The sequence below is a fragment of the Humulus lupulus genome, chromosome 8 (genome assembly GCF_963169125.1).
Source record: "Humulus lupulus chromosome 8, drHumLupu1.1, whole genome shotgun sequence".
NCBI lineage: Eukaryota > Viridiplantae > Streptophyta > Magnoliopsida > Rosales > Cannabaceae > Humulus > Humulus lupulus.
In genome coordinates this window covers 57,751,933-57,824,021 of record NC_084800.1, presented here as the reverse complement: position 1 = coordinate 57,824,021, position 72,089 = coordinate 57,751,933, and the positions used below count along the sequence as shown (strand labels likewise).

At 38.7% G+C, this 72,089-nt stretch overlaps 4 protein-coding genes across 4 annotated transcripts; 3 read left to right on the top strand and 1 right to left on the bottom strand.

Annotated features, from left to right (window-relative positions):
- The first annotated feature begins 23,464 nt into the window (after positions 1-23,464).
- Positions 23,465-24,079, top strand: LOC133795443 (uncharacterized). The gene has a single exon (XM_062232895.1). The coding sequence runs from the start codon at positions 23,465-23,467 to the stop codon at positions 24,077-24,079; it is 615 nt and encodes a 204-aa protein (XP_062088879.1).
- A 10,463-nt stretch (positions 24,080-34,542) lies between these two features.
- On the top strand, positions 34,543-38,245 carry LOC133797377 (uncharacterized). The gene is made up of 4 exons (XM_062235257.1): positions 34,543-34,955; positions 35,888-36,444; positions 36,550-37,461; positions 37,637-38,245. Exons 1-4 carry the CDS (start codon positions 34,773-34,775, stop codon positions 37,929-37,931), a joined length of 1,947 nt encoding a protein of 648 aa, XP_062091241.1. The 5' UTR covers positions 34,543-34,772; the 3' UTR covers positions 37,932-38,245.
- A 13,680-nt stretch (positions 38,246-51,925) lies between these two features.
- On the top strand, positions 51,926-53,692 carry LOC133797375 (protein FATTY ACID EXPORT 2, chloroplastic-like). The gene is made up of 3 exons (XM_062235254.1): positions 51,926-52,418; positions 52,910-53,044; positions 53,409-53,692. Exons 1-3 carry the CDS (start codon positions 51,974-51,976, stop codon positions 53,546-53,548), a joined length of 720 nt encoding a protein of 239 aa, XP_062091238.1. The 5' UTR covers positions 51,926-51,973; the 3' UTR covers positions 53,549-53,692.
- A 303-nt stretch (positions 53,693-53,995) lies between these two features.
- LOC133797376 (protein TIFY 3B-like) lies at positions 53,996-56,344 on the bottom strand. The gene is made up of 6 exons (XM_062235256.1): positions 56,327-56,344; positions 56,055-56,219; positions 55,007-55,121; positions 54,721-54,919; positions 54,539-54,596; positions 53,996-54,403 (listed from the first exon to the last, which is right to left on the bottom strand). Exons 2-6 carry the CDS (start codon positions 56,201-56,203, stop codon positions 54,337-54,339), a joined length of 588 nt encoding a protein of 195 aa, XP_062091240.1. The 5' UTR covers positions 56,204-56,219; positions 56,327-56,344; the 3' UTR covers positions 53,996-54,336.
- Between the last annotated feature and the right edge of the window lie 15,745 nt (positions 56,345-72,089).

The following is a 72,089-nucleotide window of genomic DNA, read 5'->3' as shown; positions in this document are numbered from 1 at the left end:
GGTAATGAGATATGATTTATTGGTATTTGAGAATATTGAGAATAGTGGTGTTATCCCAAAAATTTGAAAAGAATGACGTGGCAGTAAAATTGGCACATGGCATGAGTTAGTGGGGTGATCTGGCTTAGTAATGGCCCAATACATCAGTTAAGGAATTGGACAGATAGTCAAGCCAAATACACCCGACCGAAGAGAATATTTGGACTGGGGGTTGCTTGGCTCAGACCCCAGTTTGAAGACCCTAATAATTGGTTTGGAGCCAAGTCCAAGAAGTTGAAGGGGAGGTTTGGATTTTGGTTCAAAGGATAAAAGCAATAGGTCCGATCGGACCTAAGCTTAGGGGACCTCTTTTTAAGTTTGGTTCGAATGTGTTCAAAGAGAATGACCAAGGCTCAAGTTTTAGTCAAGGGGAAAGCCACATAATGGCCGATCGGGTATGTTGTGAAAGAGGTATGCTTGGGCTTGAACAAGGTGAGGAGGAGGAAAGTAGGCTCGGACCATCTTGGTCCGAGGAGAAAGGTCCAAGGTCCGATCGGACCTTGGTTGAACAAAGAAGGGTCGGACCATTTTGGTCCGAGGAGAAAAGCATTGTGTCCGATCGGACATGATGCCTATGGGGGTGCTTTGGACCGTTTTGGTCCGAGGAGATGGCGTGAAGAGGTGGCTCGGACCACCTTGGTCCGAGGAAGAGAGCTCAAGGTCCGATCGGACCTTGATTGAAGGTAATGGGCTTGACCGAGTTGAGATGCCAAAGAGGGTGGTTCAAACCACCTTAAGCCAAGGAGATAACCATTGTGTCCGATCGGACACAATGAAGGAGTAGACCTCGAACTTGCCCGAGGTAAGGAGCAAAGGAAGTGACCTCGGACCACCTTGGTCCGAGGAGGGCTAAACTTACATGATCTTTGGTCCGAGGAGAACCATGCACATACCATCTTTGACCCACGAAAAGCTTGAAGAGTAATCAACATGCATGAGAGACTACGTCAAACTGCCCGAAACCACTTCAGTGAGAATTGGTCTAAGCACCCGGGAATCTCTCACTCCTCACTTGAATTTAGGGATCAGTTGTATTTTAAACATTTATTTTGTAATATAAATATAAGTGAATAATGAAATATCCCTATGAAAAGGGGATATCAGTTGAGAATCCCAGGTCTATAAATAGAGAGTTGAGAGGATCGGAAAGGGACTTTTGGCAGAATTAAGAGTGAACCTGTGTTCTAGAGAGAGAAAGTATTTTTCCCTGAGAGAACCCCTTTTTGTATTCTGGAATATTTTGCACTGAAGAAACTCAGTTGACACGGTTCATCTGATCTTGAGTGTGAATACAGTAATAAAATCTCTAAGTGGATTAGGCTATTACCGATTATCGGGGCTGAACCACTATAAAATCTCGTGTTATTACTTTCATTGATAAAAAAACTGTCTGTTGTCGTTTATTATTCTCTTGAAGGCTTGTAGTAGTTGACGTTCTTACGTCGTTGGCTAAAATCACAGTCAACAAGTGGGAATTGGAGAGCGTTAATTATAATTAACGGTATAGGTTGGAAATGACAATTTTGCCCTTGGGGTGGTTTTAGAAGCCTTAAGTGACCTAGGGGTATTTAGGTCATTTGGCAAAGGATATGTATCAACCTTTTGGGTTTTAGAAGGCTGTGGAATTGTTAAAAAACAGAGCATCAATAACCTTCTTCCTCTCCCTCACCCGTGTACCATTTTCCTTCCTTTTCTCTTTGGAATTTTGGAGCCAACTTGAGGAGTTAAGCTAGGAAATCAAAGGTGGGAGCTTAGGGTCGTGATTCAGCCATTAAAGGAGAATCAAAACCAAGTTTGAGGTAAGTTTCAGCAATGGAATCCCTGGTTATACTCTGTTTTTTATTTAAGTTTCAGTGATGCGTGCCGTATTGCGTACCAAATTTAACAAATATTTTATTTACTCTAAAACCAATTATTTAGTATAACGGCTAATAGAGGTCGAACCCAAGGGAACTATATTCAGTTTATTATTCACAAAAGCTTAACAAAGTTAAATTGGAAAGGGGGGTTTTGAAAAGTAAAAGTAAAAGCAAGAATTAAGAAAACAATTGATAGCAAGAAGAGATTAACAACGATTTTAAAGACGGTTAAGAATTATTCTCCACCTCAGACAATCATGCATGATCATCAATAATAAATATTATTCCGATTCTAATTAAACTATTAACCCCGCAGATAATGCTTAAGCAGTCAATTATCCCAATCTCCCTATCACAATCAATTACGGCTTAGCGCTCAATAATCAATTCTTTTTACCAAACAACAAACCTATTAAGCATACGATTCATTCAATTTAGTAAAAGCATTAACAACAGTGGAGATAGATTAATCTAGACAATAAATCAATGAAGCATTTAATTCATTTAACCTAGGTTCTATTCTTCATCACAATCAACAACGCTTTTGACCACATCATCAATTGCAATTTATCACAAACACTTAGAATCCTAAACTATTAGGTGAATAGAAATTCTAAGATGACAGTAAAATAATGCAAGCCCTAATTAGTTGTACACCCTAACAAGGAATCACAATATTTCATACAATAGGCATAAAAGAATAGAAGCAATTTAACATTATGGAAATCAAGAACAATATTCACATCTCAAATCAAACATTCATGTCTGGGTTTTGAATAACCCTTAACCTAAAAGAAACTTAGCCAACAATCATGATGAAAAACATAACCAAAATCAAAGAATAGAAGAGTTTAGAGAAGAAGAAAACTATTGAAAAAGTTGAATGCGATCGTCCTTCATCTCCTGCGCTCTCTCTGTGTTTCTCCCTCTAAAATCGTGTATCTAAAACTCCTTTCACGAATATGACCTAATCCCTCTTTTATTTCCCGTCTAAAAATTAAGAAAAATCGAATTTAAATTTGAATTCAAACGCGTGCCGCGGCAGCCATATTTCCTTGCCGCGGCACGAGACTCTCTGTTTCTCTTGTAGCGGCAGGGACTTTTCCCTGTAGCGGCAAGGACCTCTCTGGCTTGCCTCGTAGCGGCAGGGACTTTTCCCTGTAGCGGCAAGCTCTCAGATTTCTCGTACTTTTGTTCTTTTCTCGATTTTTCTTCTCTTTAACACTTTACTCCAATGGTTAGAATCCTACAAAATCATCATTCAACCAAAAATCATCAAAAATATACAATTATCCTTAAAAATAATGATTTAGATTAAATGAAACAAATTAACAAAACGATTCTAACTATCCCCAAACACACTACTTATGAACACAAAATCTGATAAGTAGAAAGGTAAACTTTATACAAAAATATACTTATCATTCAGCTTGTGATTTCTTGATAAAGAGTTGGAATTAATGGAAGTTTAATTGATGTTTGACTTGGGTTTTGATGTGGGTGAGTTTTAGATGATGTTTGGTGGTTAAATTGGGTATTAGGTTGAGGTTTGGGACTGGTTTAAAGGGTTGGTTTCGAAGGAAAACGCAGGGGAAAGCAAGCTGGTGATTGCTGGTTTTGGTAATGGGCCGCGGCACGGCTATGGTGAGCCGCGGCCTACGTGCATTTTTGTGAAGGGTTTGGCTCTGTCAGGAAGGTGAGCCGCGGCGTGGCTATGGCGAGCCGCGGCCCATCAGGGCAGATTTGGCCAGAATAGGGTTTTTGACTTGGGGATGCTTACCATAGGCCTCGGGGTTGATCCTACTACTTGGTTAAGTGGGGATTGATGTCCCGGAGGCTAGATATTGGTTTGGGAACTTGTGTTGATCATTTTTATTGATGGTATCCTATATTTGGTTATGACTAGGTGACCGCTAAAGGACTAAAAGTTTATCGTTCTCAAGGGTCGTTCTTTTAATCGTTCTAGCTCGACTTTGAGGTAAGAAAATTGCACCCTGTGTATATGTGACATGCATGGCTATTAATGATGCATGATGGTTGATTACCGAGTATGACATGCATGGCTATTATGATGCATGTTGGTTGATTATTGAGTATGACATGCATGGCTATCATTGATGCATGTTGATTGGTTATTAAACGTGACATGCATGGCTGTTATTGGTGCATGTTGGATTGCTGGATATACTGCATATGATGCATGAGAAACATGTGATTAGGGCATGCTCTGTATACTGGGTACAATATTGTTCAGAGCTTGAGCCTCTGTGGTTGTGCGGGGTCCTAATTGTACTGGTATCTGTTAGTAAGCATGCTAAATACCTTGTTTATGGATATTGGACATGTGATATATGTTTGGTGGCATGGCTTACTTGTGTATGGCGCTGACTTATTAGTCAGAATCGAGCTTGAGCCTCTGTGGTTGTGCGTGGTCCTAATTGTACTGGTATCTGTTAGTAAGCATGCTAAATACCTTGTTTATGGATATTGGACATGTGATATATGTTTGGTGGCATGGATTACTTGCGTATGGCGCTGACTTATTAGTCAGAATCGACAATGGTGTCAGATCCGTCTGTGAAGCTGTGACTTATTAGTTAAGTTCACCACGGGCTGAGCACTGGTCGTGTTTCACCGACCCAAGGGTCAGAAGTGGCAGTGCGTTGTGAACGCCGGGCCAAATAAAGATTGGATCCAATCAAGGTCGGCATTGAATGACTCATATGGGGTATTAATGCTGGACCGACCGGAAGGTCAATGGGAACTATAAGCGCTTGCCTAGTCTATAACTAGATGTTTATGGCCAAGGTATATGACCCCGGTGACTGTTTGTCACACGGCCAAGGGACGCTGTTAATGGCACGACTCTAGAGTCGGGAGGAAGGTTATGTTGGTGACCATTCACCATGCACCTATCCTAATCAAACCTATGAAAGGATCATTTATCAGTTAAGCTTGATGCTCATAATCTCATCGATAGAAAGCTTGAGGCCGAGGCAAGACCCTTAGGCCACCGTCGTCTCGGGAAGCCATCGCACCATCACAACACAAGTCTGGGTTCGGCTCTCGTGGAGTCGATGCTAAGTGGCCTCGCTTGGCCTCGCCAGCCCATACTGCCACAAGTGGCCTCGCGAGATGCCTGGGCCACGCCACACAAGTGGCCTCGCGAGATGCCTAGGCCACATCCCTCAAGTGGCCTCGCAAGAGGTCTCGGCCACGCCGCCTAAGTGGCCTCGCGAGACGCCTAGGCCACGCCACCTAAGTGGCCTCGCGAGATGCCTAGGCCACGCCTCCCAAAGTGGCCTCGCGAGATGCCTAGGCCACACCCCTCAAGTGGCCTCGCGAGAGGCCTCGGCCACGCCACGCAAGTGGCCTCGCGAGATACCTAGGCCACATCCCTCAAGTGACCTCGCGAGATGCCTAGGCCGCATCCCTCAAGTGGCCTCGCGAGAGGCCTCGACCACGCCACACCAGTGGCCTCGCGAGATGCCTAGGCCACATCCCCCAAGTGGCCTCGCGAGACGCCTAGGCCACGCCACCCAAGTGGCCTCGCGAGATGTCTAGGCCACGCCTCCCAAGTGGCCTCGCGAGATGCCTAGGCCACGCCTCCCAAAGTGGCCTCGCGAGAGGCCTCGGCCACGCCACACAAGTGGCCTCACGGGATGCCTAGGCCACGCCCCTCAAGTGGCCTCGCGAGATGCCTAGGCCACATCCTTAAAGTGGCCTCGCAAGAGGTCTCGGCCACGCCACCCAAGTGGCCTCGCAAGACGCCTAGGCCACACCTCCCAAAGTGGCCTCGCGAGTCTCGGCGCCCCTGGCCTCATGAGGGCCACATCCACAACGCATTCGACCTTGTGAATAGCTAGGGAGCCACGCCCTCAAGGGGGTCGCAAGGAGAGCATCTCGCCACGCATCCTTAGACATCTTCCAGGGCCGCATGCCTATCGCTCAGACTCGTGAGTGACCTCAGGAGGTTTCGGATATCCCATACCAAGGACCCAAGATCTCCACCTCACGCTAAGGGTCCCATTCCTTACACCTCGAGATCCCTATGCTTAGGAGATCCAGTACGAGTCGAATGGGGCATATTTGTACGACCAAGTACTAAGTACGGGTACCAGTGCCAGTGAGATTGCTGGGGTAAGGATCATGGTCCGTACGTCTACGGCTATAGGTCAGAGCCGACACCACTACCTCCTGCGCCACAACGCCTGTCACCACGCATCAGACAAGTAGTGGAGACACCCTCCTGACACCTGCTCCTGTACAGGTTGTACAACCACAACCTCTGAAGCCACTCCCCTGACACAATACGTATGTCCCACTTGGTCCCCTGGACCACTATGTACCTAAGGCCGTTAGAGCCTACTATAAAATGAACTCTAAGACCACCTGATAGGGGGTTGGAAATTTTACTGTAGCAGAGGCTTAAGTGTGAATGAAAGACTTAATTCTCCATTATTGATCCATCGTTGTTCTTGAGTATTTTGTTCAAGTCTTTACAGCTTTCCAATTAGCGATCTTGATTTGATAATTTTTCCAACTTAACTTCGTTGACGAGTTCTCACCGTCAACAGTTTGGCGCCGTCTGTGGGAACATTAGTTTCAAGCTACTGTTCCACCATTGTTTCCGACAAGAAGAAGATGCCAAGACGCTCGAAGCGACTGAAGGAGATGCGGGAGGTAGAAGTTCACCTGAACGGAGTCCAGCTGAAGGCCTCCATGAAGGACGCTCCTCCACCCAGGGACGTGGAGCCCCCGAAAGACCCCGAGGTTCACGGAGGTGACAGGGTGGCCTCATCGCCGGCCGCTCCACCTGGAGGGAGTCCTCCCAGAGCACCACCGGTACACGCTGATGAGTTCCCTCCTCCAAAACCGCCGCGGGCACCGAACTCCGGCCGGCAAGACCCATGCCCTTCTGCCCGTAAGCCTGACAAACACCCCCGGGTCCACTCCGTGACCTCGAGTTCGAAGTCCTGGTTTTACGAAGAGGAGATACGTGAGCTCCACTGTAAAAACCAAAGGTTAGAAACTACCTTAGAAAACATGCAAGAGGTCCTTAACGGCCTACTGCAGGGTAAGTCCAGCATAACCTTGCCTAAGGGAAAGGAGAAGGGCAAGGATGGGGTGGAGACCACTGTGCCGGTAGATGATGGAAGAACCCGACATTCAACTAGCAACACCCTCCGCGCAAAGCAACATGATCACCCCGAACCGCCTAAGCAGGCCCAGAAGCCAGCGCCGAGGACCAACACTCCCCCTCGCCATGAGGATGAGGTCACCTCCAAAAGGACACCCCCAGACTTGCGGGAGGAGCTCAACAAGAAGAGGGCGGGCAAAGGGACCACGCCCCCTGTGGCGCCTCGAGAAGGCAAGGGAAAGGCGGATCTTAGCCCGTCCACTTTGAGAGACACTCTCAGCAAAAGGAGGCAGGACCTAGACACGGAGATGCGAAGCTTGCGGAGCAAGATCGTCACCGCGTCGGGCGGCCAGGCCTTTGAGGAAGACTTCAACCATGATTCGCCCTTTGTGAGAGAAATTCAGGCAATCCGGCTCCCTGCCAATTTTAAGGAGCCCAATATGACCCCTTACGAAGGGAACACGGATCCAAAATACCACCTGGATGCGTTTAATGATCTGATGAAACTGAGGGGGATCAGAAGTGGCGCCAGGTGCCATTGCTTCGCTGTTACTCTGAAAGGACCCACCTACAAATGGTTCAAAAGGCTAAGGCCAGGGTCCATCAGGTCCTGGCAGCAGTTCTCTGACGAATTCCTCCAACAGCACCATGCCGTGCGGGACTACACGATGCCAGGTACCAGCCTGGCCAACGTGAAGCAAGGGGAGAAGGAGAGCCTGAAGAGCTACATTCACCGGTTCAATATGGAGGCCGCAAAAGTGGGGAGCCTAACGCACCGGGAGTTAAAAATGGCCATTACCGCTGGGGTGCTCCTAGGAAGAAAATTGTGGGACAACATGTTAAAGAGGGAAGTCACTAACTTGGATGACTTCTATGAAAGAGCACAGAAGTACATCCGTGTGGAGGATGGCCACGCAAACCTGAAGGCAGGGAAGGAGGAGCCCCACGTGAAGTCCCCAACTAACGACGGGTCGAATGTAGCAAAGAAGAAAAGGACGTACGATGGGTCGAGGGATGACCAGCAGAGGAAGACCAAGCGAGGGGGTGATCATGGGCCAACGGCCTATACTCATTATACAAACCTCACGGACACCAGGGAGCATATTTACATCACCAACGAAGATCGAGTGCCCTTCAAAAAGCCCCCGCCAATGAGAAAGGATCGGTCCAAAAGGGACCCCAGTAGATACTGCCAATACCACAAGGACATCGGGCACACCACGGCAGAGTGTATCCACCTGAAGGAGGAAATTGAGGAGCTTATCCGCCGGGGGCACTTGGGCCGCTATGTCAGGAGAGAAAAGCAAAGGCCAGAAGACGAGCCCACAGCACCCCAGGCACAAGAGCGAGCCCCAGAAATACAGGGGGAAGTCCGAACCATTTTTGGAGGTCCAGGATTTGGGGGAGACTCTAGGAAGGGGCGAGATAGGTATGCAAGAGAAGCTCGGCGAAGTCCGCCTCCCTGCGTCATGAGTTTAGAACAACGACCCCCGAAGAGTTTCAAAGGGGAAAACGACTCGATAACGTTCACTGAGGAGGACGCACGCGGGGTACACTTTCCCCACAATGATCCGTTGGTGTTGACAGTCCAATTGGCAAATATGCGGGTGCATTGAGTCCTAGTGGACAATGGGAGCTCGGTGGACATCCTATATCGCCCTGCTTTGGAGAAGATGGGACTGGGCATTCGTCACTTGAAGCCCTGCCAGTCGTCCCTATACGGATTTACCGGGGATTCAGTGCAACCCCTTGGAATGATCGAATTGACACTTACCATGGGGGAACAACCCCGGCAGACTACAGTCATGTCTAACTTTGTTGTAGTAGATTGTGCATCAGCTTTCAACGCGGTATTGGGGAGACCCTCCCTGAGAGAATTGAAAGCCATAACTTCCATATATCACTTGGTTGTCAAGTTCCCGACTCCAGGAGGGGTCGCAAGTATGAAGGGAGAACAGAAGGAGGCGAGGGAGTGTTACAACACCTCACTCCGCACGCCTATAAAACCGCGTGAGCCGATGGCCATGGTGGTACATGAGGCGCTATGTATGCCCACGGGGGGTCCGCAGGAGCTGGACCCTCGGGTCGTGGATGAGTCAAGAGCAGAACCGGTGGAAGAAGTAGAGGAGGTTACGGTGACGGAAGAACCATTAAGGAAACTGAAGATAGGGAGAAGTCTGCAAGATGATGTGAAGGAGGAGTTGATGAAATTTTTGAAAGACAACCTAGACGTGTTTGCATGGAGTCATGAGGACATGGTGGGCATAGACCCCAGTGTGATGTGTCATCACCTGAACATCTCCCCAGAAGCAAGGCCTGTCCGACAAAAAAGGCGGGCGCTAGACCCCACAAGATACGCAGCGTTAAAGGAGGAGGTTGACAAGTTGAAGGCCAACGGTTTCATTCATGAGTCTTTCTACCCTGTGTGGGTATCGAACCCAGTACTCGTTCCAAAGCCAAATGGGAAATGGAGAACTTGCGTCGATTTCACGAACTTGAATAAAGCTTGTCCTAAGGACAACTTCCCACTTCCCAGGATAGATCAGCTAGTAGATGCAACAGCAGGACATGAGTTACTAAGTTTTATGGACGCCTACTCAGGATACAACCAAATCCCAATGAACCCGGCAGATGAAGAGCACACATCATTCATTACAGACAAAGGGCTATACTGTTACAAGGTGATGCCCTTCGGGCTCAAAAACGCGGGAGCCACTTATCAAAGGCTGGTGAATAAAATGTTCGCCAATCAGATAGGAAGGAATATGGAGGTGTATGTGGATGACATGTTAGTAAAGACCAAAGTAGCAGCAGAGCTCAACAAAGACCTTGGTGAGATGTTTGACACGCTCAGGAAATACCGGATGAAGCTGAACCCAGTCAAATGCACCTTCGGGGTATCCTCAGGAAAATTCTTGGGCTTCATGGTCAATTCCAGAGGCATCGAGGCCAATCCTGACAAGATAAAGGCACTCATAGAGATGAGCCCACCAAAGAATAAGAAGGAGGTGTAGTGCCTAACAGGAAGGGTGGCGGCCCTTAATAGGTTTATCTCAAGGTCCACCGACAAGTGTCTCCCATTCTTCGACGTCCTCAAAGGGAGCAAAAAGTTCGCTTGGGATGAAAGATTTGAGGAAGCATTTGTCAGGTTGAAGGAGCACCTGGGGAAGCCACCCCTGTTAGCAAAGCCAGAGAAGGGCAAGAAGCTGTACCTGTACTTGGCAGTGTCTGAGCACGCCATCAGCGCAGCCCTGGTTAAGGGAGAGAAGAAGCAGCAACAACCCGTATACTACATCAGCAAGCGTTTGGTGGACGCGGAGAGCCGGTATCCAAAGATCGAAAAACTGGCCTATGCGCTAGTGGTGGCGTCGAGGAAGTTGAAGCCTTACTTCCATGCACATACAATTGATGTCTTAACAGATAGTCCTTTGAGACAAGTCTTACATAAGCCAGAGACTTCGGGGAGACTAATGAAATGGTCGATTGAGCTAAGTCAGTTTGATATTGTATACACTCCAAGGGCTTCCATCAATGGACAGGTGCTAGCAGATTTTGTAGTAGAGCTCACCCATCAGCAGAAGGAAGGAAGAAATGAAGAAGGAGAGCAACCTGTTACGGAGGAAGAGCTAGGAGGTTCAGAGGAGTGGAGTTTGCACGTTGATGGGGCGTTGAATGAAGGAGGATCAGGAGCGGGCATCATGATGACCGGGCCCGAGGGACACAGAATGTACTGCGCAATCCGATTTGGGTTTGAGGCCTCCAATAATGAGGCAGAGTACGAGGCGCTCCTGGCTGGCCTGCGTCTAGCCCAGGAACTAAGAGTAACGCGCCATCATATCTTCAGCGACTCGCAATTGGTAGTATGCCAGGTAAAGGGGGAGTACCAGGCAAGGGGACCCAAGAAGGCAACCTACTTGGAGAAGGTGAAGGGCCATCTGGGGCTGTTGGTGGCATATACTATAGAGCAAATCCCTAGAGAGAAGAACACCCATGCCGATGCACTCGCAAAGCTGGCATCTACCAAGGATAGTGATGTCTTGGAATCAATACCCGTAGAGTACTTACCAAAACCCAGCATCGAAGGCGCGGACGTACACATGATTAGTGTCCCGAAGAAATCATGGACCGAGCCAATCAAGAGGTACCTGGAAGAAGGAACCTTGCCTGCGGATAAAAACAAATCCCGAAGGTTGGTGTACAAGGCCGCAAGATACACCCTGGTAGATGGGGTCCTTTACAAAAGAGGATGCTCAATGCCCCTCCTGCGATGTGTAGAAGAAGAGGAGGCATTGAAAGTGCTGCAGGAGATACATGAGGGAGAGTGTGGCAACCACGAGAGCGGACCCTCCACGGCTAGGAAGGCCATGATACAAGGATACTACTGGCCTTCCATGGAGAGAGATGCGCATGATTTTGCCACGAAATGCGACAAATGCCAGCGACACGCCAACTACCCTCGGAGACCCCCAAGCGAACTGACCAGCATGACCAGCCCCTGGCCCTTCGCTGTCTGGGGGATAAACTTGATCGGTGCTCTTCCTACAGGCAGGGGTGGAGCAAAGTATGCGGTGGTGGCAGTGGATTATTTCACTAATTGGGTAGAAGCGGAACCCCTTGTGAAGATAACTGCAAAGCACATCACCTCTTTCGTCAACAAATTCATTGTGTGTCGATATGGAGTACCCTACAAGATTATTTCCGACAATGGTACCCAGTTCGAGGGAGGAGCCTTCGATGAATATTGTAAGGAAAGAGGCATAAGGAGGAGTTTCTCCGCGGTTGTACACCCACAGGCCAATGGGCAAGTAGAGGCCATAAACAGGGTCCTTAAGAAGAACCTGAAGACAAATCTGGAAAAGATGAAGGGAGCCTGGGTAGATGAGCTACCAAATGTGCTATGGGCTTACAAGACCACCCCACGCACGACTACTGGGGAATCCCCATTCTCCTTGGCCTATGGATGCGAGGCCGTGCTCCCAGTCGAGATGCGAGTTGAGTCCCACAGGGTACAGGCATATGGAGACGAAGCCAACCGCGTAGCCCTGGCCGAAAACTTAGACATGCTGGAAGAGAAGAGAGAAAAAGCCCAAATGAGGGTGGCGGTGTACCAGCAACGCGCCGCAAGGAACTACAATTCGAGGGTGCGAGAGAGAACTTTCAGAGTTGGCGACCTGGTGCTAAGGAAAGTACTCCCAAACACACGAGACCCAGGCGCAGGAGTGCTAGGGGCGAATTGGGAGGGGCCCTATCAGGTTGCTCAGTGCATCCCCCCAAACACTTACAAGCTGGCTCGCATGGACGACACCCTCATACCCCAAGCATGGAACGCGGAGCACCTGAGGAAGTACTACCAGTAAGGCGCCCATGTTCGATGGAAAAAGAACAAGTGTTGCACACTGCCTTAATATGATAGGAAGAAATCAAAGAGGTTACTTAGATAGCCTCCTAAATAGGTGTGAGTCTTTTATTTTTGTGTTATATAAAAAAAAAACTTCGTATGTACCATTGCAACTATTTGTATGAGACCGTTTATTATGAATGTGATGAATGGAACTGCATGTTGTGGGTAAAACTGTTCAACCTCGTGTATTATTTTCCTTCGCTACGTGGGCATCAGCCAAAGTGCCTGCCGAAATAAATTTCACCAGACACTTGGGGGGCAGGATAGGAGGCGACAACAGGCAGCTAGCAAAGGGAACCTAAAAAGGACCCTATAGCAAAGGCTCCTAAAAAGGGACCCCTTGCTCTCCTAAAAACGAGGCCCCTAAAAGGGACCCTCTACCAAGAGGACCCCTTGTCCTCCTAAAAACGAGGCCCCTAAAAGGGACCCTCTACCAAGAGGACCCCTAGCCCTCCTAAAAAGGAGGCCCCTAAAAAAAAAGAAGAGGATTCTCTACCAAGAGTATCCTAAAAAGGGCCCTCTATCGAGAGGAGGTAATCCAAAACCAAAGAGACCCCCTACACTCGGGCCTTAAACGAAGTCCCTACAAGGCATCCATTGGGATCACAAGGATTAGCTACCCTTATGAACACCAAGGAAGGCCATAGGGACTTACAAAAAATGCATGGTGACGACAATAATAATAAGTCTAGAGTGGTGACCAAGCCGCCTAGCCAAAAAGGGTCCCAAAGGAGACCCTTGCAAAAATAGTACTATGAATAACGACGAGAAGGACGCTTCTCGCAAAGAAATAATAAGCGCGCGCAAGAAAAACATAAAAGGATAGCTAGGACCCAAGGGGTCAAAATATCCTTATAGAAACCACCAAGAGGCACCAAAAGAGGTCCCAGTGAACCCTCTCGCATGGGCTCCAAAGGACCTCCAGCCTGATAGATAAAAGAGGGGAACCAACTAAACCCCATCACACGGGCTTAAAAGGGCCTCAAATGCAATAGAACAAGAGATAAACAGCAGCATATGTATTTATACACTAAAAAATAAAAAAGAGTTCTCGGGATAGTACAAGAGTTACTAACAGAAAAGTAGCACTAGTAATGATGTTACAAAATAAAAAGACGACAAAAAAAAAAAAGAGCGAGACTATTTCAAGGTCTCCCATAATGGGCACTCCACCAGGCCGCTTGAGCAACGGCCTGTTCGCCAAAAGAGGAGAAGTCGAAGTTGGGGTCCTGCTTCCACACATTGTAAAGAGCGCGGTATATGGACTTACGCTCGGTTATGACCCTCTCTGCCTCCAAAGAAGCCATCTCCGCCTCCCAGGAAGCTCTCGACGCCTCCCAGGAAGCCTTCTCCGCCTCCAAGGAAGCGACCTTCTCCTGAGCCGACTGTAGTTCAGCCCTAAGGGCCTCAACTTCAGTCTCCAGTTGAGTAACCCCCTCCTGCGACGCGGTCGCAGCGGCCTTGGCCCCCTGGAGCTCGCGCTCCAAGCATCTAGCCTTGATAACTCTACAAAATAGAGTTATTTTACCACTTTTTATGTGCTAATTGTTGCTTAATTATTGAGTTTTTAAGTAATTTATTAAGTTTTTAAGTAATTTTCTATTTATTAGGCTTATTTTAATTTTATAGATTTTTGTGTGTTTTTATAGTTATTTTGTTGTAAAATGTTGTAGTTAATTATATGAATTATTATTGTTAAGTTAGTGGTAAAAAAATGTTGTATTATTGAGCTTAAATGTTAAATATAAATTAAGTTATAATTAATATTTTCAAAAGAATTAATTGATTTATATTATAGTTGAAAATATTTTATTATGATTTAGTTTATGTTTATTTTGTAGGGAAGTTATTTTAATTTTGGGCTTTGAAAAGCAAGGAAAAGAATGAAGAAAAGTGGCATTTTTGATAAAAAAGAATTGAAAAGCTTGCATTTTTGAAGAACCAGCCCAAGGCCCAATTCGCCAGGCCCAAGCTTCAATCCAAGCCCAATGATTCAGTTCCCTCCCAGCCGTGGCTTCCTCTTCAATCAATTCATCTTCAATCAATTCATTCAGCCATCAACACATATCACCTTCAGCAAGCATTCCACCAGCCGTGCACCACCTCCTCAGCAAAGTCTTCTCCTCAGCATCCATTGACTTCTCCAGCCATGCATCACCCAAGGCCCAAGCCTTCACAGCCCAAACAAGCTGCCTCTTCCTCCAGCCTCAATTCTCTTCAGAAGCTCTCCTTCCCCCAAGCAATTCCCACGCCACAACCAGCCTGCCACCAGCTGCCTTTTGTGCATTTTGAGCCCAACAAAGTTACTTTTGTACCATTTGTCTCCTATGACAAAAATACCACATTTTTACCTCACTTTCTACATTTTTTACCCCAAAACATAATTATTACACCCTATAATTTATCCCTATTTGCCATATTATAATTAATTAAATTAATTTAATCAATTTAATTCATTTGAATTGATTATTTTAATACCTTATTTTTGGCTATAAATAGGGAGTTTTGAAGACCATTTAGGGTGTCCAAGGAGGGGAGAGGTTACTATACCATAATTTCTACACATTCAAAACCTCTCAATTCTCTTCATCTTCTTATTCTTTTTGGTTATTTTCTATATATTTTTAGAGGAAAAATTTGGGGGTTTCTCCCCAAATTTTCCTATTTATGTTTGTAATTTTTAGTTTGTAATTTCTACTCTAGTTATGTGCTTCTAATCTTTTTCATAAGATTATTAAGATCATGATGAAGCAACTTATAACTAGGTAATATTTATGTTATATGTTGATTTCCCTTGCAATACAACAAAGTTTATGGATTTTTCTTCTACATATATTTCTTTCATCTTAAATATCTTGTATTTTAGATTGTTAGAACATATTTACACTTTGTTCTTCATTAGTGCATAAACATAATATTCTTTGTGTAAGATGTGTCATTAAATTGTACACACCCATGCTTAGAACAAAAATATTATGTTTTGCCTTATAAATAATGTTCATTGATTTATTTGTTATTTCATTAGATTGATTTACACTAAATGCTTTGAAATTATAATTTTGAAAAGTGAAGAAAAATCCTATCTTTTTTATAAGAAATTTGTGCTTAAAATTATAAATTTTTTTGGAAAATGATAGTTTGAATTATTTTAACTATCACTAAAACTTGGAAATCAATATACTAATAAATATTATTAAACTTACACTTTGTGGATTCTAGTATCTTAATAATCTTTTCTTTTAACACTTATTTTCAACTCATTATTACTTTATTTTTATTCTCTTAAATAGCTTTATTTTTCAATCTTTTATTTTATGTTCATAATATTAAAACTCATCAATCTTAGGAACTAGGTTAGAATTTATTACTTTTGATTTAAAATAGTTTTCTCTTTTCAATTTTAGACAACTCCTTTGGGTTCGGCATCCTTGCTTACACGATCACTATTCTTTATGAACGATTCGTGCGCTTGCGATTTATAAATTTTTAAACATACCCGTTTTGGGTCCATCAAGCCTTGCCCTTTAGCTCCTTGATCTTGGCCTTCAGCCCCTCCCTCTTCGACTTCAACTTGGCATACTTAGCCCAGGCCTTTGACAACTGGACCTTGGTTGCGCTAAGCTCATTCTCGAGCTCCTGGACCTGGGACATGAGACCGTCCCTCTCAGCAGAAGTTGCAGAGAGGACGCTGGACAAGTCAGCATGCCGAAGAGACACGATGTAGACCTGCACAAGAAAGTCAATGGCGTCAGCAATAAGTAACAAAAAGGAAAACACATGCACACCTTTACATAATATTAATCAACACAAGGTGCAAGACCTCACCCAGGCCGCGGCACGCCTTAGGATTTCCCCAAGATCTGGTTGGGTCACATGCCCTAGACCTCTCCAGTCGGAGGTAGGGAGGTCCGAGGCAATCTGAATGAAGCGCTGGGCATAGGATGAAGCCATCCTAGTCACCCAAGGCTCCGCCTCCACGCTAGGAACATCTGGTTGGACATGAATGGATGATCCACTCGCCGAAGCAGGAGGAGGCGCAGGGAAAGGGAAAAACTGGAACCCTGGTGCATTAGAAGGGGGCTCCGCGAGGTTGACATAATCAGCATCCGGCAAGCCAATATCATGGGGGACCTGAGGGAAGGCGTCATTTCCATCAAGGCCAGGAGGAGCGTAACATCCCGCTGCGGCCTGCGGGTCCGGAGATTGACAGGCCATGTCCTGGTCATGGGAATCGTAAGGAAGGCATCCTTCGGGGGACAGGCGGCGCTGATGAGACCCCCCACATTCGAGGGGAACATCCTCCATCTCCACCTCAGCCTCACCGTCGTGTAGAGACGGCCCAGCCGGCATAGCCATAACTTTCTTAGACCCAGTAATTGACCACAGGAACTTGGGGTTAGAAACCGGGGACAATTGGTGGCGGTTGAGATTCGTCACAGTAAATAGGACTGCTGCCTTCTTCAGGGCGGAGTCTGCAGCAAGGAGTTTGCCTATGGCCTCCGCCTCCGACCCAATGACCGAGGGATCAGCAAATTGCCCTACAAGAACCACGCCAACGTCAGTACAAGCAAGAGTGCCAAACAGTAAGTTCTAATAAGAAAAAGAGAAAGACCAGGATACTTACTAGGGCCGGCGTGAAAGCCTTCGCGTACCGAGAGAGGCCCCTCTACCCAGAAGAAATCTTGTTTCCAAGGCCCTGTGTTGGACACCGAGCCCTTTATTAAGGGAAGCTCACTGTTGGCCTTCTACAGGTAGTAGAAGCCCTTGGACTTGGGCAATGCCATAAGGTTATACAAGGAGTGCACCTCATGCGCCGTCGGGGCGCGTTGGACGTTATCCTTGAACCAAATGAAGAGGCAACTTAAAGTCAACCAACTGTTGGGCGACAGTTGGAGAGGGGCCAAATCAAAATAATTGAGAACCGCCACGAAGAACGGGTGCAGAGGAATGGTGCCACCCGCCTTCAAAATCTGCTCACTCAAAGCCACAAAGCCCCTCTCAGGGCGGTCGGCCCGGCAGGCCTCCTGAGGAGCATGCAGGGCGTATTCTGGAGGAGCCCGGTAGTGCTTCACAATTGCCTTCAATTTTTTCGGAGACACGTGTGACACTAGACTTGACGCCAGTAGGGGGGCGTCGTCCTCTTCCTGGGCGGACACCTGTCTGCGTGCTTTCGACATATCTGCAAAATCAAAAGAAATATGTGAGGAAGAGGCAGAACACTTAACCCTCCATTTTTTCTTCCTAGCAAGAGTTTTCCATCGAGGAAGCGATGGCGGAAGCACTAAGCTAGGATAAACTGAGACTAGGGGCTGGGGAGAGGAGCTAGCAGCCCCATGACTGTCATCAGGCGAAGAGGGAGTAGGAGGTTCTGGCGGAATGTGTCCCTCCATAAATTCTAACTCCCACCGCAATTCAAAAAGGGTCGTCCTAAGACGCGCTATATGGTCACTAAGGCCCAGGGGTGAAGGTCCTCCATCCCCTCTCGACACCGAGTCAATTTCGCTCTCCACCACCCAAATTTTACGTCTAAGTTCGGTCATGCACTCAAGGTGGCGGATGCGGGCTTGTCTTAAAGAGTCATAGTCCTGGTGAGGGTTGCCCTCAGGGGACTCTAAATCTGAGGACAGGTCAATAAACTCAGCCCTTGGGGGTATGTCGGACAGGCCGTCACTGGCCATGAAACCGCGTCCCAACAGCAAAAAGGGGCTCACGTATGAACGAGGGGAAGGCTACAAAACACAAAGGAATGGGCTTAATACCTCTAGATGCAAACGCCCTAAAGGGACTACTACAGGGTATATATAAAAAAAAAAAAAGGAGGAGGGGTGTGCATATGGTCAAACTCACTACAAGCTCAGACTAATGTACCCCATCCCAAGTACTGCTAGTTTAGACTCGACAAAATAAATAAATAAAAGAGAGAAGGAAAGAAAATATACCTCAAGCGATTAAAAGAATGAGGTTAGGGTCCAAAGAAGGTCGGGGGGCGAAAAGCACCTAAGCGTCGAAAATGCGCGTCTGCAAGAATTAACCAGAAATGTGTGTTAGTCATAAAATACACACACCAAGAAATTAGTTCATATAAAAAAAAAAATTTTAAAAAATGAAGTGAAAAAATGTGCAAAACAAATGAAATGAACTATGGTGAAAGTGAGGTTGTGTGGGATTGAACCCCTTACCTCTTGAAAGGAATAAGGGTCTATGCACCACTAAGCCAAGGGAGTAAAGTGAGAATATCAAGCCATGCATGAGGGCCTATTTATAGGAATCAAGGTGAATAGTCTACAAGGGCACCTAAAGGTACTCTCCTAGACTGGGGGGCAAGTGTTGATACTCATAATCTCATCGATAGAAAGCTTGAGGCCGAGGCAAGGCCCTTAGGCCACCGTCGTCTCGGGAAGCCATCGCACCATCACAACACAAGTCTGGGTTCGGCTCTCGTGGAGTCGATGCCAAGTGGCCTCGCTTGGCCTCGCCAGCCCATACTGCCACAAGTGGCCTCGCGAGACGCCTGGGCCACACCACACAAGTGGCCTCGCGAGATGCCTAGGCCACATCCCTCAAGTGGCCTCGCAAGAGGTCTCGGCCATGCCGCCCAAGTGGCCTCGCGAGACGCCTAGGCCACGCCACCTAAGTGGCCTCGCGAGATGCCTAGGCCACGCCTCCCAAAGTGGCCTCGCGAGATGCCTAGGCCACATCCCTCAAGTGGCCTCGCGAGAGGCCTCGGCCACGCCACGCAAGTGGCCTCGCGAGATACCTAGGCCACATCCCTCAAGTGACCTCGCGAGATGCCTAGGCCACACCCCTCAAGTGGCCTCGCGAGAGGCCTCGACCACGCCACACCAGTGGCCTCGCGAGATGCCTAGGCCACATCCCCCAAGTGGCCTCGCGAGACGCCTAGGCCACGCCACCCAAGTGGCCTCGCGAGATGTCTAGGCCACGCCTCCCAAGTGGCCTCGCGAGATGCCTAGGCCACGCCTCCCAAAGTGGCCTCGCGAGAGGCCTCGGCCACGCCACACAAGTGGCCTCACGGGATGCCTAGGCCACGCCCCTCAAGTGGCCTCGCGAGATGCCTAGGCCACATCCTTAAAGTGGCCTCGCAAGAGGTCTCGGCCACGCCACCCAAGTGGCCTCGCAAGACGCCTAGGCCACACCTCCCAAAGTGGCCTCGCGAGTCTCGGCGCCCCTGGCCTCATGAGGGCCACATCCACAACGCATTCGACCTTGTGAATAGCTAGGGAGCCACGCCCTCAAGGGGGTCGCAAGGAGAGCATCTCGCCACGCATCCTTAGACATCTTCCAGGGCCGCATGCCTATCGCTCAGACTCGTGAGTGACCTCAGGAGGTTTCGGATATCCCATACCAAGGACCCAAGATCTCCACCTCACGCTAAGGGTCCCATTCCTTACACCTCGAGATCCCTATGCTTAGGAGATCCAGTACGAGTCGAATGGGGCATATTTGTACGACCAAGTACTAAGTACGGGTACCAGTGCCAGTGAGATTGCTGGGGTAAGGATCATGGTCCGTACGTCTACGGCTATAGGTCAGAGCCGACACCACTACCTCCTGCGCCACAACGCCTGTCACCACGCATCAGACAAGTAGTGGAGACACCCTCCTGACACCTGCTCCTGTACAGGTTGTACAACCACAACCTCTGAAGCCACTCCCCTGACACAGTACGTATGTCCCACTTGGTCCCCTGGACCACTATGTACCTAAGGCCGTTAGAGCCTACTATAAAATGAACTCTAAGACCACCTGATAGGGGGTTGGAAATTTTACTGTAGCAGAGGCTTAAGTGTGAATGAAAGACTTAATTCTCCATTATTGATCCATCGTTGTTCTTGAGTTTTTTGTTCAAGTTTTTACAGCTTTCCAATTAGCGATCTTGATTTGATAATTTTTCCAACTTAACTTCGTTGACGAGTTCTCACCGTCAACATATATGTTTATTAAAGTTTATATGATAATCGATGGTATTATGTGGTAATGTGATATGAAATAAATATGTGATATATGTGAGAACCACATTATTATGTGGACAGGTTCGCTGAGCACGACTCAAGACGATTCTAGGGTCAGATAGCGGGAAAAGTCACAACGAGGCTTAAGATATGACTTTGGATAAGTCGGGGGTACTTTTAGATAGCGGGTAGAGATTTGGATTATCGGGTCATGGAAATAAATATATGGAGATATATTTGAGGTTAGGATGTTAGGCGGGAATATTGGGGGATTTTACCATTTCGGCCTCGGGGACGGTTCCGGCACCCCGAGCCTCGGGATTAACTTAACAGGTAAGTTAGACATAAGGAAGCTTTTAGAAGAAAAACACAAACCGACTAAACACTCTTGTCTCAGCTCTCTCTCTCACGCTCAAGGGAAAACACAGAAAACAGGGGAACAAGCTGGAATTTATGAGATTGGTGGTGAGGATTAGGAGGTTTAGCTCAGGAGTAAATCAAGAACTAAAACAGGGATTAAGGTAAGCATCTGAATTCTGAGTTCTAGCTGGGTTTTGGTTAAGTGTTGAAACAAATATGGTTTTGATGTTCTAAGGCATAATTAAGAAGGAAATTTGGGAACTTAGCTTGGCTATGGCTTGGTGAAGTGATTCAACAGCAAAGGTAAGCTTCAACTCATGGTTTAGAGGTCTTAAATTGGGTTTGAATGGCTGGTTTTAGTAGTTTTAACTCTTGAGTTTCAGAAATTGAAAAGAGAAGATTAGTGTGTGCTAGGCTGTGTTTTCTATGGAATTATGTTGTTTAGATCATGCTAAAGGAGTTAGGATTAATTGGTTAGGAGTTATGGAACTTTGGGATGGTTTTAGGTGAGGTTTCAAACTTAGAAATGGTGTAAATTCTGGGTTCGAAGGGGAGGGCCGCGGCTCTATTCTAGGGCGCCGCGGCCCTAGCATGCAAAGGAGCCAAGAAGATTCGGCCAAGGGAGAGCGCCGCGGCGCCCAAGGCAAGGGCCGCGGCGCGTGTGTGGTTCAGCGTGGGTGTTGGCTCTGTTTTGGGGAAGGGCCGCAGCTAGGCTTCAGGGGCCGCAGCCCTTGGTTGCACACATGAGTTTTTGAGAGTTTTAGGCACGGGAAGGTGGTCCAGTGTGCTCGGGTTTGGTTTCACCACCGTGCTTGGTGGAATTTGGAATCTCGGGAGTTAGTCTTGTAATTGGAAACCTATATTGGAGTATTAATGGAACCCTATACTTTGGTTGTGACTAGGTGATAAAGACTTAGGCTCGGGAACGGATCGTGCTTGAGAGGCATTGCTCGTAATTCAATAACTGCACAGACTAAAGGTAAGAAAACTGCACCTGGTTGAATATATGTGACGGGACTAAGGGCTCCCTATTGTAAATGCTTGAAAATATGGTATTATGCCATGCAAGGGTGTGCCAAGGGTTACACTAGCGCACAGGGCGCGGCTCGGCCACTGGTAGCCGAGGACAGCTTATTATGCACTGAGCTCGGTTTAAGCGGGCCGGAGTCAGTGGGTCAAACAGAGGGTGCGGCCTAAGTCGTCGGCCCTGAATATTATGTGATATGAGTATTATATGTGGTAGAATGTATCTTGAATTGGATTGTATATGTTGAATACCTGTTGAGGATTATCTGATGGGAATACATGCATATTGAACTATTTGTCTGTTATTATTTTTTGAGTTGTTTATGATGTTTTCTTGCTAGGCCTTGACTCACGGGTGCTACGTGGTGCAGGTAAAGGCAGGGGCAAATTAGATCAGCCCTAATTGGAGAGCTCAGCGAGCTAAATGTACATAGCCAGGTGCTCGGCCGCCACGGTTGAGATCTAAGCAAGGACATGGAACCTAAAGACTGTCTGTTTTGCCTTAATATGGCTAGTTGATATTCATGTATTTTTGGGAGTCTGTAAACTTGTTCCAACTTTGTTTCCATATGGGATCCCATGTTTACTACAGTTTAAATATATGAAATGAGTCTTTTGAGACCAAAACCTTTTTAACCTTAGCTTTTACATGTTTAGTGACACGTTTTCAAATTAATGACTTGATTAGCAAGTCTTGCACCTTTATAAGTACACAGTGTAACGGTCTTGGCTATCCAGGACGTTACAGGGACACGCCCAGAGAATGAAATTTATTAGAAGAATATCTAAACGATTACAAAACCAAATTGACTTATACAAATAAAGACTCCCTCTTGAATTTGTCGCAACTGTTGTAATCTAAACTCCTAATCAAAACTCCCTTCAAATCATAACACTTGCGCTTTTCCTCCCGAAAAGTGTCTCACGAACAAGACTTCTCCCGAAGCTTGATGAACAAAGTCCAAGTGTGTTCAACCTGCACAATTAACACAAAGAAAACAATACAGAAGTACACTGTAATAAACCACTAGGAACTTGTTGGACTCAAGTTCTTCACATAATAAAAAGTCTCTCTAAAACTTGAAAAATATTTGGAAAATAATACACCAAGAGAGATGATCAAAAACCAGCGACCTAAGGATGATTATATACTTTTTAGAATCCCTTTAGGTCATGGAAAACAAATCAGAAACCAATCAGCCAATAAATGGAAAATCTTCCCAAACAGGAAAGTCAGAATCTGTTCAAACAGACTGGCAATCCGTTCAAACAGATTCATTGAACCTGGACAGTTTTTAAACCCAGTTTCCTTAAATAAATAAGGAAACAAAATATACATTATCTCTGCAAGCTGTACACGGTTTTTAGACAAACAAATCAGATCAAAAAATAAATACCAATAATTTCTATATAAACAAATTTCAAGAAAAGATATTCTTTTATAGGAAATTATATATTTATTTTATTAACATATATAGAATAATCTGATTATAGAAAACACATTACACTAAAACAGGAAACTACCTATTTCGAAAATTCTTCTTTAATTAATTTTGTTAATATTGTCAAATATGCCAATAAAGGATTTTACAACTGTGTATATCTGAAAGGAGTTAGCATTTGGGGTTATAGTCCTAAGGCTGATTCCAGCTGGTACTGGAGGAAAATGATGTCCTTCTGTCAGTCCATCTCGAAATCTGACTTGCAGGCTGCAGTGATTAAAGGAAAGTTTCAGTTGGGATCCTGGTATAATCAGTGCCTGATGAATGAGAGAGTTGTTTATGCTAAACCAGTTTGGTGTAAGCTTTCGGTGCCTAAGCATAGATTTATTCTGTGGCAGGCTGTTAACCTTCACTTGCTTACTCGGGACTTACTGGTTGCTCATCACATACCAGTAGTTAATGTTCACTGTCCAGTTTGTGGCCTTGCTGAGGAGAGCCGTGGTCATCTTTTCTTTGACTACATCTTCTCTAGAAATGTATTACAGTTGATTTCAGGTTGGCTTGGAGGGGTTTCTTGGCCTGGAAATTATGAGAACTGGATTGCTTGGCTGTCTAAATGGAAGTCGGACTGGATTCATCATATAGTGGCTGCTTCTCTTGCTGCTTGTACCTATTATATCTGGTATAATAGAAATACTTGTTGTTTTAATGATAGTTGTTTCACTGTCTATAAAATAGATAATCTGATTTGGCAAGCAGTCAAAGCTAGAATTCTTAATGTAAATTCTAGGCACCTATCTACTAAAGAAAGACAAATGTTTGATTTTGTAAAATCTTTGTAAGTTCTGAGGGTCGTCTCTTGATCCCTTTTGTATGATTCAGTTTGGTTGATGAATTAATTTTCTTTTTTGATAAAAAAATATATATATTTTCACTAAAAATATAATCACCGTGAATATGTATCTAATATCTATTACATTTTATATGTTTTATGAATTTAGTATTTATGTTTATGGTTAAGTAATTGTTGTTTAACTTTGTTTTAAATATATTTAAAAATTGATAATCAAATTGGTATGCATAATTATGTAGGTTCAAATATCGTTTTTAAGCTAAAAATTCAATATTTAAACTATTTTATTATTAAAATTATAGTATCAAATCATTCTCTATACCTCTTATTTATGTCATCTCAAATTTATTATTTCAAACTTGTGCAATTTAACCTAAAATATTATCATTTTTCACAACCAATTTACTTTTTATTCTACAACCCATTACACTAATTCCACACTAAAAATTATATTCCCAATAATATTTGTCTCTTTTTTAAAACTCTTTTATTAATCCTTGACAATTAAGTATTTCAAAATAATTAATTACCATATTGCTATAATAATTCTTTTAATTAGTTAAAAAATATTATATTTATTTAATAAATAATTTATATTAAGTGAAAATAAATATTACATTTGATAAAAAGAAAAAAATACAAAAATATATGTTTGGATTTTTAAAATTTTTATACTTACAATATTATTTGAATTTCAATTTTATTAGTAAATTTGGTATTATACATATTTGTTATTTTAGTTTATTTTAAACATTAAAATAATAGTAACAATAATACTTAAATAAAAAATACATAACTGAAATACAATATGAAGCAAAAAAAATGAGGCACAAGTTATAATTTTATTTACCATTTAATTATTTTTCTAGAAATAACATTTTTTTTAATATTTTTATCACTTTCTTTAATAGTTTTCAAATATATGCTCTTAGATTTCCATATAAATATATAAGTTAAGAAATAATTCATAATTTTTGTAAATTATATTTTGAATGTGCCATTTCTCTTGAGAAAACCCTAGTTTTCTCTCATCTTCTTAGTCATAACCAACCTTCCTGTTTGCCAACAGCCAAGCACTACAAGAAAAAACAGTATTCAGAACACTTAAAAATTGCTAACCGGGAGTATTGATAACACTTCTGAAAACGCTAACATAGCCACTGTTATTAAAAGTCCTGTATTTTCTATAACAGTATTCAAATGTTATGCTCGATGTTATCTTAAACTATTCAATAACACATTTTTAGTTGTTATAATATTCAAATAATAACATTTAGTTAGAGTATTTGATTATAAATTTGAAGTTTAATCTTATACTTTATACATAACACTTTCCAACTGTTATGAAAATTGTTATATTTGATCATTTTATAACGTTTTTAGTTCATTCTATTATATAAATCATAACTTTTTGTCCCAATTATAATATATTATATAAAACAACCATAATTATTGTAAATTCTCCCAGTAATAACATTTTGTTATTTTGTAGTATGCATTTTTAATTGTTGTAAAAAAATTTATTATTGTATTTTGATTAAAAAAATCACAAGTGTAATATTAAATAGATCCAAAAATCTAAAATATTCAATATATATGATAAACCATGAGTATTTTTACATTTGAAGACGAACTACTTGAAACCATGACACTGTCCACTTCAAAAGTTCTTAGTTCTAACTTGAGTTTGAAAGCATACATAATAAAATTCTATAGTCTTGCACATCTTTTGCTTCAAAAGTAAAAAACAGAAACATAACAAGATACACAAAAAGTAAACCATGAAGCTTGCTCCACCCTCCAATTCATCATCCATTCCATTGTGCACTTGTCTTTGTTGTGAGGTTGATTTGCTTAGCTACACAAGAGTTTAAAAATTAATGCTTAAACTTAGAGTAAATAGTAAACTAAAAGAGTACAAAAAGAAAGAAAGTTAATAACCTCATTAAGACTTTATAAGATGGTCATGCAATTACACTAACTACAGCACATAGGCATAAAAGATTGAAGATTTATGCTTGGTAAAATACTCATTAGAAAAGTTAGCTCAAACACTTTATGATTATGAAATGAAAATGCAAATGATACACCAACCAAACATATAAATATATATACATATACAATACAACAACTAATTTATAAAGAAAACCCAATAGCATAGACACATGAACTAGAATTAGATCAAATATAATGTTCCAAATAACAAGAGTAATGAATTTGCCATTTTTATTGTAGATTTCACTAAAGGACAATTAAAGGTTTCTCAAAATCATGCAGACCTAGTTTCCATAAACTAATCAAATAAATTAAAATGTCAAAATAGAGTGATGGTATTGTTCTGTTGAGATTATATATGAAACACCACAAAGAGTACAAAGCATAAACTAAGCACAACGATAGAAGTCAAAGATAAATTCTTAATCTGCATGATTCTTGCTAATTTATTCAGTAAAAAATTCAATTTTGTTAGTAAAAAGGACTTAATTACTAAAATATTAAAATTTTAGGAACTAAGCTGCTAAATTGTAATAAGTAGAGTATTGTTCAAAGACTAATAGAGACAAATACCCAAAGCAAAATCATTATGGTAAGGTTCAAAGAGATATTACCACTCCTAATCCAAGCATCGTGTAAGTTGTCAAACCAAATCCAACTAGAGCATTTTTTCCAAAAGTGCCCTGTGGATACATGCAAATAGATTGTGAAAAATGCTCTACAAATTAAAGTAATTCTAATATGATACTTCTAAGAGGACTTATAAAGAGAAATCTGTATGTTTCTCAAACATGGAACTTCTAAAATAATTTCCCAACTAAATTCATAATACAATTTCAACTTATATACAGGCCCAGGGAGAAAGCTTGCACTCAAATTAAACAAATGGTCAACTAATATTTAGAGTGCATAATAATGTGGATATAATCATTGGAATGGTGGTATTTAGATTTATGGGTTATCTTGAAGACTGTTTTGTCAAGAAACTTGCGACCCACTACAATCACAGGGTTCAAAACATGGCTGCACCTAAAATGCAGATTTGGATATTATGATTTTACATCCAAGCTCTAGAATAGCTGTTGATTACAACTAGGCCTCAACCATATGATTCAAGTGGTTGAGGTAGAAGACACAAAGGAGAATATTACCTGCACAGCTCTTCCACCGTCAAGAAATAAAAACGTAGTCCAAATGTAGGTACATTGTAACATTCTCCATTCTAAGTAATCTTGTTTCAAAGACTTCAAATTCACTTTAGATGACCCTGAAAGAAAATGGTTTAGAAAATGATCTAGCCACTAATTTTGAGAGATGTGTGTTCACGTTCTCTTCCATTACTTTCCGAAGTTTACTACACTTTACTTAAAGTTATATATTCCAAAAAATTCTAGTACTGTTTCATTCACTTATGGTATATTTTGATGAAATAATTTCCTTTTAATGAATAATGACCTAATTACTTGAGTTGAGATTATTAAGCTTCTTGAACTTTGATTTAAAATGTGAACTCTGCTAGAAAACATTCAGGCAAGGGTTACTTTAGTTTTGATAAGAAAATGTGTGTCCCTGTGGATATGGGACATGCCTAACACATCTAATTGCAATTGTATTGTTCTGAGTTGGTGTGGTGGGGCAGGGAAAGAAGGGCAAGAAATTGCAGAGAAAAAATGTATTAGAATTTTTTTCTTAAAAATATGACATAGAATCCTTATCATGGTATATTATTTGGTCTCTATCTTGATAATAGAATTTACAAACTAATACAGTTATAAATAATTTACTTAAGATAGTTTTTCAGGTAATGAAATGTTTAGTGAACCACTAATATCAAAAAAACATTCATTAGAATCAATGTTTTTCTTTGAGGGGCTTATCAGGGATCTAAAATGGCTCTATGATCAACATTCATTCGTTGCATTCGTGATTAATTCTAAGTAATCAAATAAAAGGTCAATTAGAAGGAGCATACTTACAAAGCAATGTTTAAAGAAAGTGATAAGAGAACAAACAGTAGTAGAAAAATTACTCTTCGGAACAAATGAAACAAATAAACACTTGTGCACAACCATTTAGGCTATGATTTATTTATTCATAGGCTTTTGTGGCCGTTACAAATTTCAATTATATTTATATATTTATTTAGATGAAGACAGCAAGCAAAACATAAATATCACACCAAGACATAATTCTTCCTCAGATATAGATTCAAATGAGCAATTTCTATTTACAACTTTGTCAAACAATTTCTTGTATCTTAAAAGAGAAGGTAAAGAGTATGATCTACATTGTTTTCTACCAAATTTTGTTAGTGCTATGATTTATTTGTGTAGAAAGAGGCTGTGACTTTTGTGGCAAGTCAAATGATATTGGTATTGAAAAATATATCTCTACATTTTGTTGACAAAAAACAGCCTGTAAATAATGAAAAAAGCCTTCAATAAGCAGAATTCTAGCAGATAATGACATATCCTATTATGCATCAATAAGATTGGAAGAGAAGATAATGATTTTAAATGGTTATGGCTACTCTAATTTTGATATGAAAATGTGTCCCTTCAGATATTAGACATGCCTAAAACATCTTATTATAAATTTTAAATTTTATGTTCTGAGGTTGTTTGGTGGGGTTGGGGTTGGGGGCCAAGAAAAATGAACTGATATTTTATTTTAGGGCAGCCAGATCTGAACTTTGAATCCATAATGATGACTGGTTAGACAATACCATGTGATTCCACAAGGACTATACCTCACTTGACCCATTCTAGCTAATTTTCTCTATAGTCTTGACCATTCATTTCAATGCAATAGATATATATGTCCTATACATCTTATCAAAGACTATTGGTTATAAATACACATATGAATGGGGATCACTACCATCCCAAGTTCTCAAACTCACAAGTATCAAGCTAATTTCATGACTTTTATTTGATTGGAACCTTTTTTTTTATGAATATATCATAGACTACTTGTCCCAAGTTCTTGGTCTACATTTTGTTTTGGTATTTTCAGAAACCAACCAGAGTAAAATTCTTGACATAGATTATGATCAGCAATATACTTAGGAAAAGAAAATTAAATTGAGTGTGCCTCATCACGAAGATAGGAGATAGTTTGTTTGTACAAGATACTTCATTTGAATTAAGTAGAGAACAAAATTATGTTGTACTTTTGACAATTCTTTCTCTGAATTTTTTTAAAGAAGTCGTCACATAAAAAAAGTGTATATTCTTTTATCAAAGTTATATTTCAAACGAGGATAAAGCCTTTTCTCTAATCATAAACCCTTCTTGCTACTTTTCTCAACCTAATATTATATGAAATAGTGATTAAAATTTCCTCTCTATAGTTCAGCAATAGAGACAAAGTATTAGCGAGGAAGTTTAATGACAATTTCATTATCGCTATTCGATATAGCAAGGATTTAGAAAGCTTAAGCGAAAAAAAAATTCATCTCTAAAACACGATTTTGTTATAGTGCCAACACAAAATGATATTTCAGTTTCTTTAAGAAGGAAAAGGACCCTAAAAAGAGAAGCAACTCAGGCAGAGCTGCTTGCAATACAACTGAAAAGGACCTCAAAATCTATACAAAAAGATTATTACACCATTTACAAGTATATGTTTTTAACAATCTAATTAATGTACCAATCATCAAACAAACCAAGCAAACACAATTCAATTATAAAATAGTTGTACTAGATAAGTCTATATAAAAGCAAACACCATTTTCCCCTAGACTAGCATCTGACCATCTGCCAATATCAATTCAACTAATTCAAAAACGCATGCATGTTTTCTTCCTTATCTCGCCACAGCACACAAATTTATCAGATCCTACTTCACTAAGACACACAAGTTCTCAACCTTCCGTTATCACCGCAGCACACAATAATGATCTCAGAACCTACTTCGCTATGGATGAATATTTAAGATATTCAAACTCCTCTAACATTTGCATAATATTAAAACAAAGGTAAAAGGCATACCTCTTGCAAAATGCAAACAAAAGTAAGAGTCTCTCGTGAGAGATTGCTTGCACACCAAGTATTTTGCCTCTTCTCTTGGAGGCAGCCAACCAAAAAAGTTTTAACTATATTACAAAGAGAATAAAAATATAGAGATAGAGACATATATAAGCAATATGACAGCACCAAACAAAAATCTCATTATTTATGATCAAAACCCATACAATCAATATTATATATTTTCACATGAATAAAAGTCTGATAAAATCATATTATAGAATATGCATAAATCAAATCTATAAAATCCAAATTTCATACACAAAATCCAACCAAAGGACTAAAGAAAAGGTAATCTAAATCCATATTCTCAAATCACAAACATTAAGTATTAAGCACCATATTCTTACACTTACAACATCTCTAATTTTTCTCTTTGTATTCTCTTAATTAGAAACAATTCCAACACAAAAAATTATATAAACCTGAACTAAAGGGGAAAGGGCTTACCTTCATCAGCTGCAGCAAAATAAATTATTAAAAACAAAAGCAATAGCACAAACCAAAGAAATAATCTTTAAGCAAAACCAACAAATTAAAGCTCACTTAAAGGATCTCGACACAACCATAATGTGAAAATATAAGGTTTATTTATAAAAGTTCTAGCAAAAAAAAAAACAAACATATTATAAAGCTGAAAATATAAATAACCAGTATGCAAGAAAACATAAAATTATGTCAAATAATAAAACATAACCAGTCATGTAATGAAAATTTGTTACATAATGATTAAAAATAAATCAAATATCACTTTAACATACATTTTAAATCAAGTTAATGGTACTTTAGTACTTTAGAAAACACAATCAAAACTATGGTTCTTTTAACACATATAAAAACTAAAATGCACTTTAGAACAAATAATAGCAAAATTTTCTTTATTGACTTACTTTCTTATTAAAATTAGCTCAATGAAAGAGCTAACTTAAATATATGTAGGCAGCAAATGAAAATAATATGAAGTCACTCAATTTCTTAATTGAATAGAGATGAAATAAAAGCTCAACACCTTGAATTTGATCCAAACTAAGTGGAAATTCTTGAGCCAAAAACTTGAGTCTCAAAAAAAATAAAGATGGGATCAAAAGTAAGAGCAAACTCAGTAGGTCATTTCTTCAAATGCTGAGAGTGAATAAACCATATGCATAAAAGAATTTCATGATTATAAATGAAGCATACTTGTATGAAAATATTTCACCTTGAGTTTTCCAATTGCCTTCAAGCTTAAGATCACTAGATCAGAGTCTAAGTGCATGCCTGCACAAAGAATTAAGAACAATGTCATCCTAGAAAACATTAAGAAAACTTTCAGCATCACAGATGTACTTACTTCGACAACCATGCAAAAGATAGAAATCAAAGCTAATTAAGTGTTTCTAAGTCCTAATACAGTGGCCAAAGTTATAAATAGAAAGTGCAAAAAGTAAGAATTAAGTATTCATCAACCAAGAATGAGACAAATTAAAAGCTTAACTAATATGAGAGGGACATGTATATGTCTAAACATTCACAAAGTTTTTTTTACCAAAACAAGCATGTTCATATGAAATGAAAGATACAAATGCTCAAAAGCAGAAATGCAACTAAGTTGAAGGGCCACTAAGATATGCAATGTTAGAGCGTCAAAAACAGAAAAGAGAAACAATAGCTCCACCACTTGAACCTCATACATGAAAAATTCCTTGTATCGTATTTGCAATTAATGCTAAATGAAAAATAGAACTGAGGGCCAATAGAATTGGTCTAATATATTCAAATGGAGTAAGCAAGCAATCACTAGAGTACCCCTGTACCAATGACAATGGTTTTATAATTATTATGTGAAGAAAAAGTTCTTTCTCAACCATCAGTGTAGTTCAGAGGAAAGACACCATGACTAGTACTAGTAGTTACTTAAAGGCAATAACAAAAACTGAGAACGCCTAAACATATAGTTCATCATAAATTATGTCAATGGTTTTCCTCACTAACTGTAATTAAGAAACATGTAACAACAAGGAAGAGTACCCTATTATTATGCATTTAGTAATCTATCGAATGTGTTTGATGGTGTTTCAGGGACGAAACCTGAACTCCAATTGTCTCCCTCCTCTGTCTCGCTCTCCGCCAACAAGCCCAGTCCCACGCTCGACCCTGCACACTGTCGGACTTGTAATGATGAAATCAGAGACAGAAATCGTTAAGCTCCTGCACCTCCGAGCCCTCGTCACCACCTCCGTCTAGTCTCCCGCGCCAGCCACCTACAAGAGAGAAATGTGAAAAATGATGGAGTTGAGAGGTTAGATAGATGTGAGGGAGATAGGGTTGAGAAGAGAAAAGGTACATCGCTGAGAGAAGAAAGTCGAGAGAGAGAGAGAATGAGATAGGTCACTTAAGAGAATGAGAATAAAGAAATTAAAATATCCCATACTAAGCCTTCGACTACCATGAACCAACCAACAGCAACAAAAATAAATTGAGAGGAAACATACCAGATCTCGCCTTCGTCGTGTGCTGAGGAGAAGAAGACCCACGTAGCGTCGAACTCGTGACCTCGCCTTTGCCTATGCCTCCGCCAGGCGTCGTCACCTATTCTTCCAAGAGAGAGTGAAGTGGGGATGGTTTCGAAGCAGGAGGGCGTGAGTAGAAAAGAGAGTCCCCGAGGTAGCAAAGAGAGAGAGAGAGAACCAAAGAAAAGAGGTTGAGGGGAATCAGGAAACGAAGAAAAAGAAGAATAATGGATAGGAGTGAGAGGAGGAGAGGGTGGCGGCTTAGGGCTCTTAGATTAGAGAGAATGAGAGTGTTGAGTAAAATAAAAAAATATGAAAAGTAAAGGCGCCATTACTAATTCACATGGCGCCAAAAGTTCACTCCGTATATTTTAGAGCTAAATCAATTATAGCACTTTAAAAAATATGTAATATCTTACCGTAATATTTACTCAAAATCCTTGTAGTGAGGGCTCGCCGACCCTTTTTAGGGTTTGGGTGTGGCTCTGGTCAGGAGGCATTGCTATTTGAACAATAGGTACTCCCATGTTGGGAATCTATCCCATTTGCCCTGGTTTCTTTTCCTTTCCTAATGGCTTGTGTCTCCCGTTTTGTTTGGATCTTGATGGACATGAATCTTCTTCGGCCTATGCATCCGAGCTCCTATACGTGGGCCTCGTTTCTGATTGGTTCTGATTGGCTGGGTTGCATTTTTCTCGTCTGAGAGGTGTGGGCGCCTAGTTCAAGCTTGCGTGGGTGGGGATCGAGGCTCGTGGGTCACGAGAGAAAACATTCAGGGGGTTGTGGTTGTCACCGGAAGAGTAGGAGACTTCAGGGATGGGTCGATGTTCGCGTTCGAATGCGTTGGGAGTTCACTCTATTTGTGTTATGGTGTCTTAGTTTTTTTTTTTATTATTGTATTTTGTTTCATTTATAGAATAAAGGTGGAGTTTCATCACTGTCCTGCTAGATTAGTGGGGGGTTAGTTTGTATGACGAGGGAGGATAACTTTGAGTCCTATTGGATGGTTGATGTTTCATCGAGTTGCTCAGTTTGCTTATGCAGGGATCTCAATCATGCTTCTCTTCGCCTCTAGATTCGGGGGAGTCATCGATCTCTATCTTTATTGACCTTGTGCTTCGTGAATTACCGTTCTCTTGAGTCGAGTTTCATGAACATAGTTGGTTGTTGCCATGTTGCCCTTATTTCTTATTTGAATAATGAGTTTGTTTTTTCCCAATTTTTATTGGAAGACGTTTGGTTGATTGTCATTATTGAGATAAATCTAACATATGCTCATTTAGTTTGGAAACCAAGTTTACCTCACACTTTTTTTATGTAATCCTATTATTGTTGATCATGCGGCTTATTGGACCTCTAGTTGGGGGTTTTCTTCCTTTTTATTATAAATGGCTTGGTAATCTTATTATTGTTGATCATACTCTATGAGTGTTATTTTCGTGTAATGGACTATGTTTGATTTACCTATTAATAGAAATGTGCTTACCTTCTAAAAAAATCATAATTTTTGTATATTTAAGTTATAAAATTCGAAATATAATTTTTTATATTTATATATATAATTAACAAAACACAACAACAATTTTGATTTTAAGCAATAATGTTAATTTGTTTCAAATTGAAAGAGAAGATGAGATAGAATTCTATAGGAGATGAGATAAAGTATGGCATTTTGTTTTATAACATCATAAAATTAGCGTTAGCATTATGTTGGGTTTAATACAATAAATTTTTGAATGAGGATAATTTTTTTGTTTTAATATTTCTCTAGTTTTCTTTCTCAAATTGGACTGAGTTACCAATAATCCTAAATTCCAAAACACATTGTAAAAGTTACAATTATATGGACCAAATAGTAACAACCAACATAGTCAAGGGACCAAATGTGAAATAAACCTTTGAGAAATGAGAGGAAGGAACGCTAAGCCTAGGATGCAGTAAGAGTAGTGCTGTCTTCACCAAGGCCTTGTCGTAGCGTCGTTTCCTTCGATATCGTATCGATTGAACAATTGACCAAGAAGCAAGAACGAAGCCCCAAACTCTCAATTCTTAACGTTAGGGTTTCATTCCCTCTGATTTATCTGTGAGTTGAGCATTCGAACACGTAAGGACCTAATCTTAATTCGACTGCAATCAATTTTGGGCATTGTATCGATTTTGGATTTCGGCGATGTCGGCTCGACTGTTCAAGAAGTATTTAAAGGAGCAAGAACTACTGCAGCCTCAAAAGGACCCTCATCTTAAAGATGAAAATGATGGCGATGAAGAAGAAGAAGAGGAAGAACAGCTCAATTCGGGTTCTTCAATAAATCCATTCGACCTTCTCAACGATGATGACCATGTCAGCGACCAGGTTGGAGTCCCTCAGGCCTTTTCTTTTCTTCTTTTTTTGGTAGTAAATTTATTTTCATTTGTACAACAATCAGTTGTTGTAGTGTCTGCTCACTGCCCAGTTCAACTTTGAAGTTCCTAACTATTATTCTTTTCCAACTTTGAAGAAAGTTGTTTAGACCTATATATGATGAAGTAATTGCTGTTTTCTATTCTCGTGTTTGACATCTATGTCTAGGTATCTAATTTTTGTGATAACAAAACCAATAGTTTGATTCGATTTGATATGTGTCGTTCTGTGGTTGCACTTGTATATGTTTCTAATAGAAAATGTACAGCCCACTTAACTGATAGTTGGGTTCTTATTAAGTCCATGCTTCTTACAATTGGAAATGTTCTAGCTGTCAATTCCATATAAGAATATTACTGATTTTGGAACTCAACTTAAGAATCTACTCTCGGAATCTTAGACATGCGTATACTTCATTTGATTTTGTCATAAATGTTTTTTGTGTTCTAATTGTTTGTACTTAGTCTCCAATTATCTTTATAGGGTGGTACTATGTCTGTTTGAAATTCAATATTGTAATTTCTTTTACGATTGTTCTTGATGGATATTTCAAAACCATTTGTTATTAGAAGGAAACCTTGTTTAAAAGTTAGTTGGTGCCTTCTTATGCTTCTATGACATCAAAACGGTCCTTCTCATGGTACTCTATGCCCTTTAGGGTGCAATGTGCTGATATTGTTTTCGAACCAAGATATTGGTAACTATGATCCATATAGTGCGGAACTTTAAGTGTAGCCTTTAAGTGGTAGAAGAATAGAACACTGGATTGCTGAAAATTTCCTCAGCTTATGCTGATCACGGTTTTATTTTTTAGATGATCTGATATCATGTTTTGGTGTTAGTGATGTTCACTTAAGTTTTTTAATTTTCATTTGGGCTTCCAGGATGATGAGTTGGAAACTTCGGAAGAAATTTTGGTCAGGGCTGATGAAAAACAAGATCCTCCTGAACTTAAAGGTACCAGCAATTCTGTCTCAAGATCCAGCAACAAATCAAAGAAAAAGAAAAAGAAGAAAAACAAGGAGGGTTCTTCTGAAAGTACACATAAAGATGGGAAGCCCTTGGATGCCATTCTAGAAGCTTTAAGTCTAGATGTTAACACTTCTGGGAAGCTGCATGCTCCTGAAAAAGCGAAAGCAGTGAATATAAGGCTTCGTGATAGCTTGGCTAAACCACCTGCAGCCTCAGTTTTACAAGTAGATCCAAAGTATCTGAATGCTGAAAATGAGCTTCGAAGAATATTTGGCTCTAAAGTTGTAAAATCATTTGAGAAAAGTAATCAAACTGGCACTGGCAGTTCAAGACAGGTACGTGGTGGACGGCGTGGAGGTTATATTCCTAGAAAGACGGTTCTTGTAACTGCATCAGAACATTGGCCTAGGTGGGATGGTTCTTTCTCCATGGAATTTCTTGAAGTAAAAGAAGGATACCACTACTTTAGGTAATATCATCTTTTGCTTCCTTGTTGTGTCTTCTCTTTTGTCTTTTAGTTGTTTCTTTCTCCTGAGACCCTTTCGGTGTTGCATACTTTTATAATATATTGTAGATATGTGCACTCATCATCCTATGCTCAAGCTCAGAGTGCCTTTGAAGCTGCTAAAGCTATTCATGATCTCAATGGCATTGCAAGTATTTTATTGTACAACCCTTATCATTTGGATTCCCTTCTAACAATGGCAGATTACTTTAAGTTTGCTGGTGAGCAGCAAATGTCAGCGGAATCTATTTCAAAGTGTCTGTATGCACTGGAATGTGCATGGCATCCACTGTTCACCCCCTTTCAGGATAATTGCCAAGTGAAATTCAATGATGAGAAAAACAGACCTCTATTTACAACACTTTTTGCTCACATGAAGAATATGGATAAGCGTGGTTGTCATCGGTCTGCTTTGGAAGTTTGCAAGTTTTTGCTTTCTCTGGATTCTGATGATCCGATGGGGGCCAAGTTCTATATTGACTACTTGTCATTGAGAGCAGAGGAGTATGCATGGCTTGAGCGGTTCTCAGAAGACTATCAAAGTGATAACTCATTATGGTTGTTTCCAAATTTCTCATATTCCCTTGCTGTATGCCGATTTTATCTGGAGAAACAGGAGTCAGAGGAAGGCACTCATGCTCTTACTGCAAAGTCTAGTTCAACTGATCTTATGAAGCAGGCTTTGATGCTTCACCCCTCAGTCTTGAAGAAATTGATAGAAAAAGTGCCTTTGAAGGACCAGGCATGGGCAGTTATTGTTAAGGATGCATTATTCCGAGCAGAAGAAGTGGGAATCCCATCCTTGGATCACCTGATCAAAATATATGTGGAGACTAATTATCTTATTTGGAGGCTCCCAGATCTGCAAAAATTGTTAAGAGATGCTGCACAACAGGTTGTTGAAACCCTTAAAAGGGATAGCAGTGAAGCTAAGGATTGGACTTGTGTCAGAAAGGAAGCATTTTCGTCAGAGAAGAACGAGTGAGTATTCAAATTTATTTTTATTGGCGCTTAATTTTCTTTTTGCTTTGGTTGTCACCTTATTTAATTAAGCTACTAAGTTCTATATCTACTTTGTTGCTGATTTCTAAATGAAAGGGTATGCCATTCAATTTTAGTTACAAGTGAGAATGATATGATGCTTCTTGTTTGCTAGGTATCGCCACTTGTTGGTTTCAGATTTCTCTCACTCAACGCCAACTCTTCCACCTGAAAATCTTCAACCTTTCATGGTTGACCCGAGGATGATGGAAGGCATGCATAATGAGGGCCATGCTGCCAATGCTATTGAGGGTCTACATGCTCCACCGCGTAATGTTGCGAATCGGAATGCATTAGCTGTCTTGTTTGAATCAATGCTACCATGGGTTCATTATGGGGATGTAAATGGAGCAGGTGAGGATGGGGATAACCAAATGAACGGCCATGGCCAAGGGAATGAAGAACATTGAGGCAGGGCTTGTTTGAAAGCATTGTAGAAATTTTGAGGCTTTCAAATATGCTTTCTTTCACCAAATCTGTTTTAGCTAGTGGATGTGAATTTGGAAGGCTTACTGCTGAGGAGATAGCTGCCCCCATTGCACTTGTTTTAACTTTTTGCTCTACAGGTCTAACTCACAAAATCAGTTATATAATTGTTTCGGTTTTGATAATAATAAATACATGCTTTCGTATTTACTTTTACGATGTGAAGTTTTGATAATATTTTAGAACTTGACTACCAAATTATATATATACAGTAAATATAAAGTATAATTTATGTGTTTGGGAAGACTTGAAATATTTTAGATCGACAAAAACGCGTGGCTCATTTACAGGGTTGCAACTTATGCCCAATAAAACGACATGTCGTTTGCCTCTTTTTCTTTTTTTTTTTTGTTTTTGCCGGGAAAGTTGTATGGGTCCATTTTCTTTGTCTATATTTACATAATAGTACTAATTTTTCTGAGTCTCAATCAGATCTTAAATGGGGCTTTTGGGAAAAACAAGGTAATCTTTTACTAAATTATTTAATTTTGGAATAAATTTGCTAATGTATTATATATCTAGTTTTGGGGATTGAACAAGTTTATGAAACCAGAAATCAAAGATGAAAGAATCTGAAGAATTGCATGTCTCAGCTCATATTTATAGAATATAGAACTAATGGATTACATAGAGAAGAGCAAAGTTGTTACAACTAATGTAACCACCACTCCAACTCATGCCAGAAAACTAATTACATGTTAAGACACTTAACTAACTGTTAAGACAACTAACTCTGGTTATCATTCCCCTTCAAACGAAAAGAGGTTGAGACCACTCTGAGTTTGGATTTGAGATACAGAAACCGATCCACAGGAAGAGACTTAGTGAGAATAATTGATATTTGATCCACCGATGGAACATAGTGAACTGAAAGTTGTTGAGCTAGGATTTGGTCTCTAACAAAATGAAGATCGATCTCAATGTGCTTGCAACGTGCGTGAACACAGGATTAGCAACCAGAGCAGCAACACCTTGATTGTCAACCCATAAAATTGGACAGTCAGCCATTGGAACTTGCAACTCAGTCAGTAAAAAGACTAACCAACGAATTTTTGTTGCTGCATTAGCCAATGCTCGGAACTCACTTTCAGTGCTAGACCTAGCAACTACTTGTTGCTTTTTGGCCGACCAAGAGATGAGATTTCCACCAAGAAACATTGCATAGCCTCCAATTGAGCGTCTTTCATCCAGGCAGCTCGCCCAATCAGCATCCGAGTACCCATGTAAAGTCATTGAGGTGGCAGGTCGAATAAGCAAGCCTTCTTAAATTGTTCCTTTTAAATATCGGAGTAACCTTTTGCAAGCTTCCCAATGAGTAACAATTGGAGAATGAATAAATTGGCTTAGCTTGTTTATGATAAAGGCTACACCGGGTCTGGTTAGTGTGAGATATTGAAGAGCACCCAAAGTACTTCTATACAAAGTGATAACTAGTAGGAGTAGAACATGGTTTGACACCTTCAAAATGTAGCTTAACAAGCAGGTCAGTGATGTATTTTTTTTGAGACAAATGCATCCCAGCTTGATTCCTATGAATCTCAATGCCAAGAAAGTAGTGTGGTGAGCCCAAATCCTTTAAGGAAAATGAAGCATTCAAATCTGAAATGAGTTTGTTTATGAGAGGTTAATTCGGCCTTGTAACTAGGATGTCATCGACATACACAAGTAGAAGAACCAACTGAGAACCCAAACCATAAACAGGGAGCTGTCATATTTGGAAGCCCCACCAAAAAAGAGTTTGTTTGAGCTTTTCATTCCAAGCTCTTGGAGCTTGTTTCAACCCATAGAGAGCCTTGTGTAACTTGCAAACATAGGTGGGCTTGAAGGGATCGATAAATCCTTGTGGTTGTTGCATATACACCAATTCGTTTAGGTTGCCATTGAGGAAAGCATTGCTAACATTCAACTGTTTGACATCCCAATTCGAAGATACAACAGGTGTAAGAACAGTGCGTGCTGTGGCTGGTTTGACAACTGGGCTAAAGGTGTCCTTATAATATTCTATGGGCGGAGTTTGTAAGTACCCTTTGGGTACAAGATGGGACTTGAATCTGTCTAAGGTGTCATATGCCTTCAACTTTACTTTGAAAATCCACTTATTCCCAATTAGATTCATATTGGGATTGTAAGGAATTAAGAACCAAGTTCCTTGTTTTAGCAATGCATCATACTCCCCTTGCATAAAAGCAAGCCAATGTGGATCTTTTAAGGCAGCACGCGTAGAAGATGGTTTAGGTGGAAGCAAAGACTCCAGAAGAAGATGGAGATGGATTGTCGCATGAAAAGCCTTTGGTTTGTAAATTCCTCTCTGTGAATGAGTGGTCATGGGATGAATGCAACTTGGAGCAGCTTCTAGAGGATGTTGGGACTGTATTTCAGTGTCGATAGCAGCTACAGTATGTAGAGGAAGCTGTAGGGGCAAAGTCATTATTAGAGGACATATTGGCTGCTATATCAGGAGCATCATGAACCAAATCTACTGCAATATGCTCATTTGGCGTGGGATGTGAGGCTAGAAGAGGCACTTCTTGTGCAGCAGTGGGCAACATGGTACCACCATTTTCAACAACAACATTATCAACATTAGTGGCTGAGAAAAATGGTATTGTGTGAAAGTGAGCAGCAGGAAGAGTAGAGGAAAAAGAATGTTGTACCTGAGAGATGCACTGAGATGAAGATGTGGAAAACCTGTTTTCATTGAATACCACATTTTTCTTTCCAGTTGCATTTTCACAAAGGTATCCCTTGTGTTGTGGTGAGTAACCCAAGAAAATCCATTGCTCAAACCGAAATCTCAGCTTATGATTGTTGTATGGATGCAAATGAGGGAAACAAATGCACTAAAAAGGCTTGAGAAATTTATAATCAGGTTGTTTACCAAAGAGGCATTCATAAGAATTGATATCATCAAGGACCGGAGTTGGTAGCCTATTGTGGAATAAACAGCACATTGAAAAGCATGCCACCAATAGACAAGATCAAGACCCGACTGAGCAAGAAGAGTGAGGCCTGTTTTTGTAATATGCCTATGTTTCCGTTCGGCCCTACCATTCTGTTCATGTGTTCTTGGGCTTGGGTGCTGGAATGTTATCCCTTGATCCCTCAAGTATATTTCAAATACTCTATATTCACATCCCCAAACAACTTGGATGCTCTTTATGGGCAAGCCAAATTGTTTCTCAACTAAGCTTTTAAACTGAATGAATACATCAAAAACTTGAGATTTGAGCACCAAAGGAAATACTCAAGTAAATCTGGTATAATCATCTATAACGTGGACATAATATTTGCAACCTTCTTCAGATGAAACATAAGCTGGTCCCCATAGATCTGTATGAATAAGTTCTAGGGATTGATGGGCTCTACTTGAAGACAATGGAAATGGTAATTTATGACTCTTTCTTTGCTGACAAGCATCACAAAATTTTAGAATCTTTATAGACCCAAAATTAGGAATACTAGACAATATTTTGCTTAACACTCTAGAGGGATGCCCAAGTTTATTATGCCATATGTTTACATCTTGATGGGTTGAACAAGAGTAAAGTCTCGCATTGAGATTAAGACAAGAAATGAAACTTTGTTCTTTATTAATCACATAATGATTACAATCTGAATGGGGGAAATAGAATGTTTACAATTCTATAAACAACTAGAATCAATACAAGACTCATGAACTGAAGTGGATTGAAAACATGAATCTGACTTGGGATTTGACCGAGTTGCTAGATTGTACTCCAATGAATGACTTTGTGGACTTTTAAGATCCTCTCCAAACATGTACAACCCATCTCTAACTCTCCCTTTGAGCAAGACACTCCTCAATTGTTTGTCCTTAACAAAACAACATGATTTGTGAAACTCAAGAAACACATCGTTGTCTTTGGTTAGTTTAGACACACTAACAAGAGTTTTAGCAGCAAGGACTTTTAGAACAAAGTTTAATTGTAAGGGAGATGAAGAAGAGGAAGAAACAGTGGATTTACCAACATGGGAGATTAAGAGTTTCTTACCATTTCCAACAGGTAGAGTTTCATGGCCATTATAAGGGACTGCCGAATCCAAATGCTCCATTCCATAGACAATATGATTTGTAGCTTCTATGTCCGCATACCTTCCACCACCATCACCAAAATTGGGTACTGAAGATGCAACATAGGCATGAGGATCATGATCCAGTTATTGCTCAGTGAGATATGCCCGAGGTTGATTGCTATCAACTTTTGGAGTGATAAAAGCTTTGTCAAAATGGTAGTGACACGCGGCAGGTGTATGGCCAAATTTCAAGCACATTTAACAAATTGGTTTGGTGGGGGGAGTAGGACCACGAGAGAACCCTCTACCATAGGATCTTGTAGTGGGGTCATAGAGATGTGGTCTACCATAAGTGGAGTTGTTCTTGTACCCACCAGAGGAGCCATTTCTTGAAGGTCCATATGTCAGATTTGCAGCCATCTTGTTGGAGAGATCTGCCATAGTATGATGTCATTCCAGACTACTTTCATGGGCCATGAGTAAAGCTTGGATGGATTCAAGATTCAAGGAATCACCACAAGAAGTGATACCAGACCACCTGATCAAACTCGGGTCCAAGACCATTGAGGAGTTGTAAAACTAGATCTTCATCAGCAACACAACAGCCAGCACTAGCAAGATTATCACAAATCAGTTTAATCTTATCAACATAATCAGAAATCGACAGATTACCTTTCTAAATATTAGTTAATTGGCCATTCAGCTGTAGCAATCGAGCCTTGGATTGATTGGAAAACTTATGTTCAAGAGCACGCCATACAGAAAGCAGAGATGGTGTATGTAGCAACAAATGCAAGAATTCCTTCTGTCATAGAAAACAAGTTAATCCTTTCTTTTCAACTGAGTATACTCCGAATTTGGGTCTCCAGTAACCAGTAATTGAGGTGGAGTATCATTAATGAAGAGGAGAGCATCGAGATCGTGACCTATTACAGTAGGAACAACCTGAGATTTCCAAGCAAAAAAGTTAGATTGATCAAGTTTAATCGTAAGAGATGAAGTAAAATAGTTTGAGAATGGGTTCTAATTGTGAAACGCCATTGGATTGGCTATCGGGCCTGAGGTTGCCGCCTATAAAGCTTGAACCATCACCGTCGGAGGAGGAACCGAGGTGGGATCGAACAAGGAAAGAGAGGAGGTCGTCGTCACTTACGAAGGAGCAGATGGCTGATCGGTTGAAGAGGTAGGAGCAGAGGAAGCCATATCAACGTTAGTCTAGGCTCTTGATACCATGAACAAGTTTATGAAACCAGAAATCAAAGATGAAAGAATATGAAGAATTGCTATTGAACTTAGCAATCTTCTTAGTGTCTCAGTTATTATTTATAGAGCTAAAGAATTACAAATAGAAGAGCAAAGTTGTTACAACTAATGTAACCACCACTCTGATTCATAATAGAAAACTAATTACATGTTTCAAAACTTAACTAACTGTTAAGACAGCTAACTAACTGTGATTACCAGAGATTATAATTTTGAGGTTTTGTCATTGTTTTGATGCAATTGCAATGTCGAGATGAGATTTCGGGGAAATTTTAATTATTGATTGATGATTGTGGAAACTATGGTTTGTTGTCTTCCATTACTGTTTCAGTTTATTATGAATTATTATGGATAATTGTTTGTTAATGGTGGAACCTCTTACCTTCTCTATTCTCTCATAGAGAATTTGTGGTTTGTACGGTTTGTGTGGTTCCAAGTTTGGTATTTTTCCAGTTTTTAAACATTTTGGCAATTTTGTTTCTTATTATCCTTATTCATTTATCTATTTTTTGATTTTATTAGAAGGGTGTTTACCCAAAAAATGGCTTCTGATGACGTGGCAAGGATTTTTCACACGTGGTCTACACGTGGCGGAAGTGTTGTTCGACTATCGACTAGAGGCACATCACTTCGTCAAGCTTAACTATTAGTTACGACCAGGCTGGTCGTGTAATTTGATTTATTTACTTCTAAGATTGTAATCCTATAATAATTGCATTGAATATTTCCTCTTTATTACCTTGATACGCGGTTATTAAGGAAAGTTAAGGCCCATTGGTCCATGTAACCCTCCTTGAGCCTATAAATATGCATGAAATACCTCAAGGAAAGGACTTTTGATCTCTGAATCTTTTTCCTGAGTATTGAGAGAGAAAGCTATAGTGTGATTATCCATCGTTTTATTGTAATTATCCTAAGGTTTGTGAAACTCAAGAACACTATTTCTTTGATCACGGCTTTGAGATTCAATATTAATAATAGCACTAAGTGGACGTAGGTCATTACCATTCTTTGGGGCCGAACCACTATAAATCGTTGGTGTTTTCTTCTTTACCATTAGGTTAAACTCTTAATTGTCGTCTCATCTTCTGTCGTATATTTTACTTCGTGTCGTTGGCCAAATCGAGAGTCAACAAAGGGTAAATACCATTTTGGACCTTGTATTTTGCAAAAGTTACCAATCGGATCCTATGTTTTGTTAAATGACAATTTTGACCCTACATTTTGCAAAATGGAACAAAAGAGTACCCTGGACCAGATTTTGGTCAAAAAAAATTTTCAACATGACTAAAATACCCCTACTTTTATAAATTAAATACTTTAACAATATAAAAAAACAAATTAAAATAAAATAAATATTCAAAAATAATATTTTTAATTATTAAAATGTACAAATAATTTTAATAAAGAAAACCCAAAATTACACATAATCCTAAACTTAAATTAAAATCGCATAAACAAAAACAAAAATTAAAACTAATCTAACCAAATAAAAAAAATTAAAGCCAAATTCAATTGGGTGTGAAAACTTGAAGGTTCATGAGATTTGAGAACCATTTTTATAGCTGGTTAGAAAACTTTTTGGGTTTATTGCAAACTATCTAGGTTTGATCCCAAATACAAAATTCATTAGAATTCATCCTTCAAATCTAGATTAAGCATCAATACATTATTAACAAATGCCTAAACAAATATGAAAAAACTAAGAATCTAACAAATGCCCAAAAAAAAAAAACTCTAAATACTTCAGATGAACAAATGCCCAAAAAACTTAGATTTGCTCTTCCTTGTCGTTCTCCTCCAATGTCCGCCCATGACATCTGCGAGCCCAGGTGAAGATCTGCCTAAGCTTCTTCGTGAACCTCTCCTTTAATGTCTACCTATTCTTCTTCTTCTTCTAATTCTTTTGTTGCAAGAGAACCTCGACAAGAGCAAAAAGGATATGACCTCAGCCCCTCCACGCACCACTCCTCCACGCACAACCGAGTGTGAGATTTGACGACACTCCATGCACAACAATTCCTCCACGAACAAATCTGAAGCGAGATTGAAGCCCGTGCCCCTTGGTCTCCGTCTGCAACAAGAACCAACGAAAGCAATAAGGAGGCAGCAAGAACAGATCTGAAGCCCATCCCAACACCATTTGAATCGGCGATCCCTAGTCGCCCAGCCTTCGTCCCAGCTCCGTTAGATACGACGCCCCTGGTCGCCCAAGTCTTCGTCTGAACTTTGTTCAGCACCTAGGTGACCCAGTTTGAAAAGAATAAGAAAAAGAAGAGGGTTTTGAAAAAATTTAGTACACGTTTCTGTATTTTAATTTTAGTTCATTTTAGTTTAATTTAAGATTTTTGTTTTTATTGTTTATTATAGTTTATTCAAGATTTTAATTCTGTTTTGTTTAAATTTTTTATTTTTCACATTAAAATATTATATTTTTTAAATTTTAGTTAATTTTTTGTTTTAAATATAATTAATATTAAATTTTTAATAAAATTTGAGGGTATTTTGGTCATATTCAAACAAAGTTTGACCAAAATCGGAGCCATGGTATTATTTTGTTCCATTTTGCAAAACACAGAGTCCAAATTATCATTTAACAAAACACATGATCTAAAATGGTATGTAACCTTATTAGAATATATGTATAGATATAGATATATTTATTTCCTCTTTATTTGGGAATTACAGTTCGTCATTTAAGAGTAAAGTGTAACAATTTTTTTCCTTATAAAACTATCTGATTATTATTACAATTAATATATTTTTTCTGATTTCAGCTGGTTTTGACTTATTTGTATGTTTTTAAAGTGTATGTTTCCACTTCCATAATTTTATGCCACCTTTTTTTTATCTATTTATTTTATATTATTGAAAATGAAATTTACTTCTGTGTTTTTCAATGTTATCTTGTTTTTTTTTTTTTTTTGCGTTATGTTATTATTTATGTGAGTTATTGGAAATTTGGAGACGACAGATGATCGGTTGGAGGAATGTTGAATTTCACAGATAATTTATTAATTTTTATTGTTATTTTAGCATGAGATCTTCATTTTTCCAATTAATACTGTTTTTTATATATAAAACAACATATTTATATTATTGTTATTTCCTTATTAAAAGTTTAATACTCACAAATTTTTTACTTTTTGTTGTTTTTGTAAGTTGTTTCTCAGTTATCTAATCAGGATGACTTTTAAGTTAGGCTTTGAATTTACTTCATTTTCATGTTGAATACGACAAGTTCCTTGCATTCTCTAAGAGTTTATTGTATTTTACCGAGTTAGGTTCTTATGTACATAATGCTACAAATTTGTTGTCCAATTTTCTTAGGGTGTCACTAATCTATAATTGTTTTACACATTGTGGAGTTTGTGTGTTGATTTCACTAAAGACATCAGTTAGTTATTACCGTTTTAAAAGTTAGTTAGTCTTATTGTTTTACTCTTTCTTTCTTTTCTCTGTTCCAAGCCTATATATGAAGGCTTTTGTTCTTATTGTAATCAATAACAAAATTTGTGTAAGCTAAGAAAAGAGAAACAAAGTAGAACCGAGAGGAAAAGTCCTGGGGTGTACTTGAGAGATCTTAGAGAAGACTAAGTTGTACTTGAACTTTCTACATAGTGAAAAGACTAAGGAGTTTTACTCCCAACCTTGGATGTAGGACCATTAATTGGTTTGAACCAAGTAAATTGTGGTGTTCATCTCTTTTTTTTCTTTCTGTTTTTCATTAAAGTTTATCTTCTTATTCAAAAGCTATTGCTGGTGTGTATGGGTATTATCTAATCTTGTGTGTGCAGGTGCTTCGGTCTGGCTGTTTTTCCTCACAGATTGGTATTAGAAGCCAGGCTACCGAAGGGAAATTCCCACGCCAAGATCAAAGACTACTTCAACAATATTTTTGTTTCTCCAGCCATCTTCTTGATTCTTCAAGATTTTCTCATCCTTTCCTTATTTCTCTTTTATTTTTTATTTGAATTTAACTGGCCACTAGATTCTATTACAATGTCTTCAGCAAAGATTGATATTGAGAAATTTGATGGTAAAAATGATTTTGTCTTATGGCAGGAGAAGATGCGTGCACACCATCGAAATCTGGGTTATGAAGAAGCTTTAAAAGAAAATGACAAAATGTCAGTCAAACAAGAATATAAGGAAGAAATCTTGAAAAAGGCAAGGAACACCATTGTGCTCAGCTTGAGTGATTCTGTCCTAAGGAAGGTGATAAAAGAAAAGACAGCAAGGGAAATGTGGGAAAAGCTTGAACAGCTCTACATGACCAAAGCTCTTCCTAATAGGATTAACTTAAAACAAAAAGTGTGTGGTTTCAAGATGGAGGAATCGAAATCAATTGATGAAAATTATGATGTATTTGTCAAGATGATTGCTGATCTTGAAATGATGAAGATCACCATTGAAGAAGAAGATCAAGCCATCTATTTGCTGAATTCATTACCCAATGCTTATGATCAACTTAAAGATACTATCAAATTCAACAAAGAAGTTTTGACCGTGGATGATGTTATCAGTGCAGCCTACTCAAAAGAGATGGACTTGAAAGCAAGTGGCAAGACTCATAGGAGTACTGGTGAAGGGTTACTTGCTCGTGGAAGACCCGAAAGAAGAGAACATCACCAATTCAGAAATCAAAGCTCAAAGAGTGGGAACTACAAATTTGGCAAAACTCGTTCTAAATATAGAGAGAAACGAGTATGTTGGGCATGTAACAAAAGTGGTCATATAAAGCGAAATTGCCCTTAAAGATTAAGTTTTAACAAAGGACATAGATCAGACAACTGCAACAACAAATCAGAGAATTTAGACAACAACTCAGATCTGAATTTTTCAGATGGTTATGAAAGTGCTGATGTACTTAACATAAGTTCTGAAAATCTAGAAATGGAATGGATTATGGATTCTGGATGCACTTTCCATATGACCCCAAGAAAATAATTTTTTATTAATTATAAACATTTATCTAACAATAAAGTTTTCATGGGAGATAACCATTCTTGTGATGTTGCAGGTATTGGAAGAGTGAAAATCAGATTAAATGATGGTTCAACTCAGATTCCTGATGAAGTGAGGCATATTCCAAACCTGAAAAGAAATCTAATTTCTTTGGGTGCCATGGACCGTTTAGGATGTACATATAAGGCTCAAGGTGGAGTCTTGAAAGTCTCCAAGGGATCTATTGATGACTTCTCTAGGAAAGTCTGGTTATATTTTCTCAAAACAAAAGATGAGGCTTTTGAAAAATTTATAGAATGGAAAACACTTATGGAAAGACAAATAGGTAAGAAAATTAAAAGACTTTGGACTTATAATGGTCTTGAATTTTGTAACAAGTTGTTTGACAATTATTGCTCTAAAAATGGCACAGCTAGACATAGGACTTGCATAAATACTCCTCAACAAAATGGTTTGGCTGAAAGAATGAATAGAACAATAATGGATAAAGTTATATGTATGCTAGGAGAATCTGGGCTTTCAAAAAAGTTTTAGGCAGAAGCTGCAAATACAGCTGCTTATATAATTAATAAATCTCCTAATGTTGCTTTAAATCTTAAAGTCCCTAATGAAATATGGTCTGGACAAAAACTATGATATAATCATCTCAGAATATTTGGTTGTGTTGCTTATGTGCATACTAGTCAAGGAAAATTAAATCATAGAGCAAAGAAAGGTTATTTCATTGGATATCCATATGGAGTTAAGGGTTATAAAGTATGGCTTCCAAGTGAACATAAATGTGTTGTTAGTAGAGATGTATATTTCAATGAAGTTGTATTATTTAACACTAACATGCAGGGAAAAACTATTGATTCTAACAATGACTCCGAGACTCAAAACAAGTCTCAGGAAATATTAAAATATATGCAGGTTTCTATTGACATTCCAGCTCAAGGTAGAGCCTCTTCATCAACACAAGATGAACCAAAATATGATACAGATCCTGAAAGTGAACCTGAAGAAGTGACTGACCAACAAAGTCTTGATGATTATCTTTTAGCAAGAGATCGACAGAGAAGGCAGATCAAATTGCCATCAAGATATGCTCAGGCTGATCTACTTGCATTTGTATTCACAATCACTGAAATTATCAGTGAAGAGGAGCCAAAGACCTATGAAGAAGCCAGAAATAGCCCCAACTGGACACATTGGGAAATAGCCATGAAAGAAGAATTAAATTCTTTGAACAGGAATCAGACTTGGAAATTAGTTCCTAGAGGACAAACTCAGAGAGTCATTGGGTGTAGGTGGATTTTCAAAAGAAAACCAGGGATTCCAAGGGTTGAGAAGCCTAGATACAAGGCTAGACTCGTTGCAAAGGGGTATGCCCAATTGGAAGGGATTGACTATCATGAAATTTTTGCACCTGTTGTTAAGATGACCTCCATTAGAATTATTTTAGCTTTGGCTGCAAAGGAAGACATTGAAATATAACAACTAGACGTTAAAACAGCTTTCCTACATGGTACACTTGATGAAAAGACTTTTATGCAACAACCAGAAGGATTTGAAGAAATGAGGAATGTTGATATGGTGTGTCTACTACAAAGATCATTGTATGGATTGAAACAATCCCCAAGGCAATGGAATAAACGTTTCTATGAGTTTATGCTTAAAAGGAAATTTGTGAAAAGACAATATGATCACTGTGTGTATTTTCAAAAATACAACTCAAAAGATTACATATACCTTTTGATCTATGTTGATGACATGCTCATAGCATGTAAAGACCTTGCTGAAATACAAAAGCTGAAAAACTACTCTTGCAATGGAATTCAAAATGAAGGATCTTGGCCCAGCTAGAAACATTTTGGGAATTGAAATCTCAAGAGACAGATCTCAAGGTACTCTTACTCTATCTCAGCAAGCTTACATAGACAAAATTGTTAAAAAATTTAATCTTAAAGAGGCAAAATCAGTCTTGACACCAATTGGAGCTCATTTTAAATTGTCTTCACTGAGCAAAGTCGAAGATGAAAATGACATGAAGGCTATTCCTTACTCAAATGTAGTAGGGAGTGTGATGTATGCAATGGTTAGCACTAGGCCTGACATTGCTTATGGAGTTGGCTTAGTAAGCAGATTTATGAGTAATCCCAGTAGAGATCATTGGAATGCAACTAAATGGCTGATTAAATATCTCAAAGGGGCAGTAAGTTTGAAGCTCAAATACTCAAATCAAAGTTCAGGCAGCTTTATAAAAGGGTTTTGTGATGCAGATTATGCAACAGACTTGGATAAAAGAAGGTCAATATCAGGTTATGTATTTACCATTGGAGATAACACTATAAGTTGGAAATCGTCCTTACAACAAGTTGTGGCTTTATCAACTACAGAGGCAGAATACATGGCCATTACAGAAGTTGTAAAAGAAAGGTTATGGATCAAAAGATTCATAAATAAGCTGGGCTATAATGAAGACAAGGCGGTCCCTTATTGTGATTCACAAAGTGCGATTCATCTCACCAAGAACAATATGTATCATGAATGCACAAAGCACATTGATATCATATTACATTTTGTTCGTGACATCATTGAAGAAGGAGATATCGAGATAAAGAAGATCTCATCTGAAGATAATCCTGCTGATATGCTCACTAAAGTTATTCCGGTTGGTAAGTTCAAAAACACTCTGAACTTACTCAACATTGCCCCTAAATAGTAAGCTGATTTGTTTGGGAGTCCCTAGTCTTTTTCACTCACCGTTCATCATGACACAAAAGGTGGAATTTGTGGAGTTTGTGTCTTGATTTCACTAAAGACATCAGTTAGTTATTACCATTTTAAAAGTTAGTTAGTCTTATTGTTTTACTCTTTCTTTCTTTTCTCTGTTCCAAGCCTATATATAAAGGTTTTTGTTCTTATTGTAATCAGTAACAAAATTTGTGTAAGCTGAGAAGAGAGAAACAGGGTAGTAGCGAGAGGAAAAGTCCTGGGGTGTACTTGAGAGATCTTAGAGAAGACTAAGTTGTACTTGAACTTTCTACATAGTGAAAAGACTATGGAGTTTTACTCCCAACCTTGGATGTAGGACCATTAATTGGTCTGAACCAAGTAAATTATAGTGTTCATCTCTTTTATTTCTTTATGTTTTTCATTAAAGTTCATCTTCTTATTTAAAAGCTATTGCTGGTGTGTATGGGTATTATTTAATTTTGTGTGTGCAGGTGCTTCGGTTTGGTTGTTTTTCCTCACACACGTGGATTAGATGTGAATACTCTTTAGGATGCATGAAAAACTTGTATACCTAAAGAACTTTTCATTTCTTTTGTCCTCTAAATGTATTACACTATTATTTTATTTTTTTAATTATATATTCATTGTTGCAAAAAAAAAAATAGTACGGTTGACTAATTCCCCATAAAGACTTTGAAATCATAATTAATACATAAGAAAATGTATAAATGACATTTTTAGCGAGTCTACATGTAAAATGACATTTATTCTGAACGAGTGTAGTTTTTAGCAAAGAGAAAAAGGGACCAAAAGGGCAAAATTGTCCGTTCAGATTGGGCCTGTTGGGCTTTTGACAGGCTGTTGGACCAAAGAACCGTTAAAACAGAAGGCCCAACCCAATAAGTATCAATAGACAAGAAGAAATTGGAGAAGTGGAGAAGTCAAAATCAAGAAGGGACGAGAAACTTAAAAAAACACACACATGGCAGAGGCGTTGTTTGGCGTTTCACAGACCTTTCTTCTGCTCCAACCCAAAATCCGATTCTCCTGCCTAACAAGCGGCAGAGTTCCGGCCCTGCAATCGCGGTCGTTTAGAACTTCCTTTGGTGGCTCTAATCTTCTCAGAGCTCACCATCATCAGAAGCTACTTTGCACTGCAGTCGTCTCTGACCCCAGATCCTCTAACACCTTCACTGTCGACTCAGCGACCAAGGAGGTCGACATTCAATTGGATTCCGGCGGTGGTGACGGGAACGGTTTCGGTGATCGAGGCGACAGCGGCGGAGGCGGAGGCGGTGGTGGTGGAGGTGATAATAGTAACCCCAACGAGGGTGAGGGTGAAGGCGAATCGCACGAAAATAGCAAAAATAAGATGGCTTTGTCAATGTCTCAGAAATTAACTCTTGGGTATGCTGCCCTTGTTGGAGGTGAGAATTTTTTATTTTTTTTTGTAAATTGAATGGTGCTGACATTCATAATTTATAAGAATTGAAATAAGGGAAGTTATCACATTTAGATTACAGAATTTGAGGAATCGCCGCATAATTAATTAGATTAAAGCGAAAAATATATATATTTATTTTGTCACTTTCCTATATAGATTTGAAGTTTTAACATTTTTACAATCAAATAGAACAAAATAGGTAATTTTTTTGGTTGGCTTATTGCTCTTTTCAACAACACCAACTGTTGTAGATTGCACGGCCTATGGCTACTCACGTCTCATGAAATGATTCATATTTTGGCACGGACTACAAATATCTGATTCATTTTTTCCTGGGTAACTTTTAATTAACTAGTATAGAAAAGGGTCATAAATATTTATTGCACTAATGTTTGCTTGACATATAGCCAATTAGGCTTTCTCAAAATTGTTTTAAGGGGATATATATGACATGGTGGTTGCTTGTTCTGGCAGTGGGTGGTCTTATGGGCTATTTAAAGAGTGGCAGCCAGAAGTCGTTGTTGGCAGGGGGAATATCAGCCACGCTACTCTATTACGTTCATACTCAGCTTCCCACTAACCCTGTGTTTGCATCATCTCTGGGACTTGGTAAGAAATCTTCACACTGTAATCTATCTCTTACGTTATCGTGTTGCTAAGCTAGTAGGCCAAGTAATTTTTTTATCTTTACATGTAGAACTCCCATCTTTTAGTTCTTTTTGCTCATACCTTCTTTAAACTAAATCTTAATCTTGAAAAGATATTGAAGTGGGCAATAAATACTAAATAAGCGGACATTATGCAAACACATTTCTACCATAGCCTAATGAACCTGAGCTCATCTTTTAATTAGTGATTTGTGGAAGCATTTTGATTGTCCGGATAAAGCTTAGTTTAGACACTGATTAAGAGTAAATACTTTGCTGCTTTGGGGTTTTCACTTAATTTCTTTCATTATCCACCGTTTTGCCAGGCTTGTCTGCTGCGTTACTGGTAGTGATGGGTTCTCGTTTTAAGAAATCAGGGAAGATCTTTCCGGCTGGTGTCGTATCCCTTGTCTCGTTTGTAATGACTGGTGGCTACTTGCATGGGATCCTACGTAGTGCTCACTGAAAACTGCTTAATGTAACTGGTGGTAGTGACTTGTCAAAGTGCTATACTAAGCTAGTTTCTGTGATCAGTGTTTTTGGCATGTAGACTTGTTTTAAGGAATATCGTTTCTGTTGGAATAAATTTGTCTCGGCTCCTATTGATGAATTGTTCTTGTGAAATTTTTGTTTCGTCGTTCGGTAAATTCAGAGAGCTCTATTACAAATGCGTGGTTGGCCATGGCAATCACTCTCATGTGCTCTGTCAACTTGTAAGCTCCGACAAGGATGGGTCATTTTGTGGTTACATTTCGTAAAAATTGTTGTGTTTCACTTAATCGCAAGTACAAATGAGTACGAACTACGAAGTGATCAACTAGCAAAAGATACGATCACATACGGCTGGTCATTCATTTCAAGTTTGGAATTAAAATCGTAAGAATACATTAAATAGTAGGAAATTCATACCAACTTGTTCAGATGATTCAAGGAGCTACTATAATATATGAACCAATTCTCAAGGACCATAAAGATACAACGATAAGAGACCGTTTTGAGTATAGGTCCTTGTAAGATACAAAGCAAAATACATCATCACTACTGACAGTTCACTTATGAGTATAGTCAGACATAAGTTTTTTTTTTTACAAAGACTAGAGTCACTAGACTTCTCCATAAACAAGTGAAGATTTCACAATATAATAGTCATTATAAAAATACATAATTCATTGAGAGGTAAAAGGCAGTAGGTTAATATTCCTCCTTCAACCATAAAATCCTTGTCGGAAGTGATGAAATCACTCAAGGACGAGGTCAGACAACTGTGTCATTTTCTACTTTCATCATTGGTGAAGAAGGATATGGGTTCTTGCTTACCAGCCTACAATAAAGAAAATGAAACACAAATTACAGGTTGCTTAACTAAGTAGATGGTATGGCATACATGTCTCAATATTGACCATTTATGTGTGGCCATGGAATCAAGACAAACTCAAAATTTTAAAGGTGTGGGTACCTGTCCCGGCGCTTCTCCAGGAACCGCTGAAGGGAGTGTCTTCTTGCAATTGGAAATTCTAAGCCAATAAAAAGAAAAACGGTTAGTGGAAGGAAATTAATCATGAAACTCTCTCTAATAACTCTCTTTAATAACTTTTGCAGCATTACTATGATATTGTAGTTCAGCAAAGCAATTATTACCAGCTTGTAGTTTGTTAAGGGAACTCTTCTGAGCAGGGCAAAGCTGGGCAAAAAGAGAACCCATTGCAGCCGCATTTTGAATTGCAGGAGACCTCGGAGGAACTGGTGAACTAGAGGCGTTGTCAGTCTCGATACTATTCATGTTACTGGACTTAATGGTAGCGGCGGCAGCAGCAGCAATGCTTATAATTTCACTGACCTAAGGGAAGCAACATCAACTAGGAACATGAATCACAGAGTTGGAGTGGCTGAAATTGCCAATTTAAAGTTTGGAAGAGAAGCATACCTTTTCTTCAGGAATTCCATCAAAGATCTTAACACACCCACCATAAAAGATGGTAAGCTGAGCCGCAGCAGAAAGAGGTGCAGTGTTTGAAGCAGATTTCGGCATTGTTTCAGATCTCAAACATCAGAAGACAAAGAAACAGTGTATCATGTCAGCCTAATATGAGTCTCTTAGCAAAAGAAGAAAAGCTTAAAGGCTCTTTTGCTCTATCACTTGTCTATAGGTTAAAGCAAGGATTAAGGAGGCTGGGGCCTGAGAAAGAGAACCAAGTGATTTTCGGGATTTTTGAAGAATAAGTATATCAGAACCAAAAGCAACCAAAATGTAGAGAGTACAACTTTTGCAATTGCAATAATCTGAGTAAACTTAGTGAAAGGAACAAACAAAATATCATGTGGTGCTTGATTAATTTATGGCCTGGGTTTTGGGACCAAGACAAATATGTTGACTGAGTCGACAGCTTTGGACATTAAACCGAGAGTATAATACATAGTGAATATAAATACTCCAAAAGAACTGTATCACAACAGTTTAAACTAGAGAGACAATAATTGAGAAGTTATCAACTTGGGTTGACCGACAAAAGGCAGAGAAATATCCTAGCAAATACAACGTGCCTAATAGAGATGACAACTGCATTACCCTGAAGTCAATGGCAACTGTTGTTTGGCCAACTCAAACCTAAAGGAGCCTACCCCTTTACCAAAACCTAAAACCAACCCTTAACTCAAAATTTCAACACTTGTGGCACATAATTGGTGTGTGGGTTCTACAAAATAAAAACCTTCTCCAAAAATTTCCTATCTATTCCTTTGTTTTTACAAAATTCTGAAACCCAACAAGAATTTTTACAGCTAACAAAAAAAAACTGTCTCAAATTGGCCAGTCCTGGACCGAAATTGATGATTATGAAAAGTTGATCTTTCAAGCACATCAAAACACATAAATAAACAATAAATCAGAAAACCCATAAAAGAAAAATCAAAATCTTGACATAAAAATGAATTTTTTTACTGATAAACTGTCCCATGTAAAGAGTATAATTTACCGGGGTTCAGATAAAGTCTGGGAAATTGACTTGGAGTCGTCAATGTTATTCTGCTCTTTTTCTTCTTCTTCCTTCTGTTCTACATGGGAAATTATAGGCTCCTCTTCAATCTTCACCTCATCAGAATCAGATCTGTATGCCATCTCCATTTTCAGAGCAAAAAACCTCACAGAAAAAAGAAGACCAACACAACAACCAGAAAGAAAACACGTCTAAGGCCGGACTTAAAAAAAAAAAAGTTAAAAAGAAAGATAAAAAATAACAACGAATACCAACTATCACGGGTAGTCGTTGATTTTAATATTTAAATACAAACTACACATGTATATTCTATATTGCAAACACCTTTCTTCTACTTGTCCTCAAACGGCTCCCTCACTCTTCTCAAGTCTCTTTCTCAATGCTTCCCCACCTCAATTTTTATTTTATTTTATTTAGTTAAAAGAAGTAACTTTTAAGAAATCACCCCTTCAATTCATCCCCTTTTTCTATTTTATTTTCTCATTTACAGCCCTTCCATTCCTTTGGATGGGCCCTGCCATCGTTTTCTCAATTCTCTTATGGTCATTTTCTCATTAACTAAGCACAGTGCACAAATTCTTTTCATCTTTTTCTATTTTTTTAGCACATGTGTTTTTAATGTTTTTTATATTTGATTTTTATATATATATATCGACAAAATGATTGGACTTATCTTATTTTAGAGTACTATTTTGTCCGCAAAGTCCTCATCTTCTGCCCCTGCTGGCATTTAAAATAGATTGGTACTGAATAATGATAATTATCCATGTGGGGAAATAGATTGGTATTGTTATTTTTTAAGAAAAAAGATTAGGAATAATTACATTACTGTAATATAAAAAAAAATTCGTTTTATACACAAAAATACAGCGAAAAGCTGTATATATATATGTTGACCTTTTGTTTTATTTTTTTTATCTTAATTTTTAATAAGAATTTAGGTATATCAAATAATATAATAATAAAAGTAATAATAATTATAGATACTACCTTCAATAAAATAAAACAAAATAGATTAATTTATTTTTATTTAAAATAAATGTATTTATTAATATTAAAATTAATATTCATACAATTACTCAAAAAATAAATAAATATTTATACAAATTACAATATGCTGTTAATTAAAATTAATATTAATAACTATATGTCTCAATATTATTATTCTTTATAAAAATATTATATATACTTTTTAAATCATAACTAGTCAAGTCTAAACACTCAATGTTGAACCAAAATCATAATATAATCGTTTCAAGTTTTGTTACAAAAATATATTTAAAGTTAAAAAATTAGTTTTGTAAATCTTTGTAATAATCATGTTAAATAAATTTATAAATATTTATGTAAATGTGAGTTACAAAAATAAACTTTTTAGTTGTGAAATTAGTTTTGTAAATTGTTGTTACAAAAATGTAAAACTTGTTTAAAAAAAATATTGTATTTCACCACTATATTCAATAAAGTATTTTATAAATAATAAATATCTTAAATTTGTATTTTTAAGTTGTATAGTATAAATATGATGGTTCATGTAATTTTTTGGTACAATATTGTAACAATATGGAAAAATATAATATTTTTATGTATATTTTGTTTATGATTTCTTAACTATAAAATATTTTTGTAAATGTTAGTTACAAAAATATTTTTCTTAGTTGTAAAACTAGATTTGTAAATTATTGTTACAAAAATAAAAAATTTAGTTACGAATTTGTTTGTAAGTTTTATCTAAAAAAAAATCTACAATTCTATAACTGATTTTGTAAATATTATTTACAAACACGTAACAAATATTTATAAGTTTGTAATAGATATTTACTAGTTTGTAAACGTTGATCACAAAGAATTGTATTTTACAGCTTTTATTTATTATTTTGTCACTCCGTATTTACAATTTTGTCATTCCGTGTTTTTATCAAAAAATTCCGTATTTTTGATTATTTTTATAGATTTCCCAAAATATTATGATGCGTGTCTTAAACAATCTGCTTTAACGTTTTGCTTAACTTCTCCTCCACCACCATAAATTCTAACTTCGTTACTTGTGTTGTTTTTTTACCATTTTTTCCTTTTACGTGAATGAATCAATTCCAAACATTTAGACCATTTTAGAAAAAATACAAGGAACAATACCACAATTTCTTTCTTCATGGATTATTCCAACTTTTTTCATAGCCATTTTTTGTTCTAATCCATAAAAGACTTGCCGTATCAACTTTTTACATAGTTTGTTTTACAATCTAAACAAAGTGAACTTTCATTTTTTTTCTCATGGGAAATTTGATCAAACTTTCGTATATACTCGATGAATAAACAATTAACTATTCATAATTTCGTTTTTATCAATTTTCTTAAAGAATTATTTAATGATTTTTTTTATCAATATTGCGCTTAAATTATAAGCGGATAGACTATTTGATACCTAAGAAAGAAAGAAAAAAAGTTATAATTGAATCTATGAATTAAATGTGGTGATAATTGAATCTCTGAATTAATCCGTATTAATTAAGGATAGTTGACTAACTTTTGTAACGTGTCCATGATCAGCACATATAGTAAGGACAATCTCTTACTCCTTACCTCTCTGAAAACTTATAAGTTTCGAGCTTGAAAAGTTTCTACCATGGAAGACAAATTAATAACTTTAGCTTAAATTATAACTAAAATGTGATGTTAACTTAAAAGAAAGGGAAAAAAAATCTCATAATCATAACTAGATGAATTGAGAAAGGACTAGTTCTACCTAATTAAAACTTGGTCTTTAACCAGATCAGTACATATGTAATGGAAAAAGTATGAAAGGTAATGGAGTGAGATAATTCTATACCTATATAAGTGTCAATAATTTGGACTGAGAAGTTATATTTACCCTCTATAATAAATATACTTAATTTATCATTAATACGATTTTATTAGCTTAAAAATTTTATTTATTCTTTAATATACTGAAATATAGTGTTCCAAATAAAACAAATGTGAGAATATTGAGTCATCAATAAGAATATAGTTAATTTCATTAATCAATATGTTCATTAATTTCATTAATCCCAACATTTTATATGGAAGACAAATGACAAAAATTGTCGTGATCCATCATAAACATGCATAGATCATGTGTTCCTGCTGGGATAAGCCCAACAATGCTCAGTTTTAAAACCTAACTTTTTGCTGAAAATTGGTAGCCATGGTTGTCTTCATGCTGTTGTTAGCAACATAAAGTTAGGGTCAGTGGTATTTTTGGGCCCAATGTCACTTTTAAGATAAATGTTGGGATAATGCCATCTTAAATAATGAGGAAATTACATTTGGAAACTTACAACTATACACTTAATTCAGCAAAAAATTCAAAAAATACAATGAATTAAAGTATTTACATATATACATACGGTAGAAAGTTATATAGATACGTCAAGAAGCTGATAATCTAAAAAATAGCCCAAACTAAAAATAATTCTACATTAATTGAATATATATTATTCCAAACCTCTACACAAAATAAAAAAAACACAAAGAAAATGAGTTTTGTTTTTTTTAATAAAATATAATTACTAATGTTAATAAAAAAGGGGACATAGTATAAATATATAATGATATGAATTTATTTGTTTTAATTAAATAAAAAATTGATGAAATTAGTTATTTTCTCAATAAAAATAATAATTTAATGATGATTAGGATTAGGATTATCTTTTTTAATACTTATTTCTTTAATAAAATTAACTTAAATTTGAAGTTATGAATAAATATAATAAAAATTAACTAACTTGCAAAGTTTTTCAGCTAGAAAAATAATCCATGATACATATAATTACTATGAATTCAATGTCATTAAAAACATCTTTATTTTTTAACATTTTAAAATATAAATTCATACTTATTATTATAATTTTATATAACATTTCTTGTTCATGCATTATTAGATTATTATCAAACAAGCATCAAGCACACAAATAAATATTTTCTTATATATAAGGTAATAAAAACTTTGTAAGATAATAATTAAAAAAAGTCATTAAAATGGAATTAAGTTGTAACAAAAAATAAATATAACAAAACGGATGGGAAATCAAATTATAAATAAGTAGTTACAAAAATATGAACAAGCAATAACATAATTGTTGATAATAAATCCTATAAAATTTTGAAAGTATTACTAACCTAAATTCACAAAATTGTTGGTAATTAATCTTATAATTGAACAATATATTTATAACATATGTTACAAAATTATTAGTGATTAGTTCAATAACCCTTTAAAATTATTAATAACTCATGTTTACAAAATTGTTAGCAACTAATCTAATCATAATTAACATTTTAGTAATCATTTGGTAACTCATTGTTACAAGCTTAACTCATTGTTACCATATTGGTAACTCATTGTTACAAACTTATAATTTATTGTTACGAAATTGGAAACTCATTGTTATTAATTTGGAACTTATTTTTACGACCTTGTAACTCATTGTTATAATATTAGTAACTCTTCCTTGTAAAAATATTTAAATTATATAAAGTTTATACTAATACTTTTCTGTATAGTTATGAAATTGTAACCAAAGTTTACAGAAAAATATTTACTTTTCCATAATGTTACAATATTGTAATCAAAAGTTACGAAAATCCTCATATTTATATAATACAACTTAAAATTAAATATTCATTATATATAAAACACTTTATTAAATATGAAAAATGCAGTTACAGAGTGGTGAAATACCATATTTTAATTTTGTAAACAACTTTTACAAACTAATTCATAACGAAAAAAATTATTTTGTAATCAAGGTTTACAAAACTAATTTCACAACTAAAATTTTTAATTTTTGTAATTAACATTTACAAAATAACTTATAAATTTATTTAACATGATTGTAACAAAGATTTACAAGACAATATTTTGTAAACAATTTTTACAATTTTGTAAAAAATATTTACATATTAATTATTGTAACAGATTGCTTCAAATCTAGAAAATAACATATAACAACCTTCTTTTTTCTACGAAAGTGAACCTTCCTGTTCAGACCTCCCTCAAGTACATTAATCATTCATTAAATATATATATATACCAGCACTATTTTTTTGAACACATAATGGCCTATGCATACAATAAGATCATATTAATCTAAAATTTAAAAACTTCAATATAATTAGTAAAATCATGAAGCTAAAATGGAGGAATTACTATATTCTAAAACACAAAATCAAATACCATCGCTAGAATGAAACAAATCATGTTGTCTGTAATGTCCCGAAATCCCTAACGAGGTTTAACGATCGGATTAACAGGCTGGGAGGGTCATAATTGATTTATTATACCCTTAAATGATTAAATGCATGTTTATGTGAATTATATTATAATATGATGTTAAATGCATGCATGTGGGTCCACATTTCATCTCAGGGGTATTTTGGTAATTTAGCCCGTTGAGGGCATAATTGTATATTTGTATGCATGTCAGTGAACTGTTGTTGAGACCACATTATAATGTGGATTTTTTCGAGCTATTCGGCATGAGACGATCTTTGAACTCAAATTATCGATTTGGTCATAACAGGTTTAAGTTCGGGGCTCGGGGTGAGTCTTGGGGTGGTTTGATGATTAGAGCATTACCGAGAATTAAAGGGTAATTGGATATGATTTTATTGGTATTTGGGAATAGCGGGAATTGGAGAGTGTTAATCATGGTTAACGAGATAGGTGGAAAATGACGGTTTTGCCCTTGGGGTTGTTAAGAGAGGATTTAAGCACGGAGGGTATTTTAGTCTTTTGACCTAGGTTATATATAGGTTGAAGGCTGTAGAAATAGAACCAAAACAGAGTTTTGTCTATCACCCTCACGATCATCATCTTTCTCTTCTCCTTCCTTTGAATTTTGAAGCAAGTTTGGGGATTCAAACTTGGAGTTTGAAGCTTGAGGTCTTAGGCTAGTGTTCAGCCATTGAAGAGGTTTCAATTCAAGCTTAAGGTAAGGTTCTAGTTCCATTTTATAGTGTCTTGCTCTGTTTTTGTGCTGGTTTTAAGGTTTGGAGTTTTGAACATTGAATGGGGAATTTGATGAAGTTTTGATTGGTGTAAGGCTTAGGTTTTGATGCTTATATGGTAGATAAGTTGTGTAATAGTTGGTGGCTTTGCTTTGTGATATTGGGAGAGATTTTATGGGGTTTTGAAATGAGTTCGAAGGGGAAAAACAAGGATTTTTTGTTGAGTTTCAGGTGGGGTCACGGCTCTGTTCTTGAGCGCCGCAGCCTAAGCTCATTGAAGAGGAAGGGAGAAGCTGCTAGGCCGTTGGGCCGCGACATGGAGAAGGAGGGCCGCGGCTCGTGTTGGGGAAAAAAAAGGGGGCCGCTTCTGGTTGAGGAGGCGGGCTGCGGCATGGTGAGGGAGGGTCACGGCCCTTAGTGGCATTGTTGGCCCAAATTGTGTTTTTGGCTTGGGGATTCAAACCTTAGGCCTCGGGATCGATCCTACTACTCGATTTAGTAGGCTTCGATGTCTCGGATGCTAGGTTGTGGTCCGGGAACCTTTTGTGAATCATTTTATTGATGGAATCCCATAATTGGTTATGACCAGGTGACCGTCAAGGAACTAAAAGGTTGATCATTCTCAAGGGTCGTTCTTTTACTAATTCTCGCTTTAACCTGAGGTAAGAAAACTGCACCCTATATATATGACATGCGTGGTTATTATTGAGGCATGTTAAGTGTTTAAATATGGACATTGATTGCATATTAAATGCTTAGAAAATCTTGCTTATTTGTGAATGGCACTGACTTACTAGTCAGAATCGGCAATGATGTCAGACTGTCTGTGAAGCTGTGACTTACTAGTCAAGTTCGACAGCGGTACTGAGCACTGGTCGTATGTTACTGACCTAAGAGTCAAGAACGGCATAAGCGTCATGAACGTAGAGCCGATAAAATATTAGATCTAATCAACATCTGCATTGAATGACTCATTATGAGCAATAATGCCAGACCGACCTCAAGTTCGATGAAAACTAAAAGCGCTTACCTAGTTTTATGACTAGTTACTCAGAGCCAGGGCCAAAGGCCCAGGTGACCGTATCGTCACATGGCTGAGGGTACGGAACCCACATTAGTGACTCTATGGTCACTCGGTTGGTTTATATTGGTGACTTGCTCATCAGTCACTTATCCTGTTTAAGTTAGTGACTTGGTCACTTAAGGGTACGGAACCCGCCTTAGTGACTTTTTCAACTGTCACTCCTCTACTTAGGGCTAAAAGTCTTGGATGATTATTATGATCATTGTTTGATGTTATATTCTTGCAGTATTGTGTTTTATTGCTGGGCTTTGGCTCATGGGTACTATGTGGTGCAGGTAAAGGGAAAGAAAAGCTCACCCAACCTTGAGTGGAGTGCTTAGGTGGTGATGTGTACATATGCGGCTTCTTGACCACCACGGCCAAGGAGTTTCTTGGAGGAACTAGGCGATTTACCCTATTTTTTCCGCTTAAGTCGGCAAGTTGTAAATTTTAAATAACTTGTAAACATTTTTTGTGGGCCCATGAACAATTTTATGTTTTAAATAAAATATATCATTTCCTTTTTATTGCTTTTACACCTTAACCAATTAATTACACTTAGATGCACGTTTATAACTAAAGAACTCGATTAGCGAGTTAAGCACGGTTCAAATCTCACAGTAACGGTCTTGGAGTAACCAGGGCATTACAACTTGGTATCGGAGCGTGCCAAGGTTTAGGGTTCCTGTAGACTGGCTGGGCATGTACACTCACCACTGAAGGCAAGCTCAACTCATGGTTTGGTAACCATTTATGTGGTTATATGTTAACTGCTTAAATATAGTATAAATACGTTACCTGTTTACATGAGACACCATGTTAAGGCTGTGCCTTGAATACTGCATTATTAGCAAGAATGTGATTATTAGTACCGATATTGCTAGAGCATGCTTATTAGTATTATTTATTGTGAACTATTATTTGATACATGTTAAATGCTAAATGTTATAATCATGTATCTATTTGTATGTTTGTATAACTGGGGAATATGAGAGTTATATGCTTGTTCTTGGACCGTGAGGCGGCAAGAAGTTTAGTTATCACTGCCTGACTGGTCGTATTGACTATTGCAGCAAGGTTTAAGTTGATAAGAATGATTCCAAGACAGACAGATTCATCAGCTGGCCAGGGTGATCAATGTAATGCCCCAAATTTCCTAATAAGGTTTAGGACCTTGATTAGGAGGCCGGGAGGGACATAATTGCTTTATTATGCTATTCAATGATAATATGCATGTTTAGGTGTATTAAATATGCATGTGAACCCATTTGTGATTAATTGGGTGATTTTCATATTTTGGCCATTTCGGGCATTTTTGGCATATATGTGAAATAGGCGTGGTGCTTTGTTATTATTTGGTTATGCCAGGGTTACCCAACACAAGACGATCCTAGGAGGTAAGCTAGTGGGAAAGTCACAACGAAATTTAAGCTTAACTTGGAGTAAGTCAAGGGGTATTTAGAGCATTACTGGGTTATTGGGTAATGGGAATTAATATTTGGTGATAAATTGGGAGTTAGTAAGATCAGGGGGAAATTCTGGAAGTTTTGACTATAATGTCCCCGGGGGTGTTTTTGGGACTCCAAGCATTAGGTTTTATTGGAAGATACTTAAGCTTGAAGTAACCTTTTAAGAAATAAAAAAGAATGTTATGTACGTTATCTCTCCCTAAAAGTTCCCTTTTCGTTTCTCGATCGTATTTTCAAAGATAACTTGAGTTCTAGGACTCGAAATCAAGCGAGGATTGAAGCATAGCAATCCTAAGGAGAATTAGAAACTTATTAGCCGGAGGATTTAGTTGGAAACAACTCAATCGGAGGTAATTCAAGTTTAAGTTTTAAGATTTTAAAAGTTTTTAAGCTTTAATTGGATTTTGTGAATCGTTGAGTTTTTAGTTTGTTTGAGTCTCAGGTTTTGGTGGTCTTGGACCATTGGGAAGTTTGGGAACTTTGATTTGATGATTTGGGAATGTTTAGACATGTTTTTGGGAGGTTTTAAAAGGTTAAAAACGAAGGAAAATGGCTGCCCCAAAGTTGGGCTGCGACCCTGTTCTTGGGTGCCGCGGCCCTTGCTCGATGAAGCTGGTGCAGGAATTTGCTCCTGCTGGGTGCCGTGGCCCTTGCTTCATGTTGTGCTGGGGGCCGCGGCTCAAGGTTCCAGGGCCACGGCTCAGGCAAGCTTTTGAGCCCGTTTGGGTGTTTTGACCCCGGGAACATGGTTTTAGGCCTCGGGATCAATCCTACTACCCGGATTAGTGAGGATTGATGTCTTGGCGGCTAAGTTTTAGTTCAAGGATTGGTTTTAGAACTTGAACTCATTGGATCATCATTTGTGGTTGTGACTAGGTTATCACTAGAGGCTTGGAATCAGGATCGTGCTTGTGGCTCATTTGTTGGTAACCTGTGCTTGGACCAAAGGTAAGAAAACTGCACCCCATATGTGACATGCATGGTTATGTTTTATGCATGTTGGATGTTTAAATGTAAACATTGATAGCATAATGAATGCTTGGCAATTTTGCCCATTTGCATATGATTATTATTGAGGTATGCTGGATGATTAAGTGTGATGCATGTGATGCACGAGAAACATGTGACTAGGGCATGCCATGGATATCAAATATGAGATTGGTTAGAGCTTGAGTCTCTGTGTTTGTGCATGATCATTATTATGCTAGCTACTGTTGAGTAAGCATGCTGAATGCCCCATCTTTGGATGTGTGACATATGATATATGTTTGGTGGCAATGCTTACTTGTGCATGGTACTAACTCATTAGTCAGAATTGGCAAAGGTGTTAGTATCAACTGTGAAGCTGTGACTCATTAGTCAGGTTCGGCAGTGGTACTGGGCACTAGTCACATTGCGCTGACTCATTAGTCAGGAAGGCCTTAGCGTGTTCCACGCAAGCCAACAAAGATTAGATCTAATCGACTTTCTGCATTGAATGACTCAAATGAGCATTAATGCCGGACCAACCTCAAGGTCGATGAATACTAAAAAGCGCTTGTCTAGCCAAGGGCTAACCATTTAGAGCCAGGGCTAGCGAGCCCCGTGACTGTTAGGTTACATGGCTATGGGCACCGGCCCCACAGTGATGTGTTTGTCAGTCACTCATCTGATAAGAGCCATTGCAGGAAAGCCCAGGTAACGGTGTCGTTACACAGCTATGGGCACTGAGGCCCTAGTGACTTGTTTGTCAGTCACTCAGTAGGGTTTACCAGAACCTCAAGTGATATTCACTCATCTGATCAGAGCTATGAGCTCTGTATGATCATTTTGATCATCATATGCATGGCTTTGGGTGCTGAGCCCTGTAGTGACTTGCTTGTTGGTCACTCAGCATGGTTTACCAAAACCTCAAGTGTTGAGACACTCATCTGATTAGGTTTGACTTGATAGTCCTCCAATCAGAAGGGTAGGATTTCTTATCCTGGATACCCCAGCATTGGTTTGAATTCATTTGCATGCTTGAATAAAGCTATGTTTGCTAGGCATGCCAGATATGATTTGATATCATGATATGACTGTTCATGAGCATATGAGTTTTCTTGCTGGGCTTCGGCTCACGGGTGCTTTGTGGTGTAGGTAAAGGAAAAAGGAAGCTGGACCATCCTTGAGTTTGAGAGCTTAGGTGATGACGTGCACATATGCAGCTGCTCGACCAATACTTGGGCGAGGTTTGAAAGAGAAACTAGGGTTAAACCCTGTTTTGCCGCTTAGAATGGCCTGTTGTAAATATTCTCTTGTAATAGACTCTGAAATTATATTTTTGGGATCCCAATGTATACAGTAAACGTTCTAGTGAAACGTTATATCTTAACCAAAATGTTTAATCCCTAAACCGCTAATCATACTTAGTTACACATTTATGGCCAAATGACTCGGTTAGCGAGTTTAGCACTGTTTGCAATGTGCACTGTAGCAGTCCCTGGAGTTGGGGCGTTACAATTTTGGTATCAGAGCATGCCAAGTTTTATGTGTTCCTGAAGACAAGCTGGGCATGTACACTCATCACTGAAGATAGCTTCACTCAAGGAATGGTAACTATTTTTGTAGTTATGTGCTTAGCTGCTTAAATAGATTGTGAATGCTTTACCTGCACATTGCATTAGGGAGCATGAGATTCTGATAGAGCTTGACTCTTGACTTTTGATTATATGCTCTGTGAATATATTTATGAACATGATCATTTGATTACCTGATCCATGATTACATAATTGTGATATTGCATGCTGGAGTTGAGACATGGTGTGAATGTTGGAAGAGCAGGGATTTTGATTGATGTATGAAGGCCATGGGAATGTTTATAGCACTGCAGTGATTTGTGTATGTGGTGTGGTAAGATTGATCCCATGGGGGGAAAAATCATCATCATGTTTAATGGGTTAAGTTATTGACTGCAGAGCAGGTTTATAGCCAAGGCAGATAATGAGGCCTGGTGGTGGTTATTCAGAGGCTGGGAGTTTCAGCCAAGGGTTGAGTTCTTCATCTACCCCTCAGAGTTTTCAACAGATAGTCATAGATTTGCAATCAAGATTGTAGAGGCATGAGGAAGAGATCAGGTGTTTGAGGCAACATCAGAATCTGTTGGGGAGCATCTCTTCCTATGTTGTGCCAGAAGTGGCACCAGGTTTGGCTCAGCCTAGGGTTGAGAGCAGATGGGAATTTCTCTGTGGAAGATTCCAGGAGTATTACCCTCCAGTTTTGAGGGAGGCCTAGATCCATTTAGAGCTAAGCAATGGATGGGCATGATCAGTTCCATTATTGACAGTATGGGGCTGGTAGGTCACGATAGGGTGATTTGTCCGATATATGGATTGTGGGATGATGCCCGGATGTGGTGGGAGGTAGTATCCCAGACACGGGACACAACTGTGATGGATTGGAAAAAATTTAGGCAGCTGTTTAATGAAAAGTATTATTGTGATGTGGCTAAGACTGCCAAGATGAATGAGTTTATGAATCTCGTTCAGGGAAAGGCATCTGTATCCGAGTATGTTAATAGATTTAATGGGTTGACCAAGTTTGCTTTAGACATGGTACCCACAAATGTAGCTCGGAAGGAAAGGTTTGTTCAAGGATTGAATCCTGGAATAGCTCAGAGCATCAGAGTTGCCCCAGTGCATGAAGTCTCTACCTATGCTCAGGTGGTAGAGAATGCTCTTGCTGTTGAGAGCATTAGAGATGAGAAAAAGAGTGCCACGGAGAATGGAGCTCAGATAGTGGTATCTTCATTTAGTGGAGCAAGCAAGAAGAAAAGCTGGAAGCCTTACCTAGAGTGCGCTCGGTGCAAGAGGCATAATCTGGGAGAATGCCGAGCAAGGTCATGTTTTGCTTGTGGCATGGTTGGGCATTTTAAAAAGGGTTGCCCAAGGCTAAGAGACTTGAGCAAAAGAGGATAGACAGCTCGACTCCAGCTCGAGTGTTTATCCCGAGGCAGTCAGAGTCTGAGACCGAGACTAGCTCCTCGGGAGTGGCAGGTCAGTTTTCTAGTTCTAATTTATGAGTTGTGCTAATTGGTTTTGGTTCCATGCTATCCCTTTGTTTGTTGCATATAGAGAGGCATAAATTTGATATGATGATCACAGGGTCATGTTGTGATGGAAAGATGATACTGTATTGGTGACTTAAGAGATAAGTTGGGTTATGGAAATGACTCATCAATGATTTTGATAAAGCTGGTTTCGACTGACAATGCTAAATGGTAAGGAAAGAATAACATCTCTTGGGCTTGAGAGCTAGAGTTTTATGGCGGGGGAATGCATAGAACTCCTAGCTAGCGTGATGGATACCACTTGGATTGTGCCAGTGGGACTCTTGAATATGTTTTCAGGGGATTAGCCAGGATTTCTGTAACATGAAGAGACAAAATGGTGGTTTGATTAGTGCCAGGGATAGAGTTGAATTGAGGGCGTTGTATTGAATGACTTAGTAGATTTGTAAGAAGTCGAGGCTTAGGTATTGAATGGGATGGAATTCTCAAAAGTGATCTTTGATCTGGTTAGTACCAGTTAGGGATCAGGGGCAAAGAATAAGCAAAAGGTTGTGTTTTTATCAAGTAAAAGCACTAGGAAATGCTGGATTGTATTTTGAGAATTTGTTTAATGCTAAGTGTTTATGGATCAGATGAACGGAGCGTTCAAGGAATTATTTGAATGGGGGTTTGTGATCGTCTAGGATGGCTTGTGTCACGTATATGTATCGGAAGGATGCCCGAATTTGGTGGGAGGTTATATCCCAGACCAGAAACATCAATGCCCTGAGTTGGGAAGAGTTTCAGACTCTGTTCAACGAGAAGTACTATAATGATGCCATCAGGGTGACAAAAGCTAAAGAATTCATCAGGTTACTTCAGGGAGTTTGTCAGTGACTGAGTATCCCTTGAAGTTTGATCGATTGGAAAAGTTTTCCATGGAGCTGGTGCCCACTGATGGGACCAGAAGGGAGAGGTGTCTCCAGGGGCTACAACCTAGACTAGCCCGAGATGTTCACATTACCACTGTGGCTGGGGTTATTACCTATGCACAGGCGGTTGAGAAGGCATTCACAGCTGAGAGTGTAGAGAACAAGATCTGGCGAGACAATGCAGCCAGAAAGGAGTTCAGGAGGACAGGTTCTCCATTTATGGGTTCTGGTAGGGGTAGAGGCCCCAATGATCAGAAGAGGAAGGTTCTTGATACCTTCCCAACTCCAGGTCCTAACAGGCGACCCCGTGGTATTTCAATGGGCCGCCAGAGTGGTAGTGAGGTCTGGAAGTCTTATCCTGAATGCCCTAGATGCAAGAGGCATCATTTGGGATAGTGTAGGGCAAGGGCCTGCTTTTCATGTGGAGCAGTGGGCCATCTTAAGAAAGATTGCCCTAAGGTAAGAAAGGAAGAACCCAAGAAAGCGAACAGCTCAGCCCCAGCTCGAGTGTTCGCATTGACACAAGCAAAGGCTGAGGCTTCACCCTCAGTAGTTACAGGTCAGCTTCTTAGTGCTAGAACCCCTTACAATGTTTTGATTGATTCTGGTGCTACACAGTCTTTTGTTGCTAGTAGAATTATTAATAGATTGTGTAGACCCTGTGATTTTTATGTTGTGGGGTATGGAACTTTATTACCCATTGGGGAGTTGGTAGTATCCAAGAGATGGGTCAGATCTTTGCCAGTGACAGTGGAGGGCAGAGAGTTGTCAGTGGATTTGAAAGAGTTAGTTATGACTGACTTCGACATGATTCTTGGTATTGACTAGTTAGTGAAGTATGGGGCAACCATTGATTGCAGAAGAAAGTTGGTCACCTTTGAGCCTGAAGGTGAGGATCCTTTTGTGTTTGTTGTGCATGGACCTCACATACCTATGATTTCTGTATTGAGGGCTAGAGATCTATTGCAAGGAGGTTGCATTGGATTCTTAGCCGGTGTGGTTGACACCTCTCAGGTCGTGCCAGTGAGACCAAAAGAAACCATATTGGTTTGTGAATTCCTGGATGTGTTTCCAGAAGATTTACCAGGGTTGCCACCACACAAATAAATTGAGTTCGTAATAGAACTGGCACCAGGGACGGAGCTAGTGTCTAGAGCACCTTACAGAATGGCCCCAGCTGAGTTAAAAGAATTGAAAGTACAGTTGCAAGAGCTGTTGGGTTTGGGTTTTATTAGACCTAGTTTATCACCTTGGAGTGTGCCAGTTCTGTTTGTTAAGAAGAAAGATGGTTCTCTGAGGATGTGTTTTGATTACAGATAACTGAATAAGTTAACAATCAAGAACAAGTATCCTTTGCCAATGATAGACGATTTGTTTGATCAGTTGCAAGGTAAAAAAGTATTCCCAAAGATCGACTTTCGTTCTGGTTATCATCAGTTGATGGTCAAGGAGGGAGGGAGACATACCGAAGACTGCTTTTTCACACCAGGTATGGACATTATGAGTTCTTAGTCACGTCTTTTGGCTTGACTAATGCCTCAGCTGCTTTTATGGATCTGATGAACATAGTGTTCAAGGATTATCTGGACCAGTTTGTGACTAAGAACTCATAATGCCTATACCTGATGCATATCTGGACCAGTCTCACTAAAATTGTTGTCTCATGTAAGTTTTAATTTGTATGACACAATAGTTCAAGAGCAACTGTCGTATCATGTCTATTTTTGACACGAGACAACTGTTCTATGAAAATGGTTGCCTAAGTATAATTTTGCAGTAGTGGTATAATTCTTTCTTTGATATTGATAACTGTTTTGTCAACACAATAAATATCTACACAACTGTTTCAATAAGCAAAAAACTACTACTACTCAACTTAACCAACATTTGAGCTGAACACAAAACAACACTAGGATATACTTTTATTGCAGAATCATAAAATTAAGCACAATCCAACAATTGGAAAATTAAGCACTGAAAGCCACAAGAATATATAAAAGACTTCATCCAATATGCTAAAACAACTTGCAGATGACAGAAGAACCTAAAATTTCATTTGAACTGAAAGACAGAAAAACTTTCTAAAAAGGGGCTAAAAAACTAGAGGCATGGAAACAAATAACATGGTAAATTCTTTAACAAGTGCAGCTCAAGAAAGAAAGAAAAAAAGACAGAAAAATTAAATTGCTTGATCAAGAATCAAACAGAGAGACAATGAAATTAGTAGAAAAGTGCAGTAAGGGAAAATAAAAACCCTAACTTTAGCCCGCCAAATCAAAATCCAGACTCAATGAAACTGAAACTTCATAACAAGTCTAAAAACTAATAATCTTGATTCTTGATCAATTTATGAAAGAAATAAATAAACCTCTTTTCTCAGAAGAGTAGTAACATGAGCCCTGGTTCGGTTATGGCCGGTGCCGGCGTAAGAGTGAGTGACGATCGAGGAAAGAGAAGCCTAGATCAAAAAAAGGAAAAATTCAGGTTGTTTGAAAATGATTATAGATTTGGATTTGGATTTCAGCAGCGCCGTCTCAACAAATTCAATACGAA

Excerpts from the sequence above, each read along its gene's own strand:
- LOC133795443 (XM_062232895.1), top strand. The coding sequence starts at position 23,465 with ATGTCCTTCTGTCAGTCCATCTCGAAATCTGACTTGCAGGCTGCAGTG.
- LOC133797375 (XM_062235254.1), top strand. The coding sequence starts at position 51,974 with ATGGCAGAGGCGTTGTTTGGCGTTTCACAGACCTTTCTTCTGCTCCAA. Across the intron at positions 52,419-52,909 it reads GTATGCTGCCCTTGTTGGAG|TGGGTGGTCTTATGGGCTAT; the intron begins GTGAGAATTTTT and ends TTGTTCTGGCAG. Across the intron at positions 53,045-53,408 it reads TGCATCATCTCTGGGACTTG|GCTTGTCTGCTGCGTTACTG; the intron begins GTAAGAAATCTT and ends CCGTTTTGCCAG.
- LOC133797377 (XM_062235257.1), top strand. The coding sequence starts at position 34,773 with ATGTCGGCTCGACTGTTCAAGAAGTATTTAAAGGAGCAAGAACTACTG. Across the intron at positions 34,956-35,887 it reads ATGACCATGTCAGCGACCAG|GATGATGAGTTGGAAACTTC; the intron begins GTTGGAGTCCCT and ends TTGGGCTTCCAG. Across the intron at positions 37,462-37,636 it reads TTTTCGTCAGAGAAGAACGA|GTATCGCCACTTGTTGGTTT; the intron begins GTGAGTATTCAA and ends CTTGTTTGCTAG.
- LOC133797376 (XM_062235256.1), bottom strand. The coding sequence starts at position 56,203 with ATGGAGATGGCATACAGATCTGATTCTGATGAGGTGAAGATTGAAGAG. Across the intron at positions 55,122-56,054 it reads CAGACTTTATCTGAACCCCG|ATCTGAAACAATGCCGAAAT; the intron begins GTAAATTATACT and ends CTGATGTTTGAG. Across the intron at positions 54,597-54,720 it reads CCTTAACAAACTACAAGCTG|AATTTCCAATTGCAAGAAGA; the intron begins GTAATAATTGCT and ends TTATTGGCTTAG.